Here is a 70,118-nt window from a genome sequence, read left to right on the forward strand (position 1 = left end):
ATCCTTTCCCCTGTGTGGCGGGCCAGCCCTTCTGGAGCTTCTATAGAAGCAGCTTCCTCCTGGCCTCAGGTGAGGCCCCCTGCAGATGCTAAGAAGTGAGTGTGCAGGGGGACACACTGCTGAGCACCTGCGGCCAGAGGGCACAGGAGCAGCCCCGAGCACTCAGTGACTGAGCTCGGAGCTGATCATCCAGTGCGGAAGGGTCTGGCTTAGCCACAGACAGAGCACCCCGGGAGAAGGGTGGGGAGACAGCATGCCCGGGGGCCATCGCCATGTGTCCAGGGCCAGGGTCTAGCCTGAAGGAAGCCAGGCTGTGCCAAGGTCTTTGGTAGCCAGAGGTAAGGGTGAGATAAAGCCAATCTCACTTTAAACCGATCAGCCGGAGGACAGCTGTTTTCTGTTTCCAGAGCCTGCACCCAGGAACCCGAGAAACCTGGTGACCTGAGGGGGGCAGGGGTGTTGTGGGGGGGGGAGACTTGGGGTAGTGCTGCAGCTGTGAGGAAGTGGAACCTGTTGCCCAAGCACTTCCCTTTCAGCCTGACATTTGCTTTCCTCCTCAAGAGGAGTGGAGTGCAGGGGTGAGAGGCTCAGACATTTCTCTGGCCCTGGGAACCTAGAGCAAAACCAGTCAGCACCACAGTGTGGCCCTGGGCTGATGACGGTGATCCTGAGCTTTGGAAAGGGCAGGAAGCCTTGAGTTAGGATGGCGCCTTCCCTCCTCTGTCCTCCTCTCTTCCCCAACCCCTCCCTCCTGGAGGACAGAAGCCTGCCTTCCCAAATTCTGCCAGGGCCACCTACCTTGGCCTCCCTCCCTAGGATTTGCTGATCGACGAAAGGAAACTAGCTTTTCCCGAGTCCCTACGTGCCCTGCCCTGGACTTGGCATTGTGTCACCAAATGAAACAAAGAAGACCTATGTCCTGCCCTGCAGAGGTGTCCTCCCATCAGGTTTAAACAGCTGTGAGCCTTCTGAGGTCTGAAGGGAAAGCCATCCATCTGGCCACACCCAAAATGACCAAGGCTGGGAAAACAGTGAGACTTAGGTCTGGAGAAATAGGGATGGAACCAGAGCTGAGGCTGAGCAGGGAGAAGTCGCCAAGTGGAGAACCGGCACATGGGGACACTCTTCCAAGTATGTGCACACACTTTAACTCTCTTGACTCTCACGGTAAGGAAAGCCAGCCAGAAAGCATACTCACTATTTCAGGGATAAGGAAATGGAGGTACAGCCGGGAAGTGAACAGATATGGTGTTTCCATGCCCATGGCTCTTTCTTCAAGGCCAGGCTGGGACCTGGATGGAGGAAGAGGTGGCCCAGGTGATGAGGTACTAGAAGAAAGCTGAGGGGCGGGGACCCCTGAACTCCTGACTACTGCTACTAGTAGTTACAGCTACTATCTATTGTTTTCTACATGCCAGGTGCATAAATATTGCGCAAGGGAGTAATCCGTATGCCATGCTTTGTAAGCAGAATCACTTTTTTTTTTTTTTTAAACAAGACACATTTGTTATCTTAGATTCTGGTAGCTCAGAAGTCTGGGCCCGATGTAGCTGGAGCTCACCAGGCTGAAATCAAGGTTGGACACACCCAGGATATCCTTTGGAGATCAGGGTCCTTATCCAAGCTCATGGTGGGAAGAACGTGATTTCTTGAAGCCGTAGGACTGAGGTCCCTGTTTTCTTGTTGGCTGTTGGCCTTAGGATGGTTTCAGCTCTTAGAGGTCACCCTCGGGTTCTATCCACACGGCCCCCTCCATAAGCAGCTCACAACAGGGCTGTTTGCTTTTTTTCTAGGCCAGCAAGCTGTAAGCAGAATCACTTTTAATCCTCAGAAGAACCAATAAGCTAGATATTCATCTTATTTTTCAGATAACACGAGGTTGGGGAGGTTAGGAACATGCCCAAGACTTCACGGTGAGTGGCCGACCTAAGACTTGAAAGCCCACCCTCATGACCACATGCAGGACACCTGAATGTGTTGGACCCCCAGACCGCTGGCCCCCCAAGGAAGCGAGACCTCTGCTTTACCGTCTCTTCAATTCCCAGCCTTAAAACCATTTTCGACTAACCACCCTGAGCCTAGGCCCGGGCAGTCAAGGCAAACTGGCCTACTCGGGGGCAGATCTCCCAGAGGAGGGCCACTGTCTCTGCCCCGGCCCCAGGCTCCCATTTTCTCTCTGTGTTGGGAGCTTGGGGGCCTGGGACGCTCTACCAGCCACTCCCTACCAGGGGAAGTAAAAAGAGGAAGTAGGCCTCAGAGAGGGGTGGGAGAATGCGTGGGTGAGCGCTGTGGGTGTGAAGGGACAGTTTGGGAGGCCCTGGGGACTTTCCCCTAGGTTTGGGTCCCACCCCCAGAAGGGCCAGCCAAGTTACCCAACCACAGGCTGAGCCTCTGTCCCACTTCTCTTACATCCTGTCCGCAGCGCATCCCCTCCCTCCTTGGAATCCTTACTCATCACTGCTCCCCAACACCCCGTCACAGTTTCAGGGGACACAGGCAGGACTGCAAGGGCCACACTCCAACAGGCTTCACCTGGACACAGTCCGACTTAGAAATGACCCTCCCACCACCACCACCACCATCACCAAGGCTCCATAAAGATGCCTGGTGGAAATGGGAGCCCTGGATCTCTCTCCCTTGGTTTCCAGGCCTCCGCCTGGCACTAAGCATCCCGAAAACTTCCTTTTTAAGGCTTCTCCTCTGTCAACCCCTAAGCCAGACCTCTTTTTATTTGACTTGGCTGGGGCAGGGGTGGGTGGAAGGAGGTTCGGTAAAAGGGAAGCCCGTCCCTTACAGTAGCGTCCCTAGGGAGAATTTCTTGGGGTCTCCGGGAGCACAAGGGCCATGAGTCATTTTGCTTGTTTAATGAGGAAAAAGATGGAGAGGCAACAGTCACCAAACGCCCCACGGCAAAGCTCCTCGTCGGTCTCCCAGAGTAAGAATGCGCAGCGCCACGATCATCGAAGTACACAACCCCAACACTTGGAGACAGACAGACTGCAGACGGCCTTGGCCCTCCCAAGCCCAGGGGGCCCGTGCCACCGGGGCACAGAAAGAGCCCACGCACGCGACCCCCGAGTCGCACCCACGTTTACCCAACGGCGCCCCCTCCCCCAGTCCCCGCCCCTCCCACCTTCCCCCTTCCTCCTCCCCCCCACCTCCCCGCGCCACAGCTCCCGTATCCCGCGCGACGTCACTTGTTTTCGTGCCGCGGCGCCCCTCCCTCCCCGCCGCCCGCTGACGTGGGGCCCCGCACGTCACCGCCCCGCCGACGGGAAGCGCTGCCCTTATATGGGCGCAGACTCCGGCGGGGCCGGGCGACAGCTGTCCGCGTGCCCAACCCCGCGCGCCTCTTCCGGGCAGTTCCCAGGCAGGGACAAAGGTGAGCCAGTTTGGAGAGAGGATCCGGCTTTTCCACCTCGCAGGAGAGTCGGAGCGCCCGGGCAGATCGCCTTCCCTCCCCGACGGAATCTCCCCGCCTCCTCCCTCTTTGGGCCTCTCAGCCTGCAGTGTGCAGAGCGAGATTCAAAGGCAGTGCCGACGTCATAGGTGCATTCCGTTCCTTAATTCTCCCGCGTCCCTAAAGTCCAAGGCTGTGATGTGGAGGCCAGTGTGCAGTAGTGGGAAGGACCCCCTTTGCCTCCGCAGCCTGACCTTAAGCCTCCTAATGCCTTCGGGCCTCAGTTTCCTTAATCCCAAAGTATAGAGGATACTTGCCTTGTGGATCAGACGTGCCTTCCCCTTGGTGCAGAACAGCTTTGTAAACTGTGAAGGGTTGTGCAAAGTCACGGGTGGTCACTTCGTGCTGGAAGAACCTGTTGGGGTGCCCCTTGGGAAGAAGGGAGCCATAGAGGCCCACATGCTGACTCGGCCTCCAGAGCCTGCTTGGCTGGGGCCTCCCCCAGCTGCTCTGGGAATGCCCTCTGACCCTCTGGAAAAGTGGAAGCTTTGAAAACAGAGTCATCTGGTGTTTGCCTCCTGGCTCCCATGGCCGTGAAGGGTTGTTCTGGGCCTCTGGTCAGGAAGCAAGTGGTGAGCCTGTTCAAGGTGACCCTTCCAGTTAAACCTGGGAGATAAACCAGAAATACCAAGAGCCGGCGGGCCCCTGGTCGTTGTGTGAACGCCTCGTGTAGTACTAGACAGTGTACAGGCCTGTCTGACCTCCAAATCCAGTTCAGGCTGAGAATCCCCAGCTGTTTCCTGCTGGACACCAGCTGACTGCTGGCGCCTCCCTTCCAGCCGCTTCTGTTTAATTTCGGGCTGTGTTTGTGCAATGCTCATCTGCCCACACGTCTCTGTCCACTGGCTGCTTGGCATGCAGGGTCCTCCGTGCGCACGGATTCCCGTCCTGGGGAACTCGGAGTTTCCTGAGGGCAGGAGCCTTTTCTCCCCAAACCAGACAGAAGAGCCCCCACTCTCCAGCTCTGACACTGGGCACCATGTCTCCTTCCTTTGATCGCTCGCTCTAAGACAAAAAGGAAAAAAGGTGTTTAGGTCCTGGAGTCAAGTGGTTGATTTATGGCCCATATGTATGGCCCATATGTAAATGGCAGTGAGTCGTGGTGAGAGCCAGCCAGGCCACTCTTCCTTGTCATCCCCTGACTTCCGTGATCCCTGCGGAACCCCCTCCCTGCCAAGGAGGACCAGGCTGAGATGCTGAGGAGTAGACTGCACAGTGGGCAGGGAGGAACCCTCTTCTGGCGGTGGGGTTGTCCTCATTAACGTCAAAGCACTTGGGGGGGACCCCAATGGCCCCTGTGGGTGAGCTGTGTCAGCTGAGGTCAGCTGCTCTTCAGGTGCTGGCTAAGAGTTGTTCCAGGATGCATTCCAAGATCTGTGGGAGATCCGATGCTCAAAAGATTCCAGATTCCTCTGGGAGAGGGGATGGAGAGTGGGGAAGACTTTCCTTTTCACTGTGGCCTCTGGCTTTGAGCTGTTTTTCTCCGGGCAGATCAGGTTAAGAACCATCGTGCTGATCCATGAGTGTTCTCGCTGTTGTGAGCTGTGGATTTCGGCCCTTTTCCTTGCAGATTTCTCCTGTTTTCTTTCGCTGAGTAATTCAGCATTCCTAACCCCCACCCACACCTCTGAGCCTCTCTATGAATTCATCGGAATAGGTTCAAAGCCTTCGTGTGTTTCAGTTTTTACGCGGAGTCCCTCCGCCTAAGCCAGGCCAGGCTGGACCAGGCTGGTGGCCTTCTTGGACTTATACGGACTTTTACACAAGGATGCTTACTTACTATAGATTTTTTTTTGAATTCAGAACCTAGGGGGCAGGGAGTTGTTACCTTGCTAGGATCTTACCCATTCCCACTAAGATCATCATCCTGCTCAAATCTGGGGGAGGGGGTCCCCTTTCTCGAAATGCTCTTAGCCCTATCTCACAGCATTCCTCTCTCCACTCACCTTGGGAGCTGCTGCCAGGGGACAGGCCTTGCTTCCACACAACTCCAGCGCTGGGGGTAGCCAGCAGAAAGCACCTGCGGCCACCTGGCCATTTGCATGACCCAGAAGGCTCAACCCCTGACCTCTAGGGAGTTTCCTGGTCCCAGAGAGAGGGCTGGAGGGAAGGAATCCATGAGCTGAGCAGAGAAGGAAACATGGAAAGGATGTTGATTGCTATTTTCCTGGCCATTTATCCTCACTCTGGTTACTCCCCCTGTCATCGTGGGCTCTCGTTAAAGCCCAATTGAGAATGAGAGTAAATGCCAACCGAGAATAATTTCCGATCCCTTGGCTCCAATATTCCAACATAGAGATTCATAACATAAATTCCTTCTTGAGTTCAGTGTGTGTGTGTGTGTGTGTGTGTGTGTGTGTGTGTGTGTTGGGGAGGGGTGTTACTTTATTATTATTTTTTAAATATTTTATTTATTTATTTGACAGACAGAGATCACAAGTAGGAAGAGAGAGATGGGGGAGCAGACTCCCCGCTGAGCAGAGAGCCTGATGTGGAGCTCTATCCCAGGACTCTGGGATCACGACCCAAACTGAAGGCAGAGGCTTTAATCCACTGAGCCAGAGAGGGGTGTTACTTTAACAGGCTAACTTGAACGCTTTCTTACATTTCACAATGAAAACTATGTAATACATGTATTCCTTTCTTGCCTTAGCTTCCGGGAATCTCACAGATAATTAAGGGGTCAATAAAGGAACTAATTCAGACACACTAGCCAATACCTAACTTTATCTCTCTCCCTCCTACTACCAATTGGTTTGGTAATATAATATAAATATGTACATATAATTATCCTCTTTTATATGTGTGGTTCAATATTTTAAGGTGTCTTGAATTCTTCTTGGAAGGAAGTAAAATACAAATTGTAAGTAATAATGATTAACGTGTACTGACCACTATCATGTGCCAGGCACAAATCTAAGTACACTGTGAACTCGTTTAAGGCCACAGCTGTATGAGGTAAGAACTGTTAGCCTCGTATTATAGATAAAGAAACTGGAAAAATAAAGAAAGAAAGAAAAAGGAAGAAAGAAAGAAAGAAGAGAAAAGAAAAGAAAAGAAAAGAAAAGAAAAGAAAAGAAACGGAGCACAGAGAGGTTTAATAACTTAAGATTGCACAGTTGGGTTCTGGGCAGTGAGGCTCCAAGGCATGGGCTCTCAACACCACACTAGAATAAATAAATTATAAGCTAGTTCAGAAGTTTAATTATGAACCATCAAGGTCAATCAACATCAGAACTGGGCTGGGGGTGCCTGGGTGGCTCAGTGGGTGGAGCATCTGCTTTTGGGCCCAGGTTGTGGTCCTGGTGTCGTGGCTCCCTGCTCAGAGGATGCACGCACTGTGTGTGTGTGTGTGTGTCTCCCTCTCAAATAAATACAATCTTGAAAAAAAGAAAAAACAGGGCCAACAGCCTAAACAGCTGAGCCTACCCATTCTTAATCTGCGGAGAGATTTGTCCCCACCGACCTTATTCTTAGTCCTGTGGGGGTAGGCAGTAAGATTTAGAACCCCTTCCCAGGCCCACTCCCCACCTCCTTTTGGTGTCCTTTCTGACACGTCCATCATCCTACCTGTGCATACTTTTCCCTTCACTAATATGGGAAGAATAACGTTCTCTCTATCACTTGCATGGAGAAGTGAATTCAACCAGATTCACCGAGTCCCTACTGTGTGCCAAGGGCCAACGTGTGCGGCGGGTATTGAAGTACAAAGGTATAAGCCAGATCCCATTTTCAAGGGACCCCAGTCTCACGGGGCTACACAATGAACTGTAACACCAGTCTATGAGCTCTGGAGTTATAAAGAAGGGAGGAAGTGACTAATCACAATGGGGTGCTGGAGGTTGTGGTGAATCCAGGAAGGCTTCACGTAAGAGGTGACATAGAAACCAGGTCTTGAAGGAATGAATAGCCTATTCGATGGGCAAAGACGTGAACAAAGAGAATTCTAGGCTGGGCACACAATATGAGCAAAGGCACAGTGGGACCGAAGTACAAGTGTATGTTTAAGAGAATGAGGTTAACTGAGCTTAGAGGTTGGCTCAGATTATAAAGGCCTTGAAGGCCCAGGTACGAATTTGAACTTTTAAGGAGCTTTTAAAGGATTTTAAGCAGAAGAGAGACAAAATAAATCTGCGGTTAGAAGGAGTTCTTACGGCAGAGGACAGACAGAGAAAAGGGCGTGAAGCGGAGCTCTCCGGCCAGACAGAGCGTGTAGGGGACTCTTGTGATTGTCCAGGCGAGATCCGGTGGCAGAAGCTTTAGTGATGCGGAGTAGAAGCAGTTTCAAAAGGATGATCGACAGAACTGAGTCCCTAACTGGATATGGGGTATCAGCTCAAGAAGTAGGCCCCGGGATCTCTGTCATAGAACCAGGAGATCTGGTGATCGCATATCCGACCGGGCCCTAGGGAGTCAGCGGTATGGAGCACAGATCACAGATGAAGGGAGAGACAGGGTGGATGTCCTGGGCACATTCTCTTGCCACAGAGAAGCGAACTGAGCCTCAGGGCAGTGGCTCCCAATCTGGTTCCCAGGCCCCTTCCCCCAAACCATACGGATCAACCGTATGGATCGGATTGATTGTTTGGCCACCCCTGGCACTGAGCCACAGGACAGCTGACAAATACCGTGGGCCCAGAGCCAGGAGGCCAGAGGTGGGACGTGGCCGGCCCTCTTCTGCAGATTCTTCCTTGTGTCCCTCTTTCTTGAGTCTGTCTCTCGTCACACTTCAGGCTCCACCTGGGGGTCGGGGTGGCGGTGGGGAGGGGGGGACAGTCTCTGGCCATCACAGCTGTGATGCCAGCTTCCTGCCCCAGACACCCAGCCCCGGGAGGCCCGGCCCCATTATGGTTCTGCCAAAACAACATCTGGGGAAACTCTGACCGTCTCAGGGCCCCTTGTTTTCTGTCTGGAAGATGAAGGGGCTTTATCCTGGGCCCCCAGGAGTGAGGATGAGGAGGGTTTACAACGTGTCTGTCCTCTAAGTTTGGGAAAGAGGCAATAAATTCAGCTTCAGATCTGCCTCTGCCCCCAAGTCCATGTGTTCCCCTGGCGAGTTTCCGGCACTTTCAGTCACACCTTCTAGTACCATTGGAGAAGGCCCAGAGGGTGAAGGTGTGGGAGGTCACATTCTTGGGGGGCCTCCGGGATAATAGACTTTTAACAGATAGTTTCCATCCTTTTGCTCCAGGGAGGCACCTAGGGAGTCAGAGAAGCAAAAACACATCACCAGGGACTTTTCCAGCCTCACACTGGTCTGGCCATCTGTCCACATCTCCTCCATCCCAACCCCCCACCAGCTCCTACCTTGTCTCTTCCGTACTCTCTCATTCTCTCTCTCAGACGCTAGTGGGTCAGTAGGGCACGGCAGCTGAGGAGCAACCTTCAGGGAAAAAGCTGTCTTCTGGGGAGCAGATTCCCTCCCTCCATGAGGCCTGGCAGACCAATAGCCTCAGTTACAAGTTTGATGAATTAATAACACTTTCCAGCTGTCTCCCAGACGGAGGAGAGTGAATCTGTAGGAGCCAATGAGAGGCATGACGATGTCGGGGGGAGGAAGGAGTGGGTTTGGGGGGCACAAAGCAGGCCCTAAGAGCCCAAGTCCAAGAACCTAGAAGCCTCACCCCTCCCAAGCCATGGAGGTTACCCTGTGGTCTTCCAGATACTCCCCCCTCCTCTACCTACCCCTCCCCAGAGCAGAAGTGGCAGTTCCCTGGGTTCGATTTTCTCCCAAAGCCCAGTCAGGACTAAATCCCCACTCCTTCTCCTGGCACTGGCCGCTTTCCGAAGGGCAAACACTGTCATCCACACACCACCGTGTACATGTTCCCTGATACTCTGACTGCCACAGCCTCTCCTCCAGACCCCCTCACCAGGCCCTCTTTGGTCCAGCAAGTTCCCTCATATCCTCAAGCCCTCTGAACACTTTCTTTCCTTTTTTTTTTAAATAAAGATTTTTATTTATTTATTCAACAGAGAGAGATCACAAGTAGGCAGAGAGGCAGGCAGAGAGAGGGGGAAGCAGGCTCCCAGCTGCTCAGAGAACCCGACGCGGGGCTTGATCCCAGTACCCTGAGATCATGACCTGAGCCGAAGGCAGAGGCTTTAACCCATTGAGCCACCCAGGCGCCCCTGAACATTTTCATTACCTCTTGGCCTTAACGGAAACCAGCTATACCCGAAGGTCCCCTCCAGGGACCTTGTCTCTGTGTCACACCCCACACCCCTCAGACTCATGCAGGAGGACAGAGTCCTCCTCACTCTGCGTTACCTCTTCCTGGCCATCATTTCTCACTGCCTTCTCTGAGGTCCATTATGTCCCCCTGGAACATCATCTTTGCCCTCCTGCTCACTCCTCTTTGAGCCCAGATCTGCCATCCTCCCAGCTTTTCCTCCCATCTTGTCTCTCGCCCCGATCTCCTGCCACCGCCTAAGGGAGCTTGAGTGTCTGCTTGAGCAGCTGAGTTCACTCTGTCCCTGGGCTCTTGCTCTCCAGACCTCATGTGGCAAAGCGACCGTGTCCCGCTGTCAGCCTCCAACACCCGCCACTCCCCTGAATCTCTAGAACCTGGCACCCAGGCGAGTAAGTGAATAAATGATTGAGTGAATGAATGAAGCATGTGTCACAAGACAGGAGTCTGGAAAATGGAAAGAGCGTGGACCGGTGGGAGATTCAGGTTCTAGTCCATGAAGTTATTTCATGACTTTAGGCATCTTCCCCCATCCATGGCCTCCTTTCCTTCATCTGGGAAATTAGGATGAAATTAGAATTTTAGGATGAAATTAGAAAATTAGAAAATTTTGGTAGATGATTTCTGAAGACTTTGCTTCTGATAGTCATCGATAGTAAGAGCTATGGTGTATTGAGCATTTGTGATATTTAGGTGTGATGCTAAGGGCTTTCCATAGATTACCTCTCGTGTACCCAATGATTTGGTAAAGATCTATTGTTCCCATTTTAAAGATGAGAAAATTGAGGACAAGAGAGATTCTGTATTTGCCTTGTCGTAAGGTAGTAGGTGGCAGATGCAGGATAAGAGACCAGGTTGGTTAACAGCAAGCCTGGCTGGCTCAGCGACTAGAACATGCCACTCTTGATCTCAGGGCCGTGAGTTCAAGCCCCATGATGAGCATAGAGCTTACTTTAAAAAGCAGGGGGGCAAGTATGTCTAAATGAGTTTTATGTCTTGAGATCAAAGAAGTCTCATGTTCAGAAGGCCTACTGTTGGCTCTTCTAAGCTAGGCCTCTGGTTATTGGAGGTCTCTCTGAAGTGGCAGGGGGCTGCCTTCAGAAATCTGGCTGGGGGTAAAGACCTGGCTTTCACCCCTCTTAGGGGCCTGCTCCCCACCCATTCAGCTCAGCCAACAGTTGAGGGTCAGCTGTTGGGGCAGGAGAGGCTGGCTGGGGTGGGGAGAGGGTCATTATGGGGGATATATGGGGATGGAGCGGCTCGTGGTGTCTGGGCAGATACATCAGATAACTGTGGGCTTGGTGCTTTCTAAGACAGGGTATGCTGAGCGGGGTCCCCAGGCCACTGCATCAGGATGGCCTGGGTTCTCATTACCCATACAGATGCCCAGGCCCCACATCCGATTACTGAATCTGAATTTCAGGGAGAGGCTGCTTCATCTGAATTTTTACCAAATTCCCCAGGTGATTTGAGTTACAATCCTAGGAAGTCTCACGATCTAGGGACTTGAAGGCCAGATGGGAGATTTTTCATTAATTCTGTAGGCAATGGAAAAACCACTGGAGTCTTTAAAGCCCAAAAGTGACATGATATTATTCAAGGAAAATGAGTCTGGCAAGCAGTCTTCAGCATGGATTGGAGTGAGGAGGGGACTAGAAAGTAGACTCTGAGCACTAGGCTTATGGCAATGGTCTGGAGGGGACAGAAGGACGGGGGAGGGAGGGCAGTGCCCGTGGCCAGGGGCAAAAACAGGAAAAACATTGCTGATAGAGACTTTCTAAGCCTTGGCAACAGATTATCCAGGGTCGGGTTAAAGATGTCTGCCAGACTGTGAGCCTGGTGACTAGACAAAGAATCATAATGCCATTGAGAGAGAGAAAGAGATCGGAAATGGGGGAAAGGGAGAGAAAGATCCTGATTTGTGGCATGTTCAGATTACAATATCAGAAAAATATTTCAAAGACGTCCAGTTCTCAATCAGAAAAAAAACAGTTGTTGGGAGCTCAGTTGTAAACTTGGGGTTAGAGCTGATGGTTTGCAATTTATTCTATATAGGGAGACAGTATAATTTTTAAAAACCCAGTATATCTCCTTGAGAAATAATAACCACCACGTGGCCTCAGAAGGGACGTGACAGTGAGGGTTAGGGACCACAGCGAACTGGTCTTAGAGGCCAGTCACCGCTGAGCTGGAGTGTGGAACTAGTGTTAAGGGATTCAGGCTTTTTAAGAGAAATCATAATTCTAAAGTTTAAAAAGATAAGATAGCTATCTATAGTTATCTATGTCCAAATAGCTAAATGTTGACAACTAATTTTTAAAATACTTGACTGCTCTGCAGGCCAGACAGCAGATCTCTGTGGTCAGCTGTGCCTCAGGGCTACAAGTTTGTGGCTTCTAAGCTACACGGGTGGCATTTTGGAGAGAAAGATGAGGAAACTGGAAGAAATCAGGGACTGTGCTGTGGGGAACATGAGCCCCCCAGGCTCCCAAGCTCACCACTGGGTGTGCCCCGGGGCTTAGGCCATGAACTTTTTAGCTACCGGGCATCTGGTGGGCTCCCCGGTTAGTGGTGGCAAATGGAAGCTGGCATCTGTCACAGATGTCTCTGTTCATTATCTGGAAGTCAGTGGCAGCCGCTGAGGTTCTGATACTTTCCAGCTTAGATGCCACTTTGGGCAGGAGCCTGCAGCCATCACCTGGCCACCCCCTGTGGCCATCTCATCCCTCTCTGGAAAGATACCCCGTACTTCAGAGCGTCTGAGTCTTGGCCAGAGCAGACATCCTGTTGAGCGCATTCTAGACGAGGCTTACCTTCCTGATAGGAAGTGACTTTGTTGCCTATGTTACCAGCTTTTGGTACCATTAAATCTTCTTTTGCTTCTGTCTTCAGAGCAAGTGGAGGAAGGGTTACCTTTTAGCTTCCAGATTCTTCTCCACTTCTCCACAGGTTCTCAGAAACGGTCCTGAGGGACTCGGAAATTGTTGTGACCCGGGAACTAGGAAGCTCTTCACGCATTTACCTTTTGGCAAGGCTTCCTTCAGTCCAGGTGGGTATTTTCCACTTAACCCTCAACCCGAATCATCTTTGCATTCGCTATTTCTGTTCCTGTTCTCGGTTCACTCAGGGGCAGGTGAAGGGGTTTAAAGACAGAATTTTTTTTTTTTAAGACAGAAATTTTAAAAGAGCGAACATCCTCAGTTTCATACAATCTTCACGAACAGGTTCGAAGGTCAATGTCGTTCTCTTCTGTCTTTGATTCCTGTTTCTGACTGTAAAGAATAACGCCCAGACAGGCTGGCCTAGGGCTGCTCTGGAGAGGTACGACTTTGTAAGCTGACAGGGAACCCAGAAGACGTCCTGGACGTGACCCAGCGACGCTCGCAAAGAGTGACGAATATATTTGACACTATTTCCAGCCTGATTAGGAAGTGAGGAAGAGAGGCGTCTGGTCCTCCCAGGGTGGTGTTTCTTATCAGCTCTGGGCAGAAGAGTGAGGCTGTCACCAGTGAGGTCTGAAAAGAGGGAAGATCCTATTAGCATCTAATCCAGCCCCACTGAGACAGTCCCCACCCCCCGCCAAATCTACTCTCCCCGCCAAAACACACACTCCACCAAACATCCATACTTCACGAAATGACATTCCTCAATATATACTAGTATAAGTACTTTTTAACGTCTACAAACACAGAGCTGTATTCCCTCCTACCCTCAAACAGCAGAGTGCACAACACACCGAAGTGTGTACTCATTCACATATCTATATGCTGCCCTCCCTCCCCACGCTGATACACACACACAAGTACACACAGAGACACACAAGAACTACACGCACAGTGTGGGAGTGAGCCGACGTCATCTTTCTAGAATACCTCAGCCCAGCCTCTGCCAGCAGAACGGCTTCACTCAACCTCAGCGTTCCACATGTGGTCAGGAAACTGAGAGGTAACCTTGGCAACCAAGCCAAGGCCTTGGAGGCCTAACAGGATGCTGGGAAAGAAGAACAAGCTGCTTCTGACTGGAGGGAGTGGAGAGCAAGGCCTGTGTGGTGACCCCACAGACAAGGCAGAGCTGAGGCCTGAGGAGAGGGACCTTGTCGTGGGTGGGGTTTTGGCCTGAGGAGGACAGTGTGGGGTTCTACGTGTTACTTTACAGTGGGCCACATAGGTGGGCCAGACAAGTGGGAGAGATGGGCATCCAGAATGAAGGGAGTCAGCGGGTCAGGATCACAGGGCAAAGAAATTTCTGGTCTAGAGGAGGCACAAGCTGATGTCCACTCCCACCCCCACCACTGCCTGCCTACTTGGCAATTGGTGGGGTCAGAGGTCAGCACCTGTGTCAGGGCAGTTCGTGTTCAAAATTCAACTCAAGGCCCTTGGGCGGAGTGGGGAGAAACGAATGAGGAGGAAGAGGAGCAGGAAGAAGGGGGAGGGAGGGAGAGACCCACTGTCCTATCTGATGCTCCAATTATACCTTGACTAGGCCAAGAAACGGGAGGCAGCATGCGACATGCAAAGGGAAGAAGTGAAACTTGGACTTTTGAGCTTCTAAGGTCCTTGGTCCTAGCAACTGAAGGGCAGTTTCAGAAAATTTAAAAAAATAATTTGGACAGCTATCATGTATTTGTGCTTATAAGAAGCTGACTGAGAATCTAGATCCTGGGTTGGGTACAATTACATTGCATAGTGACTTGGGAACGTTGAGTGTGGGATGAATTAAGCCTGCTCTCCCTAGGCTTGTGAGTAGAAAGGAAAGAGAATGAGGAAGGAGGGGGAGGAGGGAGTGAGAGTGCCTTCTGGTTCCTATGGATGTCCTATACAGAGTTCAGGAACTAATCACCAGTGAGGAGGCGAAGGCACATCTGGATAATGGGGGAGGGTCAGGGATAAGACCTCCTTGTTCCTTCCCCCCAAATGCACCCCGTTTTCCCCCAGTTTGTTGCACCATCACCTGGAATAACAGCTCTGTGGGACCATGTGGAACTATGGGCCATGCCCTAGTAACAACAGCACAGAGACTCCATGGGCCAATGACAAGGGCACCATATTTGAAGGCGGCAGATGTGGCTCTGGCTGTAGTGAGAACTAGCTGTGTGACCTGGTGAATGATACAAAAATCTACATAAGGACAGAGTTCTGTTTCCTATGGCAAAAAATATGAACGGTCTTGTCAAAAGAGTTTTTTTTTAATCAGTTCTGGACAAAAGCAAAGCCCAGATCACCCAACCCTTGTCAAAGACACACCCAGAGAGATGTTAAGTATTTTCAGACTTAAGTGCTGAACCGCCCTATATACCTGTCTCTACTTGGATCTGTTTCCCTGACTTCCTTGGTGGTTGTCCTCGGTCAGTCCTGGTCTGGGCTTCACCTGGTCTCCCTGGATGATACACTGTAGGTCTTCCTGTTTCCACTCCCAGCCCTGTTTTCTGGAACGAATAATTTTGCTCTCAGCAAGCAGAGGGAAGAGTCTCATCTGGCCTCATCCAGCTCTGGGGAGGAGCTGGTGAAGACACCATCTAAGAGATGAGCTCCAGGGCAGCTCGATGAGCTAGATGAAGCCGTGGAGCAGAGTATTTGAAATCCAAACTGTCCCAGACAAATGTAGGACAAATGAGCATAGTAACCTGTTTTCAAGCAGCCTGCAGACCGTTGTTGAGATGACATCCTCTAAAAATATCCCTACTAATACCAAACAATAGATTATAAATGCCGCGTAAGTGGTACAGATAACATTAATTCTGTAGAAGGAGAATGGTCCGTGCAGGTTTTCAGGGTGGAAGACCAAGTTTCAGATGTGCCTTCAGGAGGATGGGAGGGAGATTGGCAAGGTGGGAAGGAGGCAGTGAAGTGTCCAGGACATAGCAGCATGAGCCCCTGTGCAGCAGAGCCTGGTGCCTTCAGGCATCCCTGGAATGAGGGCCATGTTACAGAGTAGAGATGGGGTTCATGGGGAAAATGTTGAGGACTCTGGGCTGCAGAGCTGCTCTCATGTTAGACAACAGTGAGGAGAATGACCCTGGGGCACACAGTGGCAGAAACCTAAAAAGGTGGATGGGCCACATTATGAAAGATCTTAATAGCAGGCAAAGGAGTTCAGAATTAATGCAGAAGACAAATGGGGGTGGAAGGTGTTTTGGAACAATGTGAGCAAAAGAGCAAGTGAAGGCAGACTTTTGGGAATGCAGCTCTCCTAACAGTGGGAAGGGTCATTTGGGGATGGGATTTGACAAGTCTACTGCAATCATCTAGATATGAAGAAGTAACAGGTCTTGCAGCTGGATCTGAGGAGCAAAGCACAAGGAGAAGTCAAAAGTGAGTGTGAGTTTGTGAGTGCCTGGGGAAGCGATGGTATCTCCGACAGAAATGGACATCAGGACATCTCCAGGACTGGAGAAGACAGTGGGCTTGGACTGACATTAAGGTGGTGGCTGGACACCCAGGGGCGGGACAGAGCAGGTGATAGGAGCAGCAGGATGAAAGGACACAGACTACCCAGGCACAAGAGTCAGCTGTGAAAAAGTAAAACATCAGAGCGGACAATGTGAATAGGGTTTCTCTGAGGAAGGCAAGTGGAGAGAAAAGGGAGAGGTGTGAGGGGACACAGAGAGGGAACAAGGATGGGAGGGAAGCCAGAGCAGACACAGCTGAGGAAGAAGGCTGAGAAGCCTGGCATCAGGTACCCAGGAAAAGGAGGAGGGACTGCCTCCAGAGGTGGTCAGCAGGGCCCAGAGTTCAAGAAAAATAAGAATTGACAGAGGCCATTGGGTTTGATTCATTTAAAAATACATAAGGAGCATCTACTATGCCAAATGTCAGATGGGGTTAGGAGTTAGCCCCTTTGGAGGGGACATCTGCTGAGTGCCTATGATGGTCCCAGGCCCTGAACACAGTCCTGTGTGTGGACCCTGGAGATTGACACTGAGTTCTTTCTCCCAGGAGCCTGTGTTTACAAAAGTTTCAATCCACACTGAGAAAGAATGGGAGAGAGAGGGCTGAGGGACGAGGGGAGATGGAGGAAGAGGGAGTAGATGGGAAAATGTGTGCGGTTCAGAGCAGACCACTCATTTAAAAATTCTGGCATTTAAAGGAAAGCGAGAGCTAGGAAGACAACTTGAGGGGACAGAAAAGTCTTACAACACTGCCCCCACCCCTACCATCAAATAGGGAACACTTGGATGCTACCAGGCAAGAGAAAAGGCATTGGTGTAGAGGAAGGGCAGAACTTGTCTGGCGGAGGTGGGATTATTGTTGAAGTAAAAGGAAAACTTAGTCCCCATTTCCGAGGAGCCTGGAGACACCTGTTTAACAAACACGGCAAAACGGTAAAATGGTGACAAAGCGTCCGGGTGAGTGGTTCTGACAGTGGGGATTGGAAAATGTGAGAGCCAGAAAAGGGATCGAGTGGGAGAGGTGACATCAGCAAAGGAAGGCTTCCTGGAGGAGGTGGCCGGTGACCAAAGTCTTGAAGGACCGGCGGAGAGGAGAGATCCAGGCATTCCCAGCGCGGAGCGGACTGGGCGCAGCTTTCCTCCGCCGAAAGCCTTCAGTGCCCTCCCCGGCTCCCCTTTTTCTCCCCGCGCCACCCTTCGCCAGCAAGCCCGGATCGGGTTCCCAGCACTGACGTCAGCCGGCGATGACCTCAGCGCCGAGGAGGCGGCGGGGGCGGGGGCGGGGCGGGGGACTAGCGGCTAGGCCTGGCCCGGCTCGGAGCGCGCGGGGCGGGGCAGGCATCCGGCCCCGCCCCCATCCGCCGGCGGTAGCCAATCGGTGTCGCCGCGGGCTCCCCCGCCTCTCGGAACGGTATGAAAGGCGCGTCCCGGGCGAAGTCCGGGCAGAGCCCGAGCAGCGGCCCGGCGAGCGGAGAACCTCTGGTAGGCGGCACGTCCCATCGGCGACCCCTCACTGCTCCCCGCCGCTGCTACCTCCGTCCGAACTGCGCACGACATGAGCCAGGCCCGCTGGACCGGGAAGAGAACAGACATGCTCCCGGAGATCGCCGCTGCAGTGGGCTTCCTCTCCAGCCTCCTGAGGACCCGGGGCTGCGTGAGCGAGCAGAGACTAAAGGTTTTCAGCGGGGCTCTCCAGGAGGCACTAACAGGTGAGCCCCGCCGAGGATCCTGGCTTCCGTCGAGCCCTGCCACTGGGGTTCGGCCCCGCCTTCCTGCCTAGTCCGTCTTTCCTCTCCTCTTAGGGCAGGGCTCCCCTCGCGAGCAGCACCGGCCCGCATCGCCGCGTTCACCTGGGTCGTGTCTCTCCTGCGCGGCCCTGCGCTCGGGTCTCGATGGATGATGGCTCTGGTGGGGCGCGTTCCTCCACACAGACCCTTGTCCTGGAGTGCGAGCCCAGGCCCCGGCTTCTGTCCCGGGAGAGGAGGCACCTGCGGGCCTGAGTGCAAGCTCATTCCCCTTACTGAGACTTTCCAGGGGCGCTGGGGGCGAGCCAGCCCAGCCAGCCATGGGCTAGTTATGGGGGAAGAAGGCACAGCTGACCCTTCTCAACAACTTGGATCCTCATCGTGGTTCTTCAGGCGGCGCAGGGCTGCGTGTTCCCTGGGCGGGTTGTTGCCTCGTTCGAAGTTGGAATCCCGGCCCCATTTGTATGCTTTGGCTCCCCTTAGCCATCTGCCACCCATTATGGTACTGAGAAAGCCTTGTAGGTAGTAACTGCGCTCTGCGGGCGTGTGTGCTGGGGCGGGGGCGGCCTGACAGGCGAGGTTGACAAGAGATAAGCCCCGGCTGCCTGGGGAGAGACCTATCTCCCAGCTGTTTCTAGACGGTTAGCCCCGAGTCTCCAGCAGAGATAGCCATCTTCAAACGTGCCCACACAGATCCTACCTCCCGAGGAGCAACATCCATTTCATCAAAAACAACTGGGTTTTCACTCCTCTCACCGCTGCCAGAAGGTCTCTGGCTTTTGTAGGAGGCAGAGGGGGCCTCTGGGGCCCAGGGTGGGAGACACAGTGACTTGCTGTGGGTCTGACAATGAGGGCCGCCTTGCTGGCCTTGCAGCTTCAGCTCATAGGTCTCCAGAGGCCCTGCCTGGACATGTCCTCCCCAGGCTCACCCCTCCTTCTTAAACAGAGAGAGTGCCAAAAGCAATACACTAGCTACTTGGGATGGCCCCGGAGCTGTGGGACTCCCTTCCCATACACCCTCACATCCTTGTCCTAGAAGAAGTGAGGGGGGAAAATCCCGTAACGTTCTCTGCTTCAGTGGCCAGAGGATTTCAGGAGGGTCCTGGAACTCCTGAGAAACCACATTGCTCACTTACAATCTCTGGGTTCCTTCCTCTACTCCTGTCTCTTCATCCCCATCCCCCCTTGCGGTAGCCTTCACAGCCCGGCTGCTCTAACCAGGGCATCTCCCTCTTGTTCCATCCCCGCAGAGCACTACAAACACCACTGGTTTCCTGAAAAGCCGTCCAAGGGCTCCGGCTACCGTTGCATCCGCATCAACCACAAGATGGACCCCATCATCAGCAAGGTGGCCGGCCGGATCGGACTCAGCCAGCCCCAGCTGCACCAGCTGCTACCCAGCGAGCTGACCCTGTGGGTGGACCCCTACGAGGTGTCCTACCGCATCGGGGAGGATGGCTCCATCTGTGTCCTGTACGAGGAGGCCCCGGTGGCTGCCTCATACGGACTCCTCACCTGCAAGAACCAAATGATGCTGGGCCGGAGCAGCCCCTCGAAGAACTACGTGATGGCGGTCTCCAGTTAGGGTCCCCCGCCGCCCCCGCCAGGCACGCTACTGTACTCATTCTGCCGTGACAACAGGCCACCGCATACCTCAACCTGGGGAACTATTTTAAATGAAGAGCTATTTATATATATATATAAATATATATTTTTTTTTTAAGAAAAGGGGAGAAAAAAAAAACCAAAAGATTTTTTTAAAGAAAAATCCTTAAAGGGAGCTGCTCAGAAGTGGCCTCCCCAGGTGCCTTTGGAGAGAACTGTTGTGTGCGCTTGAGTCTGGGACCCAGTGCCTGCCTACGGGAGGGGGCGAGTCATGAGGGGGCGGGCCTGGCAGGGGTGAGGTGGGAGAAGCTTGGCTGGCCCCCCAGGAAGATGTGAGAAGGGAGCAAGCAAGGTTAGCAACTGTGAATGAGAGTGGCCAGGATCTGGCGTGCAGCAGGGAGAAGAGAGGCTGAGTTCAGACCTCTCGCTCTTCAGAGCAGGATACCTGCCTGCACCCCTGGGCCCTCTCCTCCTCAGGGGCATTCAAGCCTGGATTTCAATTATGCTATGTTGCCTAATCTTCTATTTTTCCGGGGAGATCTAGGGCAGAAAGTGAAAAGTCCTCTCCCAGTTGCTTCTATCCTAAGCAGCTTTTCTCGAAATCATGACTTGTTTCTGATTCTACACTCAGGGGCCTGTAGATGTTGCTTCTCAGGCAGGAAACAAAAAGCTTTTTGTTTTGTGGGGGTCGTGGGGGGGTAAGGCAGGAGTTAGAGGTTATTGGGGTTAGGACGGAAGGGTACCTTGCACAAAACCTTGGCTTTGCTATGTGCTGCTCTGTGCGGGGGTGAATAACTTGGGGGTGGTTTGCAATGGAATTTTGGGACCCAAAGAGTATCCACTTGGGGATATTTGTTTTTGGCCAAACCCTTTGTTTGGAACCACACGAAACTCCTGATGCTGCCGCCACTACCCCTTTGAAAGCTGACTCAAAAGCTACGGGGAACTCCAGGTTCTTTATTACTGCCTTCTTTTGCAAAGCACAACACTCCTCCCTGACTCTCCCGCTCTTGTCCCCTTCTGGTTGGGTCATGGAGCCGCCCAACTTTCCAGAACAAGAGCTCTCACTCACTGTGCAATATGGCCTCCTGGGTCCCAGGAGAGTCTGAAGGGGAACTGCTTCCCGGAATCCCCTGGTGCCCTGGAGGACTTAGGGAACTCTCCCTCCTCCCTCCATGCTTGGGACTCTGGCTGGCTGGTCAGCCTTGTAGGTGTTCCTTGGCTGAATGGGAGGCCCCAAGTCCTGCAACTACTTGGTATTCGTGTAGGGCTGACACTAAAAGCCACAATCCTGGGCACTGCTTTTTTTTGTTTGTTTTTTTTTTGTTTTTTTCTCCCCCTTCTGTGGTGCTCAGAGCACCCGTGGGGAAGTTGCTGTCTCAGTACAATCCAAGTTTGTCTCTAGACTTGTGCAATATTTACTGTTCTGGGTTGGAGCCCATGGAAGTCCATACTGGGAAGAAACCCTTCCTACGGTTTTTCAGTGACATTAGTGAGGAGTCCCTCAGAAGGCCTTGAGTTTTCCAACCCCGAATCACTTTAGAAGGGTGTAGCTACAGCATCTGGTCGACCTGGCTCCCCTCCTACAACAGCCTACCTGGCTGTTGCCCCTTAGTGAGGAACTTTTCTCCCTAACCATCCCCTACCCCAGGGGTCCCTGCTCCACAGCCAGTCCCCTTCCCTGGATTCCTGAACTAGTCAGTCCTGACACAAAGGTGCTATTTACCAAACACTCTCCCTCCCCGCCGCCCCATTCCTGCCAATTCTGCCCCCTTTTCAACTCTAGACTCCAAGCTGCCTTCCCAGACCCTGCTTCCAGCCTTTCTTGCTTTAAAGGTAACTTCAGGCCTGCAGACCCAAGAGCTCCTTTTCTGGCCTGTGGGTAGAAACGAAGCTGTGAATCCCCACAGACTGTGGTGTTGCCTCTTGTCTACAAACAGGCCCCTGCCTTTTTAAAAGCAGCCTCAGGGTCTCGTGCTTCATCTTCTCTCGGGTTTGTTTTTGGTTTTTTTTTATGTTCACTTTAAAAACAGCAAAACACCCAGAGCTGGACTGTTGAGCAGGCCTGTCTCTCCTATGAAGTAAAAATAATAGTCATACATTTGTAAGCTATATTCTGACAGAAAAATCAAAGGTTACTAATTGTATAATAGTGTTTTTATATGGAAGAATGTACAGCTTTATGGACAAATGTACGCTTTTTTGTTGTTGTTGTTACTTTAATAAAAATGTAGCAGTTGAAGCCGTGTGGTTTAAAGAAGGTCACATTCCCACATCACTGAGCCTTTCCCTTGAATCCAAATCCTTTCTTGGTGTCTCAGTGTTTCCCTTCAGCGACCCCCGAAGGCCTATAGCATGTGGCTTGTATAAAAGAAAAATCTAGTTGTGTGACTCCTTCCTCCGTCCTTTAATGCATATTCTCACTTCCCTGTGACCCTGCTGGACGGGCCCGGGTTCTAGACTGCACTCCCGGAGTCTGGCCAGGTCTCCTGCATCTGTTCTTGCTGGGCCTCGGCTGTGCTCACACATTTGCTCATTCAGCACGTGTGACCTGTCCGTCCACACGAGGCACGGAAAATATTACACGTGATTGGGACTCATAACCCGAGTCTCAGGCTGAGATGGTAGAGCCGGGGACCCCGCACCCCTTCCCGGGCTGGGGCAGAATTGTCAGAAAGTTCCAGGTCCAGGCTCTGTCATCTCAGGACGGCCATTTGGTACCTCCGTTCCTGTTAGACAAGAACAGCTGGGCTGCAGTATCTGGGGCCTGCAGACCAAGGCTATACCAGTTGCTAAAGAGCAGCTACTCCCGAGAGCAAAGATTTGTTACCAATTTATTACTCCCCGGGCCGTGTGGATCAGACATATGCAAGGAAATAAGAGCAGCCTTCACCATCCCGGACTCCTGTGTTCTGTCCATGAGGCTTGACACAGGCTTCAGCACCCCCCACCCCACTTAGGAGCTCAGCATTTCCCACGGAGATCACAAGGACATCATGGACCTGGGCTAGTTTGTTTGTTTGTTTGTTTGTTTCCCTAGCCAGCCGTGGGCTGTATTTAAATTAAATTTTAAACATATTGATTCATGAAAAGAAACCCACCCATCAACACACGCTTCATTTCACACCTCCATGATCCTCGTCAATGAATTTGTGGTTGACCGAGGTGTCCTAGATGGCCGGGGGACCGGAGAGGCTGTGTATGGTACAGTGGGAGGGTAGAGGAGGCAGGAGATGGGGCTGGGGGAAGCCGGCTCATCTGTCTCACAGATAGACTTGATTATAGGGACCCACTTGTGTCAAGAGGTTATTTGAAGGAATGGTCGCATTTTCGTCGGTAGCTTCGAACACAAATGTCCTAGGCACTCGTTTGTAAGGACCCGCCTTGAGGGATGTAAGGAAAGGGTTAGGGTTGCATTTTTGTCTATCCCGCTGTGTTATTCTTGTGCACCTATCTTCTTGTCTCCTAAGAGGCTCCACTCATGAAGGAGATTTCATTGTGTTCCTACTTCTAGCAGAAAGCCTGAAAGGGAGGGTGATCTGGAGGCCAAGGGGACATATCATCACCCACTTGTCTCCAAGCCAGGGTGACTTCAGAATGGCAGACAGGTCTGGGGGCTGTTCGTGACTCCTGGTAGCCTGACAGTCCCTCAGCAGACATGGGAGTGTTCTGTGACCAAGCACGGTCTTCTTTACTGTAGATCTGGCCCATTTCAGCAGGGGCGGTGAGTACCCCTTGGCCAGCTGGGGTCCAGGGGCTGTGGACCGGAGCAAACAGTTTGAGGAGTTGTAGCTGATGGGTCGCCTGTGTTCAGGGACTGGGCGTTGCTCGGTCCACTCTGCTCCCCGTTTCCCCACTTGGTACACCTCGCCCTCCTGGGAGACCTGTGCTCGGTCAGCTGTTTCTGGATGATATCACACTGTCCAGAGAGTGTAGATGGGGCCTGGGAGCTGCGGATTAAGAGCCCATCCCAGATTCTGATAAGGACATGTGGGTGGGGGAGGCTTTGATGCTTCAACAAGCAAGCCCAGGGGGAAGAAAGCCTCCCCTGCGAGTCTGACATCGCCTCTGGAACAGCCTCTCATAAGCAAAGGCACTGAGGGCCTCCTGGCTTCCAGGGCCACACTGGCCCGGAGGCCCAGTGTAGCAGGATGCCGCGGAAGGAGTTCTGCACCGGGGAGGGAGAATAGATGGGTTGTAGCTCAGGTTCTTCCTAATGAGCTGCGTGAACTTGGACAAGCCCCTCAATTTTCCTCTCAGAAATTAGGGAGTTGGATTAGATGACCTCTGTTTCTTTCTTTGGCTTTTGATTCTAAATCATCTCCATTATCCTAGCAATCACGGAGGGCAAATGAGCCCAATTATGATCATTATTTTCAATTAGATGAACTGGAAGGTCACTTGGGTTGGGACATGGAGAAATACACCTCCCCTTGCTTGACTCTGACTCTGGCCTGTGATAAGGTTTCGATGTCATGCACAGCGAGACAGTGCTGCGGAGGTCAGCAGCTCAGGTAGTGGGGTGAGGTTGTTGGGGGTCTGATCTCACCTCTACTGCCCAGCTCCTGGCCCTGCCACCTGGAGCAAGTTATTTCACCCGGCCTCCATTTCCCCAACTGTAAAATGGGAGTAAGGATAGAACCATCTCAAATGTTGAGAAGGATTAAATGAGGTCTAAACCACTTAGAGTAGCTCTTGGCATATTTAAGTACCCTACAGGAGAATTGTAGTTTTAAGGAGAAGTTAATCTGAATTGGGAGATGAATAAGGACACTCTGACATTCTGGTAACCAGGAGGAAACCATGTATTTAAGGAGTATTTCTATTAGAGTCTTCCTGGAGGGTGGCAGTTAACAACATTGGAGCAGCCTTTGGCCTCCCCCACTGAAAGATGATTTTCAATCCTTTGCTGAAAAGTCTTCACAGCCCAGGGGCACCTGTCTGGCTCAGTCAGTAGAGCATGTGGCTTTTCATCTCCAAGTCGTGAGTTCAAGTTCCACCCTGGGTGTGGAGCCTACTTAAAATAAAAAAAAAACAAACAAACAAGTCTTCAGAGTCCAAGAACCCTTCCTGATATCATGGAACCCAGAGGACATACTCCCTAAGTCTATGCAGAACGAATGAATGCACTCATACCTGACCTCTGCCATTCTTGCCCAAATGTACCATGTCCTTCCCGCCAGACATTTGACCATATTAGGAGGAGGGGAGCTCTGACCTCTTGGCTCCGTGAGCTGCTTATGGATTAATACCAAACTGGGCTCTGTGCTCATTCACACACACGGTGGGTGGGGAGACGGATTTTCCAATAACAACTTTGCTTATCTCCATCCTGCCCACGGTGGAATCACACCCACGCGTTCCTTCCGGGAAGAGAGAGAAATGGGGAAGCTGACAAGGGCAAGCCTGGTGAGTTCTGGAGAGTTCTGGTTTTCCCTCTGTACCACTTTTTTGCAGAGCTGGCATGAAAAACATCTGAACTCAGTCTAAGAAGCTATCGGGACCCCGGATAATGATCTTACACAAACAAGCGTGCTGAGATGGGTTGTCTGTCCTTTTCATGGCTTTGACAGGGGTCTGCTGCTCTGGGCACCCACAGCTCCAAGTCATTTTGCTCCCACTTGAAGTGGCTCTCCCACTCTCCACCCCTGTTCCCATAAACGAGGGCAGGCCTTTATTCAACCCTTGTCCAGCAAACCTGTTGGACTGCCCAGAGCACATCAGATAAGGCGATGTTATAGCTGGGCAGGTTGGAGCAAGGGCTACTTTCTATGCCCACACCGGCAGGGAGGAGCTGTTTAAACTTCGGTGGGCACCAGAGGAGCGAAGGTATGGCCAGGCCGGCAGTGAAGAAGGACAGCGGGACAGAGATTGCCGTGAACACAGAGAGTGAGCTCAGGCTTTGTCTGAAAAGGATCCTGCCCTTTAGCTGTAGTCTGCTGTGCTCCTGGGAGACCCGTGATACCAGACGCTGTGATTTTTCAAGAGAAATATGAAATAGAGACTTTTATTTCACATCTACTTAAGTTCTAACGATGACAACTGATTTTTTTTTTTTAAGTGGTAAACTGCTTTTAAGTACTCATTTGCCTAGGCTTCCCATTTGTGACTTGTGATGTGTCTTAGACCACTGGGATGGGGGGCGGGGGGAGGTAGGGCTTTCTGACCCCAGCCCCCATACTAGGATGAGGCCATGCATTGAGGACATCAATGGCACACCGTCACCATGGCCATGATCTCTTGAAGGAACTTCCTAGCATGTTCTGGATAGGACCGAGGGCATACATGGGGCCTCTGCTTACCCTCCAAGGATTAGATTAAAAGCAGTTCAGCCCACCCTCAGCTGGTGCCCATTAACTCAGGCCTCTCAGTCTTTGCTCCAGGAATATTCTGACTCCTCCTACCTACCTACTTTGGTTAACTCTCATCTCTCAAGCTTTAGATCTTCTCTTCCAGCTTTTCAATGACATTGTCCCTTCCCATGCTACCCAGTTTTTTCCTCTGTCCTAGTCCTTATAACCCTGAATTTACTGCTATAATGCTTGCCCGGGACCTTCCCTGAGCATTGTCTGGTGCTTAGTAGGTATTAGTGAATTTTGGTTGAACAGGTGAATGTTAAAGTTGCCAAGAGTGGAGGCTAATTGATGAAAGGAATTTGGGGGAGGAGTGGAAGAAAAAAAATCAAGTCCATTTAGGGTGTGCCAGCCAGGGGTCCCAGCTCAGAATGGCTAACTTGTGATCTCACCTTCTTAAGAAAACAATCCTTTGAATCTTGCAGGCTCTTAGGTCTCTAAGCACCTGCTATTGAAATGTAAATGTTACTTAGAGAGGGGTGGACACACTTTAAATCATAATGTAGGGGAACCTCAGTTATCAATTAACTCCCTAAAGTGGGTTTACCCAGAAGGTAATCACCTGGACAGAAGGCTGGGCTATGACGTGTGGGGAAGGAATTCTGACCGCGGTAGCAGGATAGGGAGAACTCACTTCAGAGATACTGAATACTGCTCCTGTCCACAGAAATCCTTCCCAATGTCTACTTTGGAGGCCAGCTGCCAGGTGGTAGAAACACCCCCGGTCTTAAGAGTTGGGAAATAGGGGCCCTAGCTTTAGGTCTGACAAAGACTAGTACTAGATTAGTCTTTGGCATTTTAGACTAATCTCTTCCCTCTTCTGAGCCTCCGTTTTCTCATCTGTAAAATGAGTCACTCGTGCTGAATCACCTCTCACCAGCCAATTTCCATTTTCTAACAGAACAGGAAAATCTCGGATTCCTCTGTGCTGTGTACTCCCAGGTCCTACCATGTCACACTTGAGATAACACAACAGCCTTCCACCCACCTCCCTACCGGGCCCAGCCAGCAGCCCGGGGCCACTGAAAACTTCGTTTTCCTCAAGCCATTCCCTTTCTGCTGCCTTCCTTTGCCGTTTTGAGTGTCCAAGATGGGGATACAAGACTCTCCCAATCTTTCCAACCCCAGACACCCTGGGAAGCGGCCTCACAACGCCAGGACCCCCTACCTTCTCAATTCTCTGCTTCTTACCTTTACTCAAGCCATGACCACATCTCCAAGTCTCTCTACCCTGCCAGTTACAGCGGCCACAAACCACTTGTCTAAGTACTCTGACATACTTTCCTCTAGGACAGGAGCCGGTGCTGGGCACTGAACACTGGCTGTTCCCACGCACTCTGCCGGGGGCCGTACACAAAGCCTCTCCCCTGTGGCCTCCACAAGCACCCTGGGAGATGCTTCAGGCTCAGGCTCACAGACAAAGGAGGCAAAGCACCAGTAAGGAGAGGGGGCGGTGGTGGAAACAGATTTATCTGGATGTGTCTGTCTCCAGAGTCCATGCTTTTTCCCCCTTCACCTGCCACCTCTCTGAGATGTGTTCCCTGAATAACTCCACTGAGCTCTTGAAAAACAGTCTCACCTTGAGGCTTTTCAACACTGATACCTATGGTTTAAAAGTGCTTACACTTTCACAATACATTCCTTATTCCAGGACCTCTTAATGATGTACACACATCACTTATTACTGTTTACATCCGGATAACAAACACGGTCAGCACATCTCCACGCATGGCTTGGGGATGATGTCTGGAGGCTTTGCAAGCTCAAGTCCCCTCTCCAACTGTCAGCACACACGCCCCCCTGGGAGGGACACTTGCCTTCTATTTCTCCTCACACCCCCGTGTGCGGCCCACGTCTCGGGGTGTGCAGTCTGAGGGCGCTGGCCCTTGAGTGAAAGGCTGTGGTTGAGTAAACTGTGTCTGACCCTCAGGTGGCTGTGGGGCCCATGCCTTCTCACCGCCCCCTTCCACTCTTCCCACTCCAGACTGCAGGAAGGAAGGTGCCCACTCTGGGAGTTTCCTAAGAGGGGGTGAGGGAGCCCCCGTGGGCTGGAGCCCCTGCGGTCCCACGTGGCTCCCAGCTCATGGTCTGCACTCCAGCCAGCGTGTTCTTGGGCCCATGCTGGTGGTAGGGCTTGCCTGGCTCTCCGGAGTCCAGTCTGTTCCACCCAGAGCCACAGCCACTTGAAGTCGAGAGCAGTGAGTTGGCAGAGACCAAGGCAGATCTAGATAAGGCTGGAAATACATGGAGACTTTTCTTTGGAATAGGCTTTCACAGGACGTGGGCGGCTACCTTGGTTAAGGGTTCTATCTTCCCACGGGGATGGACTCCGTTGGAAAGGGAGGAGACCACGGGAGGTGGGGGTGGAGTGGGGTGGAGAGGGGCAGAGGCAAAGCCTTCTGAGCCTTCTCTTCTTTATGGGTGTTCTTGCCCTGGTTCTAGGAAAGCTGGCTCTGGAGGGGACGATCCCTTTACGGGGATTGGTGGGGGAGGGGAGGACGGACGGCGCGGCAGTGGCAGTGACCTTGCGTTTGAGCAACTCAGCGGCTCTTTCTCAGCAGCCAGTGGGGGCCAGAAGTGCAACTAAGCACCTGAGCACGCCCCACCCCCAGTTCCTCACAGGCCCAACTCCTCTGGCAAACTCTTTCTTCTTTCGGGTGGAGGTCCCCCTGCCAGCTGCCCTCTCCTCCAGGTGTTTCCTGTGGGCCCTTTGTTTGCCCGCAGGGTAGCTGAGGGCGGGGGCGGCGGGGGGCGGGGGAGGGGCGTCTCTTTGGGCCTCCTGTTAACCAATGTCTGCCTGCGGAGGGGAAGCCGGGGCTCCTGTATCTGGGGAGAACCGACCACAAGCAGCAGCTGCCTCCCAACACCTGCCCCGCTGCGAGTCTGTAAACAGTGCCGGGCCCAGGAGGCTTCCTCCGCAGAGCAGGGAGGAGGGGGGCGTGGCGTGGCGGGGTGTGTGTGTGTGTGTGTGTGTGTGTGTGTGTGTGTGTGTGTATGTGTATGCATGCGCGCGCGCGTTGGGTCAGACCAAAGGGGGTCATTTCCCAAATGAATTGTCCAGAAGCTTCCCACCCCAGTTCTCCTTTCCCCAGAGGAGGAGTCAAGGCCTAAAGTGTGGGTCACCCCAGGAACCTCAGGGCAAAGGACTCTAATCCCTACTGGACAAGCCCAGGCGGTACTGGGTCACCCTCTGCTGTCCACCTGCCACGAAATGGATGGCATTGCTTCTCGAGGGGAAAGCCAAGAGCAGCCAGGTAGAGCTGAAATAACTGCCCACCCCATCTTCACCAAGCCCTCTCCCCAGCACCCCCAGCAACCCCTCAGCACTCCCACCCCCAGCCGGTTGGTGCAAAGCCACATGCTGTCTTGGGTTTCTCGCTGGCCTCTCTTCTCGGGAAGGTGGGCCTTATTTGTGGTTCAGATTTCTCAATTTCGGCTTAAATAATCCAGTCATCTGGATGATTATTTCATTTATGTCTCCCTGTCAGGTTATTGGCCCCTGGGGAGCTAGGCTGTTTGGCTGCTACATTTTATCTCCAGCACTTGCACGGGGCCCTGGCACATGGTGGGCTCACTACAATACTGCAAATGAATGAAGGGATGTTCCCTTTCTCATCCCTTTCTGTCTTTATGTTTGTGGTGGGCCAACAGAATAACAATAATAGCACCAGCGAACATTCATTGTGTTCATAATCTCGTTAAATCCTCAGAAACCCAGGCACTGATATTATTACTGTTTAACTAGAGAAGAGGAGACCAAGGCTCTGGAAGGTGAAGCCCGGGATCTACAGGTGTACCGCTACCGAGTGGTGAGGCCAAGTTCAAATCCAGAATGAGAAATGAGAAACAAGAAGAAAAATGAAGCCACAACTGGACCCATGGCTTCTTCTAATTCTTCCTGCCCTCCCTCAGTGCTCTGGTCTGCTGGACTCCAGGAACTTCTACACCAGGCCACAGTTCACATTACAGAAAGTCAAAAAAGATCAGAAAGTCTGGGATCTCCATCTTCCACATCTTTTAAGTTCAAGCTCGGGTTGTCTCTCCTCTATGAAATCCTTGCCATTTGTCCTGAAGTAACTTTACAAAAACCTTCTGAACTCTCAAAGGAAGGAGTTGCTGCTCCCTCCCTCCCCAACTCCCAGGTAGGGTTTTGTGTCCATATGTCTTCCATGAATTTTCTTTTTTGTTTATGTATATTTCCAATCGACTATAAGCCCCTAGAGATCACCTCTGAATAACATCTGGGTCTAATACAGTACCTGGGTCTGAATCTGACAGCAAGAGGGCTGGGGGACAAGGTCTTCTGTTCTAGGCACTCACGTGACCAGCCCCTCCTCTGCCCTTTGTGTCTTTCCAGTTGGAGACATCTCAATCCAGTAGGAAAGAACCAACCAGATGGATTGCTTCATCCCTCGCTGCTGATTTCCCAGCCCTGGTGCAAAACACAGGAACTCCCTCTGTTCATTGTGACCCACTTCCTTTCTTCCCTGGGCCTGCCAGGGTGGAGGCTTAGGTCCCAGTGGCTTCTTTTGTTTTTCCAAAAGGCAAACAACCTCCCTGTCATCGTTGCTGCTTGACCAAGAGACTTTCCCCGTGTCACCTCCCAGGTGGGGAAAACAAAAAATGGAACGCTGAGGGCATTGTGGGATGAGATTCAAAGACAAGATGGAACAGGACATACATGCACTTGTTAAAATTATAGTATTATTGGAAGGTGAGGGATTGGAGTGGATTGACGCTGAGCTTGGAGTCCAGGGTCTATATCTGGAGTCTAGCACAGGGCCAGCTGTGTGCGATGACTTGGAAGACCTTTTCTCTTGGTTGAGTGGCAGCTTTTGGTCTGCCCTTTGATGCCCTAAGATGGGTCCTTGGGAGATGCCTAGGGTTGGGGGAGGGCAGAGATGAGGAAATAAAGTTTTTGTCCTCAGGGTATCACCAGTGCAAAGGAGGTGATGGGATAATTACATACGAGATTAAATGGAAATGACACAGAACGATGCATGACACAGAAGTACGTGCCCAGATGGTTGTTAGACACATGGAAATGGTCAGGGATGGGTGAGGTTAGCTTGAGTGAGGGTTGGGAAAGAGAGATGTTTTGAGAAATGCCTTTACTATCTTCTGCTAGAGAGAAGAAACCCAAACCAGCTGAGCACTGTCACCTCTGCCAACACAAACAGCAGGAGGTCAGGTGGGTGGATGGAAGGGCAGGGGCATGAAGGCAGGTAGGGGGAGAGTGGAGAGCTCTGTCCCCTGTGTCCCTGGGCAGCAACTCTGCTCCATCCCCTCTCCTCATCCCCCAACCCAGCAACTCCCACCCCCCAGCACCATCAGACCAGACATTTTGCAGAAAATACAATGGAGGGTACAGTTTAGCCCAGAGGCAGGCCTGTGGCCTCAGAATCATAATTTTGCATTTGCTACACTTTGTTTTAAGATCCAAGGAATGATTGCCCTTTGTTTTGATTTTTTTGAGATCTCTTAGCCCCTTAACCTAAAGTCCCCCCCACCAAGCCTCCCTAATGGGGCTGGGCTGATGCTGGAAGACAGAGAGAGAAGGGAGACAAAAATCAGAGATTCAAGAGCCTGGCGGGTGGGTGGGGTAAGCAGGGGGAGCCTCCATCCTTGCTGGATAAAAAAAGGATCTTTGCATCACCCTAGACCTTTCTGCTTTCAACTGCCTCACAAAAGAACAGGTACGAAGTACTTTAAAAATGTTGAAAGTGCCATGCCCAGTCTACCTCCTGGGAGGAAATTGAGAGTAAAGCCTTATATTTGCACAGCCTCCCCTGTGTAGAGAACATCAGATTGCACATCAGCTTATTTTCCAGGGCGCTGGGAGGCAGAGGCCGCAGGTGATTTTACCCCCCACCGACAGAGAGAAAACTGGGACTCCGACCGCGGGGATGACCTGTCCAAGTTACACAACAACCAGATGGTGAGCTGAGAGCGGAGTTGGGTCCTCTGATTCCTGGTCCACTCCTCTCCGTGAGCTTCTGACGTTGGAGAGCGTGTGCGGATTATTTTGATGGGATCCCATTCTAGAACAACTCGAACTTGATTATTTAATGGCAGAAGACCCTAATCCCACTGTTTTCCACCTGTCCCAAGGCCCTGGATTGTCCATTTAACCCTATTTCTGAAGAGGCAAAACAATGCCCAGCCAAGGGATTTTGCGACACGAAAGCCTCAAAGCGCAAAGCCCTGAACTCCCGTGGCCCAGCCCGGCTGCCCCACATTGAGGTGTCCCTTCCCGGGGGCCCCTGGCTCTGCATGGAGCTGGCCAGAAGCCGAGGAGCAGCCACGGGGACAGAGCTTCCCCAGAGGAGGACAGATGGGCAGGCTGGCCCCAGCGCCAGTGCTTTGAACAACCTTTTTGTTTTCCAGCCAAACATCCAGTCTCAGTTCTCTGCCACCTCCCCCAACTCCCTGGCAGCCTCCCACCCCCAGCCTCGCCAACGTGTGCGTGTGTCTTTGGGCTGGCTCTGAGGAGCGGGTGGGCTCTGGAGGGATGGCGGCTGTTCTTTATGACCCAGAGCTGATGAAAGAAGGCTGGCAACTGTTGCCATCTGTCTGGTGGGACGTCATCAGGGACATTCTCGCCCATTCACTCCTTCACGCACTGCTGGGCTCAGGCCTTTGTTTGGTTGGCTGGCCCTGGGGCGGGGGTGGGGTGGGGGGGCCTTCTCTAGGGCAGTTGAGGGAGGCAGCTGGTGAAAGAAGCAGCTTCTTTGTGTCTGGACCAAACTTTCAGTGACTCACTAAGATAATTTGCATGAGGACTCTGCCCAAGGCCCAAACCGCTCAAGTGACTGACCGCCTCCAGCCCTCTCCCCATTTCACACCCCTCCACCTCCCCTCTTCTGCCTATAGCTCCCTGGGGTAGGAGAACATGACCCCCAGCTCCTCTGCAGGGCTGGGGAGCTGGAAAAGCCACTCTGGTTCTCTCTCTCCACCCTCTGTCCCCATCCCTTTCCCAGTTCCTTATGGGTCTGGTGTCTTCCTCTTTCCCCACCCCCATCCATCCCTTAGAGTTCCTCCCGGCCTGGCAGAGAGGCCAGAGCAGGAGAAAAGGCCCATTAGCTGTGCTGCAGCTGAGCAGGAAAAGAAAGGAGCTGAATAGAGCCAGTGGGGTTGGCAGCCCTCCAAGCCAGCTCCTGGTCTTTGAATAACACCCCAGGCCAGGGTCTGGGATCAGAGTGGAGTGGGGGAGGCTTTGGGGCATTTAATTATTTAAAGGTCTCAATAAAAGGAGTTAAGTCCCTGGGGAAGGGGGAGGCTAGGCAGATGGTGTGGCCAAGGATCTGGGAATCCGGTGCTGGTGAGCCAAGATGGGGGTGGGGGAGGTAGGGAGTGCTGTGCCAGAGGTCAAAGCTCAGGCTGTACGAGGGCTGGAGGACGTGAGTCGTGAGTCGGGGATTGCTCTTCAGACCCCAGCAGTGGCCCACAAGTAGCTTTTCTCTACACCAGGTGGGAGCAGGGGCTCAGCCTTTCTTTCCCGAACTCCTGCCCGCCCCCACCCTGGCCAACCTCAAAGTTCATATCTGCCCTAAGTGAGGTCCAAAGCTGGAAAGTGTGGGGATCACCCCTTTACCTCTCTACTGGTACTTAGGGATGGTTCAGATCGATTCAACAGCAGTGATCAGGGCTGGGCAGATGGATGGCAGGATTTTCCCTTCACTCATCCCTCCCTCCCTCCCTCCCTCCCTCCCTTTTTCCCTCCCTTTCTCCTTTCCTTCCCTTCCCTTCTCTTCCTTTCTTTTCCTTTCCTTCTCTTCCCTTCCCTTCTTTCTTCTTCATGGTAAAATTCATATATCATAAAATTTGCCATTTTATCTGGTTTCATTCTATATGGTGAGACCATACAGTGAGTCTGTGAAAGTACTGATGAGGCAAATAATTGGAGTTCCTGCTCTTGGGGGCAAACCCAATCACAGACATTTTCTCTGACAACATTGCAGTAAGGGCTCCATCATGAAGATCAAGGTCAGATGGGGCCCCTAGGTGGAAACATACTACCTAGGTTCCAATCTGGCGTTGCCATTTACTAGTTCTATAACCACAGGCAAGGGACTTCTCAATGCCTCAGTTTTCTCATCTTTAAAATGAGCATAAAATATAGTGCCCATTCTGTGTTGTTGAGGGGATTAATACATGAGAAGAGCTTAGAAGAGTTCTTGGATCTTAGTAAGCACAAAGTTTTATTAAATATTAATATTACCCTTTCCAGCCCAGAAGGACTTTATGTACGTTACACAATGGAAACCGAGAGAAACAGGGCATTTGGGAATTGGAACAGGGCATCTGGGAATTGGGTATGAGGCCAAAGGAGAATTTGGCGAGGACAACAATTTACTTCCCCTTTCTCCCATTTGTAACGAGCTGTGGTTGGAAATACGGCCATAGTGCGGCTCCGTAACCCCCTTTCCCACCTGCACCCCTCTTCCACCTTCCTCAGGCTGAGCCAACAGCTGTAGGTCCTCAGGCTCCGAGACCTTCTGGTCCAGACCCTTGCTTTATGGCATTTGGGGCATTACCGTTAGTCCCATTTTACCGGTGGAATAACCAATCCAAAAGGTTAGGGCGCTTGAGATTTGATTCTTTTGCTTCCTGGGGCTTTTGTCACTCTCCTTAGCCCCTCCCAGACTGCAAGGTCACCGGGCATGAGGCGGTCACTGTGGGACACACACCACAAGACATCCTCTTTGTTAGCACGGCTTCATGTCTTCCCTCGCCCTGCCTGGTGGGGTGTGTTTTCCGCACCTGCCAGCGGAGGCAGTTCTCTCGTCCTCAACCTGTCTGGGGGGCAGTGGCGATGTCTTTCAGCCTGGGACAGCGGAGGATCCCACCCGGGACCGCCTGGAATCAGAGCTGCCTGGCGAGGGTGGAGAGAGGGCAGGCTGCGGGGGTGAGGGCAAGCAGGTGTCTGGCTCCCTCCCTCCCGGATATGGGCCGAGGGAGGAGCCCTGGGGCACCCACCCAAGTCCCTCAATCCTCCACGGAGCAGCTGGCTGGACCTTGAAACTTGACCAAACGCGCTCGCTTCGGTTCTCAGAGCTTGGCTACAGCGCCCGCGCTCGGGCGTCCTCTCGCTCTGGGAAGCCCCACCTTGGTAACAGGCTGCTGATTGGCTGGCGGGGCAGCAGAGCGGGCCAATCAAAGTCTTCCCTGACGCGGGAGGTTCAGCCGAGAAGTTTTTAGAGAGGGGACTAGAGGCGGGGGCACTAGGTGGTTGCGGAGCTCAGTTGCTCAGCCCGTTGACTGCGGAGGTTGAAGCCTTTCAGAAGGAAGCGGAAAGGCGGAGCGTGGTGGCTGTGGTGCCGGGAGTCCCTCCCGTCCGCCACCTGCTGCCTGAGTGCCTTGGGTCCCTAAAACGACCGTCGTGTCCCCGCTTCTTCTACACCCTCGCAGCCATTCTTGAGCAAGTCTAGAGATTCTGGATTTCTGTCCTCTTTCCAAAGTCCCTGTAGATATGGGCGTTTATCTCCCCAAGTTCCTTCCCTGGGCCCTCTTCGCTCACCCACCTCTAAAAAAACCAGACTGACCATTGCTTCATTATACTGTATGCATTGCCACCAGCCTCATGCTCTCTGATACAGTATATATTTGTGAGGACACCTTGTGAGTGTTGTAAGAGAAAGTATCTTGAATAACTTTGTTCCCCCAGCCCAACCTACACAAACATACACACACACAGAGACTCCAAAGACTGAGCATGGGAGCAACAAGATGAAGGCTAGAGACAGGTGACCAGGGGTTGACTTCCTCTTCCACTTACTGACTGTGTGATCTTGAGCAGTTACTCACCCTCTCTGAACCTATTTCTTTTCATGAAAAATGCTAAGGATAATAGCGCCTGCCTTCTAGCATTACTATGACAAAATACCTAAAACGTGAATGCTTACTAATGATGCTGTCATTTCAGGTACTGAAACAAAGGAATGAGCATTCCCTGCCCACATTTAATTTTAGCCCTCCATTCTTGGTTTGGCTGCCATGGTGAACTCTCGATTTTAGGGACATTTAAGATTCCTTTCTATAAGGCTACTATCCAAAATCTATACAGAGTTTATCCAACTCAACACCAAAAAACAAATAGCCAATTAAGAAATGGGCAGAAGACGTGAATAGACACTTTTCCCAAGAGGACTTCAAGATGCCCGACAGACACACAAAACTATGCTCAGCATCACTCATCATCAGGGAAATACAAATCAAGACCATAAGGAGAACCCATCTTACACTAGTCAGAATGGCTAAAATTAACAACACAAGAAACAACAGGTGTTGATGAGGATGTGGAGAAAGGGGAATACTCATGCACCGTTGGTGGGAATGCAAAATGGTGCAGCCACTCTGGAGAATAGTTTGGAGGCTCCTCAAACAGTTAAAAATAGAATTACCCTTCGATCTTATTATTTACCCAAATAATTTAACCTTATTATTTATCCCATATTTACCCTTATTATTTACCCAAACATTATGACATTTGATCTTATTATTTATCCAAACAATAAAAAAATACAGACTTGAAGGGACACATGAACCCCAGTGTTTATAGCAGCATTCTCAACAGTAGCCAAACTATGGAGAGAGCCCAAATGTCCATTAACTGATGAATGACTAAAGAAGATGTGGTAGATATATACAATGGAATATTACTCAGCTGTCAAAAAATGAAATCTTGCCATTTACAACGACGTGGTTGGAGCTAGAGTGTATTCTGCTAAGCAAAATAAATCAGTAAGAGAAAGACTAATACCATATGACCTCACTCATATGCGGAATTTAAGAAAGAGAAGTGATGAACGTTAGGGAAAGGGGGGGACAAAGAGAGAGGGAGAAACAAGCCATAAGAGACTCTTAATGATAGAGAACAAATTGCAGGTTGCTGGAGGGAGGTGGGGATGGGGATTGGCTAGATGAGGGATGGACATTAGAGAGACCAATTATGTTGCGCACTGGGTATTGTATGTAAGTAATGAATCACTGAATACTACTCCTGAAACCAATATTACACTATATGTTAATAATCTAAAATTTTTTTAAAGATTTTATTTATTTATTTGACACAGAGAGAGAGATCACAAGTAGGCAGAGCAACAGGCAGAGAGAGAGGGGGGGAAGCAGACTCCCCGCTGAGCAGAGAGCCTGAGGCAATGTGGAGCTCCATTCCAGGACCCTGAGATCCTGACATGAGCGGAAGGCAGAGACTTAACCCTCTGAGCCACCCAGGTGCTCCTAATGACCTAAAATTAAAGAAAAAAAAAGAAAAAAAAAAAGAAAAGATTCCTATCCATAAGGCAATATAAGACATAGACTAAAACTTAGTATAGAGTCCTGCTTTTAGCTCATGGATTTTTACTAAAGGAGAGATGTCTTGGCAGGACAGAATTCCTTTTTTGCTCCAGGACTTTTCTTCAAATTCCTCTCTCAAAAGTTTTACAAAAAGCAGCATCTGAGGATTTATAATCCATGCCATTTGAATAGGATTTGACATTGTCCTTTTTTTATGGACTTGTGGGGTGCCCTATCTCATCTCCCGCATATGCCTACATTAACACCAAGATGATTGTTTTTCTCCAACCCCTTCTGCAGGCTTCACCTCCCCACAAATACTACACCCTGGTACACCGATTTTTATCAGGGAACAGAGACTGGAAATTCAGTGCTTAGGGATCCCTTTTGGCCATCCAGTTCTAAGCCCTGCTGGGCCCTATTGCTGTCTGAAGGGCCTTCGTGGATGTTGTGCATTGTTCAAAACAAAGGCAATGATGGAGGGGGGGTGCACCTCGGTGGTGCAGGGTGATGGGGGTGGGGAGGAGGGCAAGGAGTGCACAGCACTGAGGTACAGTTCAATGGGAAGTAGTAGACCCGGGTTTCAGTGTCGAGTCTATGCCATTAGAACTCAATCAATCAAAAGTGGTAGGTCTCAAATACCCTAGCTGTAAAATGGAGAGAATCGTACTTGCCTCCTTACTGGGTAGATATTTTAGGAAAAGAAATGAAGCCACACAGTTGAAAGTACTTTATAGAAAAGAAAAAAAAAAAAAGCTGTGTGGGGTGGGTGGGTGGGTAATAGGCTGATAGATCCATTTTATATCACTGTTTTCATCGGGCCCCAGAGAATATGATCCAACAGGTGTTACTAAAAAATTTGGAAACCAGCTCTGTGCTAACTCTTGTGGGTATGTGAAGGAATCATATGACATAACCTCTACTTTTAAAGAACTTGCCATCTAACCAGGTCGCTCCACTACCCCATGAAACATTGATGTGTGGTGCTGACTGTGGGCTTGCAAGGAAGTTTCCAGACCCGATCCTATGTGACACTACAAGGAAAGGATTGTCTGACGATGTGACAATGAAGCTGGCAGGTAGGGGTGCCCCACTGGGGCCAGCACAGCCGCTGGCCTCTTACTGTTGCCTTTTTGTCCTTGGCAGGGCACAGGGGCCTTACAGACCACCCTTACCGCTGCCTTACCAGTGTCCATGAGTCATGACCTCATGCCTTGGGACGGGCTTGCGGAGACAACTGTGCATTCACCGGGGTCTCCTCACCTGGGCTGATGCTGCCCTTCACCTGCAGTCATGGAGGTTCCTGTTCCTGACACTTCCTCACCCGTACCCTTCTGCCGCCGCTAGTTACAAATCCCATCACAGCTACTGTAATAGCAGCAGCTGCTCCAGGGGGGACCTGGGGTGGGACACTGGGGTGCTCTTGTCCCCATCCCTTCTGTGCTGGCCAAGACAGGCCACTTCCTTTCCCCCTTCCACCGGAGGAAGAAGGGTGCTAGGGTATCCCTTCTGATCTCTACATTTGCCCCAGGTAGACTAGAAAAATGCAAGGTGCTCGCCTTTCCCCCCAGCACAGACAGCTGTGCCCCCTTCGGGGACTACCCCCAGCCTTCTTGGTTGGGGAGGCTGGTCTGCAACGGGGTGAAGGACCCGTTCTGTTGCTCACGCTTGGCAGGAAGCTTCCAGCTTCAGCAGATTTTGGGATTGCCCCCCAAAAGTCTCATCCTAACTTCCGAGGAAGAATAGGTCCGTGTAATCGCTATCATCTTTGAAAATAAAAGCTGGGCTATCCTAATTAAAATAAAAATCAGTACCAAGTCTCCCCCATCAGACTGTCAAAATGACTCAGGTCTGAGGCAGTATTTGGCCTTGTGGGATGTGGGGAAATGGGTGCTGTCATGGACCATCGGTGAGAATGTACATCTGTACGCGCGCTTTGGAGAGCAGGCTGATGGCAAGTGGTGGGGGTAAACTGCTCAGACTTCACAGTCTGCCGTTCCCTCCTGGGCGTGCACACCAGTGGTTCTTAACAGGGTGGTGCTTTCGGCCCCCAGGGAATATTTGGCCACCCTGGAGACACTTTAGATTGCTTTGTTTTCTATTTATACCAACCCAGAAATATGTCCCCTTTCTTTTGCTCTGTTGTTTGGTTTGGTGCGTATGTGATGCCTACCTTGGACTGCTTTTGCGGTCATCAGGATGTCATCCCCAGCACCTGGTCTATGCTGCCTGGGTCTTAGTGTTTGCCTGGTCGTCCATCCCCAAGCCCCTGGAAACATCTGTCTGACATCCTGTAGGAAGCTCTTCTAGTCTGCCTTTGGGGAGTCCCCTTTAGATGAAATAATGGATTGAATAGAGTACCCCCAGATTATTCATTGTCTGTCCAGAACCTTAGAAAATGGTCTTATTTGGAAGCAAATAGGGATCAGGATGAGATCATTATGAATTAAATCCAATGACTAAGAGACAGAGACAGATACGGAGAAGGACATGTGAGGATGGAGGTAAGCAGAGGTCGGAGTGGTGCTGCCCTAACCCGAGGAAAAGGGGAGCCATAAGCCGGAAGTGTGAAGGAAGGATTCTTTCCCTAAAGCCGTCGGAGGAAGCATGGCCCTCGTGGCACCTTGATCCTGGCCTTCTGGACTCCCAAAATCCAAAAGAATGAACAAATTTTAAAAAATTGTTTCATGCTGGGGCACCTGGGTGACTCCACTGGTTAATCATCTGCCTTTGGCTCAAGTCATGATCTCAGGGTCCTGCTCCCTGCTCAGCAGGGAGCCTGCTTTTCCCTCTCCCTCTGTCCCCCTCCCCTCCATTCATGTTCTCACTCACTGTGCTCTCAAATACATACATACATACATACATACATACATACATACATACATAAAAGAAAATGTGATCATTGAGGCTAATGAGAAATGCCCAATGAGAAATACTTTTCATTTTTCCAAGGTGCTGGAGCGCTGTGAGCCTCCACGTGTGAGGACAGGCCAGGAGACCCCACCAGACACTTGCACTGGGCTAGTCACCAGGGCTTGCCCATTTGTCATAGTGCCACCTCCCTGTCTTCCTGGGTCACCTTTATTCCTGGTCTTCAAGCTGCTTGTGTCCCTGCCACCCTGACCACATAGAACCATATCTAGTTCTATTTTGGGACTCGGGTTTTGTGGCTCCTTTGGAATAGCTTTCCCTACCCCTTCCTATACTAACTGCCCTTGCTGGCCCTAGTATCTGACTCAGATCAGCTTCCGGAGCTGCCCACTAAGCCGGGCACACATCTGTTACCGTCCCAGCCTATCTTCACAGTCTTATGTCGCCAAGGGCCACGGCTCTGTATGACAAGGGGTGGAGACGTGGGGGACTACTGGAGTACAACGTTTACTGCTGCTGGGTTGCAAGAGGGTTCAACACTAACCCCACCTGCTTTCGGATGCTTTTGCTTAGGTAGATAGGTCTTCTTACCTCCTCTTGGGACTCTGACCCATTTCCTGTTATGATCTCTAAAACTGGGTCAAGTGTAATTCTGTTTTTTCTCCTCTAAGCGTAGTTGGCCACCCGGACACCCAGGTGGAGCTGCTCATTTCACTTTAGCATTGCAGTTCTTGTTGGAGCCCAGCACAACCAGGTAGCAGGCACTTGGTCCTTTTGTCCATTGCAGCCTTTCCAGGTCCCATGCGGCAGCCAGGGACCAGGTCCAGTCTCTCGTGGCAGTCCTTCTCAAACCACCTGTGGGCTCTGTCCCTAGCACGTTGTCTCGTTTCCGGGAAGGATCGCTGCTCTGGAAACTCACGCTGCCATGGGATTGATCATTGTGTTTGCTCTCGTTGGGCACAACATGGTGGCCTGGGGCACCCCAAGGACTCAGTCAGTGGTGGGAACCGTGTCTGCCAGCTTCCATTTGTCTGTTTGAGGCAGAGGACTTTCTGGGAGAGTCTGAGGTCTCCCCAGGATGCTGACTCTCCTGATGACACGGCTTCAAGAGTAGACCCTCCTCAGGACTGCTGGGAGACTGCTTGTGGAACGGATGGCTGACTACTGAAGAAAGGAGATCTTCCGTCCCACCCCCTACCCACTTTTCCCGCCCCAGGGGGAGACGGTGCCTGGAGCTGCTCCTACAGCTTTCCTGGCCACTCAACCCTAACCATTTCTTCCTCTTAAAACAAAACAAAGAGACATTTTGTTCATATACTTCATTTGGCACTTAAAGTCTCAAATAAATAAATAAAATCTTAAAAAAAAAACACCTACTTCAAATGTTCTCAAATTAATAGTCTTTTAAATGGCTAAGCAAAATACATTTAGTTACTACCAGCTTCGCCAAATTCCACAGCAAGGACCAGGAGATTTTGTATGCTAAATGCACTAACTACTGACCTTTGCTGGCTTGGGGTTTTGCACACGATAAACATTTCTTGAGTGATTGAGCTATGCTCATGGAGAGAAAAGACCATATGTATGTTCTTTTCTTGCCTTTCTTCTATGATTCATCTTTTGCCTCTCTTACCAGGGCTTAACTTAGAGGGGTCTGGGAACTTGGGTGAGAAAATACTATATTTTGATTTTTCACACAGCTAACTGAAATGTAACATTCCCGCCCATTACAAAGGTAACAAACCACTGCGGTATTGGTATTAATGGTCCCTGAGGTTTTATCACCAACTGAAATCACAGGTATTTTTATGTCATATTACAATTATTGGAAATAGTTCAAAATGTCATTTATGTTCATCAGTACTTCCAAATGAATTAGACCCATTGCTAGATCTTGCCATTTGTTGCATTAATAAACAAGCATATATACCAGATAAAAACCTGTATATTTTCTATTTTGATAACTGTATTCAATGCAACTGGGTTCCTTCAAAATCTTATGTATTCTATGCCTTTAAAAACATTTTGAGAAGAGCTCTGCAGTTTCACTAGCCTGCCAAAGGGGTCCACAGCACACAAAGGTCAAGATTCTTTGGTTACACAGTGCCTTCTGGTGCCTGGATTTTTTGTCGGTGTCCAGTGGGGCCGAGGACCAGCTGATCCGAGCAGTTGGGAGAGAGTGGAGTGGATTGAAGCCTTAAAAAGTTTCAGAAAAGGCTCTGATGGTGCAAAGTGAGATGCTGCCCACTAGTGGCTGGACATCAGAACTGCGAGATTGACTGTAAGGCACACTTTTACCGGGTTTAGTTAGGTGCTAATTCTAGGTACTTGGGTCGGAAATAAGAGAAACAGAGGCAGTGGGTGGTTTTACCCCTGCCCACATATCCCTGTCGATTGAAACCCTCTCCTTCCTTCTCTGCTCCAGCCATCTTCGCCATCATTCAGTGACTCGGAAGCTTCCCCTGTTTAAGGAGTTTATACCTGCGGTTACCTCTCCTGCACTGCCCCTCCCACCCACCTCTCCATCTAGATAACGGTGCTCTCCCTCCTTATCTGTTATCTGCCCCTGAACTGCCAGTCTAGGTCGGCCTCCTTGATCATCTGCATGCAAACCTGTAGCTCATGTCCTTCACAGCCCTCTCTCAGTTTGTGTCTGCCTGAGGATACTCGTGCACTGGTGGAGAGCACATTTCAGTCGGAAAATTCATGAAGGGACTGTGAATGCTAGCAGAATGGATTTCGGTACACCAGCAGTTAAGTCAGATGACCTTCGTCCACCAAGGCCCCTCAGTGTTCCTAGCAGAACTACTTACACCAGTGAGGTGGAAACGTCAGGCCCAGCACAGGGGACACAGGATGACGAAACTGACAGGCCAGAGGTCAGATCCTGGCCTCAATGCTTCCTTCCCTGAACAGCACCTGGAGTTGTGATTTCCTTCCCATCTTTGTAGCCCCTCCCGTTCCTGCCTAACTCTTGCTCCGAAGGACCAAGGTCGTTCACTCTGGCTGAAGATGGGGTTGTATGAGAAGCTGCCTTGGCACGGGATCTCACAGAATGTATTAGTGAACATATCCGGTAAGGAATATATTCAGCTCAATAAGTATCAGTTGTGGTGATCTCCCTTTTCGAAAATAGTGGACTGTCCCTAGCGCCAGGCTAGTGTGTCCCCCTAACTTCTGTAACATCTGCTAAGCACCTGGCACTTTGGGGCTTTCCAGAGAGCTTGGATGAAAGAGAGAGGCTTCGGCTTTTCCTCTTCCAAGCCTAACTAGTTAGGTTACATCGCCTTGGACGACCCTCAGTTCTGCACAGTGACCAGTAGAGGGCAGGATCAGTTAAGACAACAATACTCAGGACCCGCCAGCCCCAGAATTCCTGGCTTGAGGAGGGAGCAGGGAGGATCGCGGAGGAAGAAAAATGTTAACAATGAATGAAAAAAAAACAAAACAAAACACAAAAACCCAGTTGTTCCTTATCTCCTGGGGGACCAAATGGAAGGAAATGTGCAGCTAGCGGGATGGAAGTTAGACTACAGGAAGAACTTTAGGAACACAAAGTTTGCTACCTTAAACTTTTAGACAGGTGACTTTTTTTTTTTTTAACCCCCTAGCTACCACTGCGCAAGCACAAAAGTTGAGAAAAGGGGCTCTTCAGTCTGAGACCTATGGGACCCACTAGGTTCCCTTAAAGTAACCCTTCCGTGTTTGAGACTCTGATCTTGCAGATGCAATCATAAAATAACTTTATTGGTCAGGTTAGCCGCCACTCATGCTCTTCCTGTAATAAGGATCCTTTATAGAGGCATGATGGCGTTCACATGCAGACGCTTTCTGAAGAGCCTGGGGCAGGGACAGCCTTGCCCCCCCACATCAGAGCTCCTTTGTTGAAATGAGCTGGTTTGGCTTTTGTGGATTTTTGAGTCTGGAGCCAAGAACATAGTCCAGAGATCCTCCCCTCCACTTCTCAGGGAAGCTGCTTCAAAGCATACACAGTTATCAGGAATCTGATGGCATCTGGGCAAGGGTCCAGGCTATGGCTAGCTGTCCTCAGGGAGTCCCTGTCCCTGACTGCCCAGTTGGCTCTATCCCAGTGGTACCCGAAGAAGCGGGATGCTTACGCCCCAGGCAACATTACCTTTCAGGCATGGGAAGAAGGAATTGCTTTCCAGCCAAGCTATAAAGCAAAAGCCATCTTCAGTAATGAGGATGTAGCTCAGAGATGTGAGAGCAGAGGGTGTCATCCTCCGCACGGGCCAGATCTGGCTGCCTGGCCCAGGCTTCCCAGACCCAACAATCATCTCCAGCCAGAGTTCTCACTATGAACTGTGGCCTCAGGACAAATCAATGAACACAGCTGGACCACAGCGCTCTCCTTTGGGCTAGCCGGGCACGTGCAGGGCTGGCTGGAGTCTGTTTTTCTCCCATCAGGATGTAGACCTTTCAGCCTGGATAAGAGAAGAGGACACGCTACCTTTCTCATGCTTCGGGAACCACGTGCCTCAGAGGATAAGGACCCGAGTAAGGAGCGGCTGGGAACAAGCAGAGGGTGTGGGGCAAGGTGGACCTTGGGGGGCTGCTTCCTCAATTCAGCTGAATAGGGACGTTTGGCCCTGTTAGGGATGCTGATGTAAGCAAGGTCTGGCCTTTCCTTTCCCAGCTGCTAAAATATAGCCCCTCCGTGTATCAAAGCCTCAGGCTGGGTGTCTCCTCCCATACCAGTCCCTGAATATTGTGATCAAGCTGGTGCCCTCCAGGCTGGTGGCTTTCAAGGAGTGAGCTTTGGGAGGTGTAGAGGTGACTCCTGATTTCCCTCCCCCCAGACACTAGTGTGACTTCTCTGCAAGGGCACAGGGCTGAGGGCCACGCGCTTGGGACTCTCATGCTTCTGCCTAAGGCACAGAAGGGGTGTGTGGGGGGCGAGGCTGAGTGGATGAGGAGGGTGAAGGAGGAGGCAGCTGGGCAAGAGGTATATTCCGAGGAGCACTAAGAAGCAGCCCAGAGAAATTGCACCCCCGCCCCCCGCCTGGCCAGGTATCGCGGGGAAAGCACGTTCCACGCGGTTGCCCAAGCGACTTGTACAGTTCATGACGCCAGATTGTTGGGAAGAACTGTCTGGGGTTGGGACTTCCAGGGATGACTTCCTCTGCTACCACGTCTATCCTGGAAAGAGAGCTGCAGCCACGTCCCTCAGGAAAAGGCTGCCTGTCCCCTGACCCCGCCTGACCCCGCCTACAGGGAAGAAGACTAGAGGGAGCCCATGGAGTTCTGTCACTTGGTCTGTCCCAGACCTTCCAGCAAAAGCCAAACCAAACCATCAAGCCAAATGCAGTGGGGCGTGGGGGGCCCCCTGGCCCCGTGCCCCGTGCAAGGGCCCCTCAGATCTCGATGAGGCTGGCAAGGCGCAGGCAGAGGGGCGCGTCCACCGGCATCGCGCTGCGCTTGATCTCGTTCCCGTCCAGGCGAAGCACCTGCAGCTTGGAGAAGTTCATGACGTCCACCACGGTGCAGAAGCTGCTGATGGAGAACTCTGTGGGGACAGGAGGGGCGGGGTGGGTGGGAGAAGCGCGGATCAGGGCCCAGAATCCACAGGGAGGCGGCTCAGCCACTGCGAAGCGGCTTGAGCACTTCGGAGGGCAGGAGTGAGACTTGGCTGGGTGGGGCGGCGGCCTCGGGATCGGAGTCATACCGACTGGCACCGCTAGGGGGCAGCACCAGGGCGGGAGTGGGGTCTCCGCCCGCGTCTGCGGATCAGCTTCCTCACCGCCCCTGCTCCCCCGGTACTGTGCAGACCCTGGAACGTCCTTGAGTGTCCATCCCGTCAGGACCTGATCTTTCCCCACGTGCGCGGCAGCAGGGGGAAGCAGAAGGTAGTCAAAGAGCCTTAGCAGCTTTGAAGGACTTTGCTGAATGGCTCTGGGAAGGAAGACTGGGGAAATGGATGGACCTAAATCCGGAATATTTCCTGACACTTCGCAGATAGAAGGGGCAGGAAATTAAAGAGAGAAAGCCTGGGTAGGGAGACAAGTGTCCTCGCGTGCAGGAGATTTGAGGGGACGCATGTCTCCATTCCCAGTACCGCCAAAGGACTGAGCAAGGCCCTGAGGTTCAAGTAGGTGGAAATTCATAGACAAATGAGGCCATCGTGGACCTCAAAAGTCAAGTAAGTAATTCCCTTGCCTCCTATGTTTAATATGGTATGGCTCACTCTCCTTTTTATTTTAAATCTCAAAAGAAGTCCCCTTTTTTAAAGACCCCCCCAAACCCACATAATCTTAATAGATATAATAGTTCTGTTTGGGTTTAACATAAACCCTTCCCTTTTCCCTCTAATTGGCCTCTTGGACATATTGGCCAAATCTGTCCCAAGTCTCCTGGGTTAGGAACTTGAAGGGAAAGCACCAAGAGCTCAGCTACGGTGCCAGCAGGGACGGCACATATCACCAGGAAAAGCTAGCTTCCATGCCGAGCCTGAGGGCCTCTGGAAGCCGGCTCCTGCCAGAGGGGCTCCTGGTGAAGCTTAGTATCTGGGTGGGTGGGCTACATCTCGAGCACAGTTTCTAACATGGGGCAGCCCCAGAGCTTGCCTTTGCTTCCACCAGAGGCATTCCTCTGCTTCTTGCCAGGGTGGCCGGGAGGCATGGGAGGAGCGGGAGGAGCGGGATGGGGATGGCCTCCTGGAGGATGCGGTCATGGCATGAAAGGGACGGCAGTGTGGGGAGCTTAAATAGGCTCGTTAGCAAGTAAAGTGCTTTTCAATGAGCACTAACAATTGTCTTCAGTCTCTCTAAGGAACTGACCAAGAGGGGGCACCTGGGTGGCTCAGTGGGTTAAAGCCTCTGCCTTCAGCTCAGGTTATGATCCCAGGGTCCTGGGATCAAGTCCTGCGTCGGGCTCTCTACTCAGCAGGGGGCCTGCTTCCTCTCTCTCTCTGCCTGCCTCTCTGCCTACTTGTGACGTCTGTCTGTCAAATAAATAAATCTTTAAAAAAAAAAAAGAAGACCTCTCCAAGAGGAGATGTGGGGAGACTGCAGCCCATGCACTTGCATTGCAAACGTAAGACAGACAATCCAGCCCCGAAGAATAATGCGACACTGGACTGGGAAGAGGGAAGGAGATGGGAAATGCCTGTCTGCGGGCAGCGTTCAGTGGTGGGGTTGGGAGGAGGGTGGGGTGGGGGGGGCGATAGGGAGGGGAATGGGTAGGGATGGGAGGGGTGTGGGGAAGATGGAGATCCTTTGGATACTTTCTGATCTCAGGGCATAGATTAAGTTGCCTCTGAGTGGGGAGGTTGGGCGCATAGCTTAAGCCAGAGGCTGCGCCTGTGGTAGCCACCGAGGAGGGTGGGGGGCGGGAGGGCTGAGGAGAAGTCAGCTGGGTCGGCTTATAGCTCATTTCCTACTCCGGACAGCTCTAGATGGATTCCCTACCCCCTCCTTGGGCCCTCAGGCCATCTGCTAAATCCTGGATCCTTGTGCATATATACAAATATGGGGGGGTACTTAGGGGCTGCTAGACACACCCCGTGTATCGATTCCATCCACACAGCGGCGCACTGCGCCCGTTTGCCCTCCCCACGCTCATGAAGAGGACAGGGCTTCTGCTTGGAGACTCTGGAGGACATTTTCCAGCCCAGATTAAATACTGACATAAGTCTTTCCAAATTCCTCCTGGGGTACCCACCCTGCTCCCTTGGATCCCACAGCTACTGAATAACATTCCGAGCTCTGTTCCCTTGCTATTGCCAAGCTGGAAAATCTGAGGGAGATGCTAATGGAAGAGGCAAGGGGGAGGCAGGGGACTGGCTTGATTCCCCTGCAAACCCTTTAGTTCCTGCCCTCTGTTTAGCTCCTCCCACAGAGGACTGCTTAAGTCCCACCCCCCCCCCCCCCCCCCCCCACTGGCTGTGGGAGGACATCTCAAGAGAGCGGGCTGAGCTTGGGGCACCGTCCTTCCTGCTGGTGGTCTGAATCAGAGAGAGATTCCTCATGGTCTCAGACAGAGAAGCCTGGTGCCAGGTCCTTGGATGTTGAAGGCCAGCCTTCAGGGTTTTACCTACGTAGCCTGGGTGGCCTGGAGAGATGGCTGCTCCTTCTCAGTGTCCCCATCTTCACAATGCAAGAAGTCAAACAAAACAGGACTATGCCTGTCAACTCCCAAGCGGCAAGGAGAGGAGAAGCTAGTCCTGGTTATTGAGTCTGGCTCCTCAGTTAGGTACCAGTCCCTGGGCCAAGCACCTTCCATGTTTTGATTTGCTAATTTAAGACAAATTAAGTCCAGGAAGTGGTGTTATTTTGCCTCAAAATCAGACTGGCAGAGAGACTAAATGATAACTAGATCAGGGGATCTGGCTTCAATGACACAAGAAGGGATTTGGGGGAGACACTGAACGTTTTTAGGTTGTTTGACTTCATAGAGAACTTTCTTGCAAGACCTTGGGACACTTAACTTAAATGGTTTTATGTTCCACAGAGCTTTGCGAAGGGGCGGGCCCCCCTGCATCTGAGTGGCAGATGAGCTCTTTGTGGAGGCAGGCGCTGACAGGGTGCCCTGACTGAGCCTTTCCCGCCCCACCTTTCTCTGACTGTGTATCATCGGGCAATAACTAATGGGTTCTCTCCCATGACAGCTGCTCTTTGCTGGCACATCTTTGGGGTCAAACACAGCACATAATGTGACCTTTCTGATGTGACAGTCCTCCCGGATTCAGAGTAGGGTGACAGGTGACTGCTGGGTGGGATGATGGACAGCCACAAGTAAATGTCAAACCCTTTCCAGCATGCGACATCTCAGAGACATCCCAAAGCACTGGCCCACTTGGGAATAAGACCTGCCCCTCCCCACCAAAAAAGAGAGACTTTACATATAAAACTGTCTGGGTGCCCATGACGGTGTCTCGCACTTCCAACAGAGGACCAGACACCTCCGTACCTCGCCCGCCCCGCTGTCAACCTCTGGGACAGCTGAATGGGCTGTTCAGCCTGTTTCTGTCTTGCTGAATGATTGATCTGTTCCCTGAGCACCAGGAGAGAGAGGGGGGGTGGGAGGGGATGAAGGCTCAGTCCTCATCAGTGTTTTGATGGAGCCCTTTGCTCACAGCAGGCTCCGCTTCAAAGCCCTTTGCCCAGGGGTCCGTAGTGAGTCCTTTCCCAGGGAAAGGGGGACTTGGCCGGCTGAGGAAGGCTCAGTACCTTCCAGCTGGACTCCAACATCAGAGACCCTGGGGTAATGTAAGCACATTCTGAACACAAGATCCTGACACAGAGCTGAAAAGCAACTAGATCATTCTACCCAAAATGAGTATTTCAGTCCTAAGAGGCAGAGGAAGCACTTTTGATTTCTTCAAGCATTCTGGAAGATGGGAGGCCTGTGTCTTTGCCCACTGCCCCAGGGCTTTGTGGTGATAGAACCCCTGGCACCCTAGGGGGACCTCTGCCCCACCACCAGTCAAGAATGGACCAGAATAAGTGCCTCATTCGGCTCAGAGAGGCTGCACATTCTTATCCAACAGCTGCTATGTTTAAAAAACAAATAAACAGCCAAACACACGGCTGGCTGGAGAGGCAGGGATAGAGCGTGTGGAAACAGAGCTCCTCCTCTTCTGGGTCAGTGAATGAAAAGGAAAGCCACAGTTTCTTAACAGCCCACCTTCCTCCCAAGATGGACCTGGAAGTTCAGCTTAAATCTCCCTCTCTAGGAACTGTTCTCATCTCTCCTTGCTACTCAACACCCGAACCCCTCCTCTCAGACACACAGAGTTCCTGGCTGTTTCCTGCAGGTGACCCATTAAATGATCAGTTCCTCTGTGACATTCCCATTTCCCAGAATGGCCTTGTCCCTTGCCTCCAGCCCGCGCTCACTTAGCTCTCAAGACTTAGAACGAAGCTTACCTCTTCTGGGAAATCTTCTTCCAAGCCAAACCCCCCCACCCCCCAGAATTTTCCCAGCATTGCTGTTTGGTCTAGGGGCGTGCCATGTTGGACCTCTTGGACAGGGGTGGAGCGTGGATTGCTGGTGGCTTCCTTTGTGTTCTCTGGCCCCCCTACTTCTGTGTCTTTCGCACTGTTGCTAGCACTCACAATGGGGTTTTTTTGAATGAAACAGACAGACACTCCCCACTCCCCTCTGTCAGGCTCTCACCATTGATTCTATTGCCTTGGAGGTAGAGATTCTCCAGGTTGGTGTTGACCGGGGGGATCTTCTGCAGCTGGTTGTAGGAGAGGTCAAGCTCAAGGAGGCTGCTGGAGTTGAAGGTGTTGGAGGCCAGGCCGTTGTTGGTGAGACTGTTGTGGGACAGACGCACGTACAGCAGCTTGGGGGACCCCCGGAAGTAGCTGTCGGGGACGGAGTAGACGTTGTTGTGCTCCAGGTAGAGCTGCTCGAGGGCTATGGGCAGCCCGTCAGGCACCTTCCGCAGGTGGTTGTAACTCAGGTCCAGCAAGATCAGGGACCGGAGGCCCCTCATCGCGCTGCCCACTTCCTGGATCTCGTTGTGCTGGAGATACAAGGCCGTGAGGTTCTCCAGACCCTCCAGAGCATTGTTGGGGACCCTCGAGATCTGGTTGTGGTCGAGGTGGAGCTCCCGCAGCGATCGAGGCAGTGGGCCGGGCATCCGGGTGAGGTTGTTGTGGTCCAGGTAGAGCCTCTCCAGGTGCCTCAGCTTGGAGAAGACCTTCCTGCCCACCTTATCGCTGGTGATCTGGTTGCCATGGAGAGCAATCCAGAGCAGCCCAGTGGCGTTGTCGAAGACGCCCTCCTGCATGGACGAGATCTGGTTGTTCTGGAAGTAGACGTACTTCATGCGGGAAGGGACGAAGGGCAGATACTTGAGGTTGCGGTTGTCACAGTACATGGCCGTGGGGAAGTTGGGGGGGCAGTCGCACTCCTGGGGGCAGTCACGGGCCTCTGGAGGGGGCGGAGAGCCATAGGCATAGGCTGGGCCTTCCTCTACCCCATAGGGATAGGGCTCATAGGGCTCGTACGGGTAGGGTTCATAGGGGTCGTAGTAGGTGGACTGCTGGCTGCGGAGGTAGTGGAACCACCAGTGGGGGTCTTCGTCGTACTGGGCCTGGGAGAGGGAGCAGAGCCCGGCCAGCAGCAGGAGGGAGGCCCACTGCATTTTGTCTCTCTGCAAGAGGGGGGAGAGAGCAGAGCAGGCAAGCATGAGTGAGACAGCAGGGAGGCAGGGCAGCAGGGAGGCGAGCCTTGGGCTGTGAGCAATCCCATCTAACTTCTGCAGCAGGCTCCTGGGACAGGGAGCCCTGCCCTCACTTCCCGCACACCTTGCCCTCCTAGTGCCGGCTCGGAGCACATGGTCCAGGTGGCCCGTGACTCCCTCAGGGAGCTGGGTACATCTTGCCCTGCTCACAGAGTCACAGAAGCAGAGCCTTTGAGATTAAAAGGAACTTGAACGGGGTGTACTGCATTTTTTTTCAAGGGGCAGGTCCTTAAGAGCCTCTAGCAACATGAAGGTTCTGTTGGGGGAGCTGGGAAGCCCCAGCGCTCATCTTTGGTGGGGGGCAGTGGTGGTGGTGCGTGCTCTTCAGACTTGAATTCCCATTCAGTTTGGACTCCCTGGGAATCTAAGATTTTCCAAGAGTCCAAAGAATAAGCCCTCTAGTCCTTTCCCTATCTCTGGGAAACCTCCAGAAGCATCTTGAGATCTCAAATGGGAAGATCTGAACTACTCCTGGAAGATCTTTTGGTCTCTTGGGCAGGCTGGGGGTTTCTGGTTTCTAGGCTTTGGGGAGGGGTGTGGTCCGCCTGGAGTCACCGCAAGTCTTGGGCTACCTTCCAGAGTGTCAGTGTGGGTAGCAGTCTGCTGGGGGAGAGCACTCTCTGGTTGGCAGTCTGTGGCTATACGTGCCACTTGGAGGGCCCAGGGTCTTCATGTAACAGCGACAGTACCCCCCACCGGAATGGGGACATTGGCACCAGGTGTGGCGTTGTCTTCTAGAGTGGGTACTGAGTTTGGGGAGCCTGAGTCAGTGCACTTGATTTCCGTGGTATCTAGTAAATTGTTAGCCTCCCTCCTGCTCCCCCATGGACATTATGTTAGAGTCACGCGGACCCCAAAGAAATGAATGAAGAACACTGAAAAATGGAATAGGAATTGAAGACACTTGAGTATAGCCAAGAGAACGTGCTTTGGAATGGGAGTCTGGCATCCCCCCTCCCATCCTGGGCTACCTGTGATGACATATGGATCACCAGCCTCCATGACCAGCCCTCTCGCCCCCCAGTGCCTGGCAACCTGTCACCTTGAGCTGCTATGCTAGTGAGATAAGAACAGGGCAGGCATGGAGAGAAATGCGGGTTTGGTGCCCACATTTGGGAGGAAAGCCAAAGGTATGGAAGATGAGGAACCCTAATGGTCAACCTACTCTGAATACCTATAGCCAAGGCACTGGATAGCCCTTGGGAGCAATGGGAACCTTCCAGAGGTGTGAGTGTCACCCTTGGACAGAGGAACCTGAGAGCCTTTCCTGGTCATGGAAGGGTCACATATATCCCTCACCTTGCTGTTGGGACTCCTGGGGTGGGCCACTGGAGACAGAGGAAAGAAAGGAATCTAAAAGTCAACATCAAATCCAATGATGGGAAAGACCCTGACTGTGACACTCAAACTAGTCACCTCTGCCACCCTGCCTCCCAGGCCGCAGACCTCTCTGTTTCCTGAAAGTAAGTCCCGTCGGCCTCCTTCATTCCATTAGCCTCTGGGCTGCAGGGCAGAGGCACCTGGCTCGTCCTCAAGCAGCCTCAGGCCTCAGACAAAGAGCCCACAGTGTTTCTGAGAAGCCAACCCAACTGCCCACTGCCTGGGCACGCTGGCTGGGCCCTGGCTCCGGCCAGGAGAGAAGACGGATGGAGCGGCCCACTGCCAACAGTGCATTTTTCCATGCACAGCCCTGGACTGCTGCAGGACCAAGGTGGCTGTCTGGAGGCTGGCACAGTGAGCCTCTGTCTCCATTTCTCCTTCCAGACCTGGCATCTTGTTAGACGAGAGCCACCTTCCTCTTCAAGACCCAGCTTTCCGGGGGCCGTGCCTCCTGCCCGCTTTGGCCTCTCCTCAGGAGCCATGACGGCCGAGAGGGCTGTGTGGGGGGCTTGCTTCTCTCTTCTGCTCCATCAGCAGTGTGGGCCCGCAGTCATCTGCTCTGAAACCCCCCCCCCCCCCACCCTAATGGCAGAGACCTTCCTGTGCTCAGAGTTTTGTGAGGTGGAAAGTTTCCGGGATTGGTGCTCCCTGAGCTGTGGGGAGCTGACTCAGGAGCTAATGCTGTCCTCTCCCTTCTCCACTCTGGAGAACGATCCTTCCCTCCTATCAGGGTTGAAGAGGTCAGACCGGAAGTCATCCCTTGCTGGATTAGACCCTCCTTCATGGCTCCCTGAACATGGTTGAGTCTCAGCATTTCTCTTTATTCTTTTCCTTCACCCCAGCAAAACACACACACACACACACACACACACACACACACTCACTCTCTCTCTCTCTCTCTCTCTCTCACTCTCACCCCCCACATCCTTCCCTTGTAATAGCACTCAGGTACCATCATCTGCCCACAGGTCAGACGGCAGGGCTGGGCTGGTGGGATTATGAGTACCAGTGGGACAGAGCTGGCTTCTCTAGATACCTGGTCTTCCCCTTTTTCATGCCTGAGGAGGGGAGCCCCTTTCCCCAACAACCCGAAAGGAACCATAGGACAGAGGTAACACATTCCTTCTACTCCCCTTTGCACCTCTCCAGCATCCTGGGGTCATGGTCCGGATGGGAGAAAGAGGAACGGCTCCTCCCTCTGAGCCTTTCTCCCTAAGCCCCGGCCCTTCCCTTTCCGCCCGTTATGGAACTACAAGGGACAAAAACTGAAGTAAAATGACTAAACTTACCACCAGTTGAACCTTTCAGAGAGTGACCACGTCCCTCTGTCTGGCCTCCTTGGGTTGGAGAACGTGTGAGAGAGAGAGAGACAGAGTGTCTACTGAGAGTGTGCGGGTTTGTGCCAGGCCAGGGTCCCGCCCCCAAATTCCTAATCAAATATTGTGAAGAGAGGGACTGAGGAGGCCGGATCCTGGCTTTTTTGGCTCTGCTGCGGGGGCGGAGCTCACACTCAACCAAGCAAAATCCTTCCGTCCGCCTGACGTTAGAAAAACCACCTTCTTTTCACTCACTTATCTTCCCTAAAGCATTGGCAGCTCCGGGTCTCTTTCTGCTGAGTGAGTTAGTGGCGCCCTGGAAGGTATTTGTAGAGTCTCTTACCAAGTGTCTGGCTTTCTCATTAAACCCACAAGGGCAGATGCAGGGCTCGGGAGGGCCAGGATTGGGGAAGAGGCCATCTTAACTGTTTCAGCAACGCATGTGTCGCCCCAGAGGGCCAAGACCACCCGGCCTCCTCGCCTCCCTTCTGTGCAGGTGGTTAGACTAGTGCACGAGCAGGCACGACACAGGACAGCCGGCTCGGGCTCCAGTTCTATCCCTTACCTGTGTAGACTTACCTGGGCTGCAGGGTTTCTCTCCTCCTTTGAAATTAATGGAAAAGAAGGGGAGCTCACCTTCATGGATCACTTACCGCGCGCCGGCATCACACAATTTCATTGAATCCCCTGGCAACCATTCAACTTTCAGTCTCCATGAACTTGACTGCTCTGGAAAACTCCCATAAACAGAATGGTACAGCACTTGTCTTTCTGTGACTGGCCTATTTCGCTTAGCATCATGTTCTTAAAATTCATCCGTTCTAGTATGCGGCAGAATCCCCTTCCTACAACATTCTCTTATATGTGTAGACCACATTTTGTTTATCTGTTCATCCGCTGATGGACATTTGGGTTGCCTTAGCCTCTTGGCTCTCGTAAATAACACCCCTATGAACGTGAGTGTACAAATACCTTTTGGAGCCCCTGCTTTTAATTAATTTGGATATACGCTCAGAAATGGAATTGTTGGAACATACGGGAATTCTATTTTTAATTTTTTAAAAAAGATTTTATTTGTTTATTTATTTGTTAGTGAGAGAGAGAGAGAGAGCGCGAGAGAGTGAGCGCACACAAGGGGGCAGAGTGGTAGGCAGAGGCAGAGAGAGAAGCAGGCTCCCTGCCAAGCAAGGAGCCCAATGCGGGACTCGATCCCAGGACCCTGGGATCATGACATGAGCTGAAGACAGTGGCTTAACTGACTGAGCCACCCAGGTGCCCCTATTTTTAATTTTTTAAACCACCATTCTATTTCCCATAGTAGATGGGGACACCAATGGGGCACAAAGCATCAAGTTTGAAACACTCCTTGTTTTTTAAGAAATACCAATTGAGAAAGCCTCAGATTCGAATCTGAAGACATTAGAGGTGTCGAGGAAGGTGCAACTTTTGGTTGCTCCAATTGGTCTAAACGGTGTAGGCCGTCAGAAAGGTCCTTGTCAGGAACCTACTCTCCTCAGGGCTTATGAAGAGTTTTTTAATTTTTAAAAAATTTTAAAAATTTTATTTTCTTTAAAGATTTTTATTTATTTACTGGACACACACACAGAGAGAGAGAGACAGTGAGAGGGAACACAAGCAGGGGGAGTGGGAGAAGGAGAAGCAGGCTCCCTACCTACTGAGCTGTGAGCCCGATGCGGAGCTCGATCCCAGGACTCTGGGATCATGACCTGAGCCAGAGACAGATGCTTAAGGATTGAGCCACCCAGGCGCCCCATGAAGAGTTTTTTTTAAAAGATTAAACATAACGAATGTGTATTTGCTGACCACCTACTATAAACCAAGTGGTCTACTGATGTTATCTCAATGAACACTGGAGGTATTTTGTGTTGGAGATAGAGGTACAGAGAAACGGTGTGACTAGCTAGAAAGTGGTAAAACAAGGATTTGAACATTGATCTGCATGATTCCAAAGCCCACAGACTTTCCTACAACCAAAGGCCAGAGGTCTGATGTAGTGGAAGGGGCGATGAGCACCTTGCTGTCACGTTGGACTCAGTTCATACGGAGCCCGACTAATTAGACGGGTCCAATCTGCTGGAATCTGAGGATGGAGAGGGTAGAGTGAGAGGGGGCTGGAGTACAGGGCTTCTCTTTCCAAGTCCAGACATATTTCATTTCAGTTTAATAAATATGAACCTCTACTCTGTGCCTGGTGTGGTCTTAAGTGTTGGGGACATATAGAAGGTTCTAATACAATGCTTGCTCAAAATAAAGCAGGAGACTTTGCAGCAAACTCTGATTCCATGAATGAGACAGAGTGACCTTAATGTGAATATGGTTATCAATAATGCACAGACAACCTTCTTATCATTCTGAGTCCAGAAAGCAGTCACTTTTCAACAGAAGACACTGGTTTTGGTAACAGGGCCCAAGAGATACTTCTTGGATGGGCCTAGGTAGCCACACACATCCGCCCATTGGGTACAGATGTTTATTTATTTTTTAACTGCAGCATGCTGAACAATGCTGCATTTATTAGCAGTGAAAGTCAGGGGAGCCTGGGGACCAACCATTGACTGGGATCCTTCCCAACCAGGCTCCGCCAAAAAGGCAGTATCCCCATGTGTTTTGTTGACCATTTCTAAAGTGGTGAGATCTGTACCAGATCTTTCATTATCGATCCTGTTCCGAGGTAGGATTGGGAGGAAGAAAGAAGAGAGGATGACTGGGACCAGGTCAGGAGGTATGTTCCAGGGGGCCATCCACGGTTCAAAAATTCCACTGTCGATGGGCTCTAATCTCCATTTTGACCACTGCTGCTCTGTTCGCCTGGATCCTGGATCTAGGCCCTCAGAGCTTGACTTCAGCATGAGAAACCAAGTAGGGGATACAGATGTCCTCCAGATTGCCGAGGGAGTCCACATGTGACAGGGGTTCATTCAGGACACTGGTGCTTTCTGGGAGGTGTCGAGCCAGCACTGCCCAGTCACCAGACTGCAAGCAAACTAAAAAGAGAGGCTATGTTATTCATTTATGTAGCCCCATCCCCAGCTGGGCACATGTTGCCTGGTGCTTAGTAGTGATCAGTAAAGAGTTGTGGAATGAGTTGTATTTTGGGCTCCCTACAGAGTCTGCCTGTCTTCAGTACCCAATGCCGGGTAGAATCACCACCACCACCAAGGCCAGGAAAACCGTTTGGCCTTCAGGCCTATTTGACTTTCCAGGGGTTCAAGACACTGCTATTTCCTCCCCACCCAGAAAAGTACAGGTTAAGCTGCAACCACTAGGCACAGCTGATTGTCTCTGATGTTGGACCCACCCTGTCTGGAAGGGATGAAATGTGTTCCCATTCAAATTCCTACTGGAATTCAAGACACAGTGACCTTCGGTGGCCACCAGCCGCTTCCTCTTTCTCCCCCATAGGACCCAATACCTCTTGTTTTTATAACAGAGCCTCTGATCCCAAACAACTGGGATGGGGGAGCAGGGGGGGGGATAAGAGTGGAAATCCACCCAAACAGAATTAGTGAGTTGACTATAAAGAGGTCAGTAGAAAGACGATCATGGTGATACAATCCAGGCTCCATTCCTGGCCCATCCTGAAGACTCTTGATGCCAGAGAGAGATTGTTTATTAGTCTGATGTGTTGATGGAAAGTCTGGGCTACCCTGGCACCCAACAGTAATGTCCCAAAGTTTCCAAGGGAGTTTTTTCTCCTTATTCCCTTGGCATCGAGGGGTCATTTGAAGTCCTCACCATGGATAGTCTCCTCTTTCCAGAAGGATGAGACAAAAAGATGTTGGAGCTGGGGAAGAGACTTGTTTTCTTTCAAATGCAGTAGGAGGAAGACTTTGAGTTCTAAGTTCTGGGAAATTCATTGAGGGCTTCAGAATTTTCTTCTAATGAACTCCTTAAAAATAAGACAGAGAACAACTTTTCTCTTTTAATGGATAGATAGAGTCTCTTATTTTGACTGTGTATTTGCATCATGCTTGGTGCTATTAACCTGATGATAACAGGTTCTTTCTAGAAGATCACCTTCTTGAAAATGTGAATGTGCTTGAATAGGGAAATCAGGGTTGTTTTGGGGAGAGATACCTAGATGAGGAAGGAGGCAAAGGAGATAACCTGAAGTCTGAAGTCTGGAGGCCACACAAGGTAGGGCATGCTTCTTTGTTTTGCAAATGAGCTGAGAGCTACTGATATTCCTGAGACAGTGCTGGGGGAGAGAACCCATCTAAGACGGACCCTTCCCAGGATTCTGGCACCAGCTATGGTTACCTGGCTGTAGGTAAGACCAGGACTAGATAATAGCTCTCAAACACCAGCTACCATTTCTGAAATTCTTACCACAACCCTGTCGAATAAATATTATCATACCTTATTTTTACACATGAAGAAATGGAAATTTAGGAAGGCTCATAAATTTGTTCAAGATTGCATAACAATTAAGTGCCAGAGCTGGGATTTTAAACTTGTCTGTCTGCTTCCAGAGTCTGAGTTCCTGACCACTATGCATATGGACTCTCCTGGGTAAAGGAAAAAGCATGGGTTTGGAACATATATTTGTTCAGATTACAGCTCAACCACTTACTGTCTCTGTGACTTGGGGCTAATTGCTTACGCATCCATGAGACTTCATTTGTAAAATGGGGGCAATGACCCTAACTCCTTGAGATCTTGGGAAGAGTAAATGAGATAAAAAAACAGAGGGTCCTGGTAGAGAGCCTGTCACATGTTGGCCTTACAATAAATGGCAGCCGCCTTTGGTTATTTTAGTAGATTACAAGTTCCCTGGGAACGGGGGTGGGGGGCAACCTCGTTGGTTGACCTAATGCTTGGCCATGTGCCTGGCATTTATTAGGCCCTTTCTAAATGTTGGTTGAATAAATGGAAGGTGTAGAAGCTGGATTTTACTGAACTGTAGCTAATCTACTTCGGTATCTTAAACCAATCATAGAGACGCTAGTTAAGGATAGAAGTGGGACTTTCAGGGCCTAGAATTTTCAACACCCCTCCCCCACACTGTCAAGAAAGGACACAAAAGGTGACGGCAAGGTCCGTGTGGAATACTCTACGGACATGGAGAAATATCTTGGGGAGGGGGTCATGGAAAAGGTCAGGATCTAAGAGCCAAGTACAGAGCAGCCCAGAAGAAGAGATGCCTGGTTCCTTCTCAGACAGCGGCTTAAGAGTCAGGTTTAAGGTGGAGAGAGGGTAGAACAAGAATGCTACCTAACGAGTAGCACCATTCTGAATCCTTTTGGGCTGAGGAAAGAAATTGGCTCCAAGCCAAGGGTGGACAGGGCTGGTTCCTCAAAGCAAGAACTAGTGACCTGGGTCCATGGAAAGGTCTAAGGACTTGGGTCTAGTTCTACTGGAGTTCAGAGAAGAATGGAGAATAATGATCCCTAGTAATGTGTGTGATCCCTGAATTCTGGTTTATTTATTCATCCGATTACCTGTACATGGTCCCCCTAGTAAAGTAATAGTTCAACAATGAAATAAAAAAAAAACCAAAACTTAAAAGCAAAAAGGGGGTTTAGGAAAAGCAATGTATTATCATTGTCTTGGAAAGGGCATGGATTTTGAGTCAGACAGAATGGCTTTGGATCCCAGAAATTTAGAGTGTGTTCCTTACTGCCCTTGGTCCTCAGGATCCTTATCTGCAGAATGGGAATGATTAACACCTAGCTCATTAGGTGGTCTTATTTTATTTTATTTTTTCATTAGGTGGTTTTAAAGCAATTGGAATTATCTAGCACAGCACCTGGCACATGGAAGACACTTAGAAATATGTCACTTCTTTTCCTCACCTTGGGTATTTGTCCAGGAACGGGCCGGGGCCAGGGTGTAGAAAGGAAGCCCTAATCTACAGAAAGGTCAGAGAGAAGACATTTTGGTAGGATTATGGGTGGCGGCAGCTTGGTAAGGAAATAGACGATGTACTTGACGCTTGTAAGGAAGAAACATAACCAGAGGTTAGCAGACCCAAAGGGCCTAGGATTCCTGTGGCACAGTGGGGGGCCTTGTTCTCAGCCCTGGCTGCACGGGGGAGCCAGTGGGGTGGCTTCCAAGAACACCCAGGCCCAAGCGCCACCCCAGATGAATGAAATAGGATCTGTGCAGATGGGACCCGGCATCTCATCATTGACTGGCGGATGGTTTTTGTGTGTAGCCTGGTTTGAGAATGCTCTCTGGAGGCAGGGAGATCATCGTGATGACCTCAAAACTAGAGGCCATCGCTGAAACCTCTGTCTCTAAAATGAGGGGCTTCTCAAACTTTTCTTCATGAAGTGTCCAGAAAAGGAGAGAAGAATGCAAGAAGAATCCAGTAATCAAAGTGCACTGTCCAAAGCAGCCCCCTCAAGCCAAAATCTCACATTTGATGTTAAAAAGTCATGTGATGTTTGCATTTTGGTCCATAAAACATTCATGTTTATTTCCATAGCAATCTACCTCCACCCCCATGAAAACTCCTGGGGTAAAAATGGGGGTCTAGATACAACATGCTTCTCCAGAGGCTCTGTGGACCCAGGTAATCACAGACAGAGCAGTCATTCACTTTGGCTGGTGAGCTCCCTGGTCACTGGAGGGACAGCTTGGGGAGTTGTCCCTGTGGATCTCGTATCTCGGGGACGCACCACGGCTGTGGAGTTCACAGACTGTCTCCCCCCCCCCCACCGTCTCTTGCTGGAGCAGGAAGAGGGGGCACTGTTGCTTCCTCACCACCTTTCCTGTTGGAGAAACTGCCAAATGGCTCCCAGCCAGGCCGCTTGGTAAGCTTTGCGAAGAGCTGAATTCCTTTTCCAATCCCCAGGCGGCTATATTTCTAAGGGAATTTGCAAGAATAGAAATTGTTTTGATCTTCAATCAAGATACAGAAAGATTCACTCCCCCTACCTTCCACTTCTTCGATCCCCAGCCACGTTAAGTAACACCCCCTGTGGGAGAGTTGGCTCCCCACCCCCTTCCCCGCCAGGAGGAGCAGCCCCCAGGGCAGCCTGTTCTCCAGCTTCTGTGCCTGAGGCCCGTGATGTTTCCTTCTAACCTGCCCCTCTCTGCCTCCAGCTCCCCTTTCCATCCACTTTAACAACATCTTCCAGGAGCCACTGTGTTGGGCCTTGAGGGGAGAACTGGGGTGCACGGTACAAGGTTAGAAGAGAGTGCCTTCTTTCTGGAGAACCAGAAAAAGGAAGACGAAGGGAATTGCTATTTTTGAAAGCTCTGGGCTGGATCCTCTACCTACAACATTTACTCTTTGTAAAACCCTGAAACATAGTTACAATTATTTCCATTTAACCTGGACGGTAAACTGAGGCTCGAAGAGGTGAACTGAGATTTTAACACAAGCCCAGCATTGGAGTGAAGGAAAGGTTGCCTAGGTGAGAGGATGAATGAGTAGATAAGTCACCTGGGAAGCAAAGCCTGCCCCAGGGCCAACAGCAATCACGGTTGTCAGCAATCACGGGCGAAATCCACCCCCACCCCCACCCGCCGCACCTCTTCAGAGAAATAGACTGACTGGGATTCTCTGGGCTTCTCCCGGCAAAGACAACTCTTCACCATCCTTTCTCTTGCTGCTCCCATCAATGGCAGACAAGGGCATCAGTAGAGATGCTTGAAGCCTGTACGACAATCCCCGCTGTCTAAAGCGGCCTTCTGTGCCCGCTGGGGAGCTCTCTCGGAAGACCCCTGCTCCGGAAGGTCTGCTCCTGGAGTCTGGGGTGGGACATCACCTAACCTTCTGCAACAGGCCCTCCTGACCCTGTTTGTTCTTTTCCAGAACCAGCTTCCGTATGAACGAAGCCCGCAAGGTATAGAGGTGAGAGAGACCTTCGTTTATTTTCTTTCTTTCTCTGTGTTCTTGCCTAGTTTGCTCTGACTTGGGCCCTGGTGTGCATGACGTTGCTGGAGGCCCAGCTCCCCCACAACCACGCACCCACGCCTGACACACTGTGGATATTTGGTCAGATTAGCTACGCTGCCTGGAGTTGCCAGGTGCCGGACATGGCCTTTCGCCTCCACAGGAGGGAGAATGGGAGGGCAGTGGTGGGATCAGGAGGGAAGCAGGAGGAGGCCCTTAGCTGGCAGGCCGGGTCTCCCGTGGGTGGGCTGCAGGAGAGGCGTCAGCATTGCCCGTGACTGGGTTTTGACGCGAACCAGTGCCGTTCTTCGGCGGGAGAAGATCTGAAAGGTGAGGTGCTGGGAGATGTTCTTGTCTCGTCTTGCTGTTGTTCTTAGAGGCCTGGGTCAGCGCCCCCAGCCGGGGAGCCCCTCGGAGTCTCGGAGCAGTGTGGGGGTGTCACCGGGAGGCATTTTTAAGGGAGTGGGAAAGGCGACTGGGGTTCAAACCCGAAGCTGAGCCTCCAATGAGCGCCCTCTCCTCTGCCATGGGGGATCTCCGCTAGTGACCAGAGCAGGAGGGCAGGGCGGAGAGTACCAGCTGCTTGTGGGTAAAGGGGGTTCAGCTTCTGTCGCTCCACCTGGTACAAAGGGCCTCCTCTGGGAAGCCCTGCTCCCTTCTGCATTATTCTCCCACCTTTGGGGAGCACGGGGGTTCACGTCCCTGGTGCCAGTGTGTGTGAATGTATCCGGGAGGGCGATGGGTGCAGACCGCGTGATTGGCGCTGCCGGCCCCCTCACCTTTCCCCCTAAACCTTCTTCAGACTGCCGTCTGCACCCCAGCGGAGGGTCTGACACAGTCTTTGGGACTCCGGAAGGCCCAGTCCCTCCCAGGCCTGGTGGGGCGTGGGCGAGGAATGCAAGGGGACACTGCAGAGCCATTAAGAGGCCTCTAGCATCTGGGACTTGAGTGAGCTTGGCTGCCAGGTTCGGGGAACCTTGAGCGCTGCCGAGAGGGCCCCTGGCCATTCAAAGGGTAACAGCAGCACCAACCCGGGCCAAGGAGCCCAGCGGCTTGAACTCACTTCCACGTTGTGTTTTGCAGCTCAGAGAGGTCCCCTGGCCCCAGTCCCCTAGGGTCATGGCCTCAAGGGCAGCAGGCAGCTCATCGGAGTTTGGTGACAAGGGGCCTGCTGGACCACGGCATCCTTCTGGGGGTCGGAACAGAGCGTGGATGGAGGGCGGGCGCTGTCCCTCCTGCTTGGCAGTCAGAATGTAGCCTTTTCCTGGTGAGCTCGTAGCACCCGAGACTGTTCTCTTCCCGCCACACAGGGACTGCTGTGTCCACCCAGCCCTTCTGGGATCTTCATGAAAAGTAAGAATCCCAGAGCAATCAGCAGAGGAGGCCTTACCCATCCAGAGTGCTGCCCCCTCCTTCCCTCCGATCCGCATCCAGCCCCACCTCCCCTCCTGGCCTCTGCCTCTCTGGAGACTCTCCCCAAGGAAAGCAGTGCCCCTTAGGGGCTTGGAGATCAGCAGGGGAGGAGGCATGAGGGGAGAGCGGGGCTTTGTTCATTAGCTAAAAGCAAATCCTGCCGGTGAGAAGTGCATTACAGCGGGCGGGGCAGCAACCTCCACAGCCTCCCTGCACCTACCGGCCTGCCCCTTGCTATTGTCTCTGGAGCTGGAGCCCGTCTCACCCGTCTGTGAGCCTCGATGGACACTGCTGTGTGGGAAGAGGCTCCGTGCTAATAGAAGAACGTTGCTTTTGCTGGTAGCTGCCGGCCACCTGAGATGGGTATGTGGGGAGCTCTGGGGACATTTGCTGCCTGCCAAGGGGGATGCTGCTGTGGGACCGTGTGCTCCGAGAAGCAGCAAGCCCGTGAGCGCGTCGCATCAGGACCCGCATGGATCACATAAGCCAGTGCCCTCTGGCCCGACCACTGGCGTGGGAGGCTGACTTCAACCACCTGCAGAGAAGCATGTCTGCATTGTGCTTCCGAGGACAGCGGAGGCAAGCTGCCTTGATCCCTCTCATTTTAGAGGAGTCAGCCAGCCGGACGTATGTACACCAGTGACTTGACACATGGCGGCTGCTTCCGTATCTATGCATGCATGTGTTTCATCAGGTGATGGTCACGTGGTACACAAGCGGCCATCCTCACGTGGACATTTCAGGCTCGTTGGTGCATCCCAGGTATTGTGCAGTCACCACACTCTGGTCTCAAAGATTTTTTTCACCCATTAAGTAATCTCCCCTCCTCCCATTCCCTGGCATCCTCGACTCTGCTTTCTATCTCTGTGGATTTGCCTATTCTGAATATTTCATATAGAAGAAATGATACAATGTGTGATGCTGTGTCTGGCTTTCATGTAGCATCATGTCTTCGCGGCGCATCTGTGTTATAGGGCCGGTCGGGACTTCGTTTCTTTTTGTGGCTGAATAATGTTGCGCTGTATGGCTATACCACATTTTGTCTATCTGTCCATCTGCTGGGAGACCCTGTGGTTGTTTCCACCTCTTAGCCATTGTGAATAGCTGTGAACATTTGTGAATTGAGTATTTGAGTGCCTGTGTTCAGTTCTTTGGAGAAAATCCCTAGGGGTGGAATTCCTGGGTCATACGGTAACTCTGTGTTTCACTTTTTAAGGAAATACATTTTTATCTGACCCTCACAGCCTCCCTGCGTGCTAGACACGGTTGATATTAGAGAGAATGCTTACCAAGCATCCAACTCATTACCCTGCACATAATATGGACTCAGTAAATTTTTTTAAAAAAGATTTTATTTATTTACTTGATGAAGAGGGAGAGAACACAAGCAGGAGGGGCAGCAGGCAGAGAGAGAGGGAGAAGCAGGCTCCCCATAGAGCAGGGAGCCTGATGTGGGACTCGATCCCAGGACCCCGGGACCATGACCTGAGCCAAAGGCAGACACCCTACTGACTGAGCCACCCAGGCACCCCTGTGCTCAGTAAATTTAAAAATGTTATTATCAGATGTCGATACCGAGGCTCAGAGAGTGGAAGTTCAAATGCATGATTTTGTGTAAAATATTGTTTTGGCTTAGGAAGAGCCAGATCAAGGCAGATATCCCCAGGAAAGCAGGGGCTGCTGATGGGAACGGGGCCAAAGAAAGGAAGTGATTTGCTCAAGCACACTAAAAGTCATAAAATCAGAACAAAACCGAGGGCTTCTGGTTTCAAGTCTAGAGAGTGCATGTCCTGCAGTAGATTTCAGGAACTCATGCCATAGCTTTTGCCCTGAAAACAACCCCAGGAGTCTGAATTTCCGCATGGGCTCAGGGGACCTGCCCCATCCTGACCCAAGAAGAGATAGGACAACTGAGGAGAGAGCACTTCTAGTCGGCTGTCCCAACCCACAGCCCACCGCACTGCCCTGCCCTCTCCCTGGGCCGGAGCCACGAGGTGGCAGCCGTGACAGCAGGTGGAGAGTGGCGCTGATTGTACCCGACAGCCGGCTGAGCTGTCACTTCCCCTGAGCTCCCACTGTCCCTACCGAGCCCCTCATCGTCCTGCCCTGCGGCCCATCTGCCAAAGCAGCTGCATTGAGCCTCTGCCTCGGGCAGCCCGGGGGAGCGTGCGACCCAGACTTGTCCACAACAGAAAGATCCATCTGCTTGTCTCTTCCCATCTGGGAGTTCAAGTGAACATCTCATGTCCGCATCTGTGTTAACTCACTACCATCCCGCAAGGACTTGACCGGCCCCCTTGCTTCAGAGGACTTCAGTGACTTTCCAGAAGTCAGGCAAGAGAGTAACAGCTCGATTTCCTGGCTGGCCCCCGTTCCTGCCCTGCCCTGGGATACCAAGAACAGGAACCCAGGCTTCTGGAGAAGAGAGAGGTTACAGACTCAGGCAGGAAGGATCCACGAAGCCGTGTGGTTTACCCCTGCCTCTGGGCAAGATTAGGCCCAAATTCCAGGGATCAGACTGACTCCCACCATGAGAGCAGACACATCTCTGACAGGAGGTGGGAGGGAGAAGCTGCAGACAGCCTGTCCTGGGGGACTTGGTAATTGTTTTGTTTCTTTAACCCATCCACAGTCCCAGCCCTGAGATTCTATCCTTTTGCCCTCCCTCCCTCCCTTCTTGCTAAAAAGTCTGTGGTTTGACTGGTTCAAAAAAGTGGACAGCCACTCCCAGATTTTGTGGTTCTGTAAATGTCAAGACCAGTTGGGAGTTGTTGTTGTTTTTTTTTTTTTTACTCTGGAATGAAGGATGGAGAAGAGCCCCAGAGAGGCATAGTTTTAGGGAAATTGTGAGCCTTAGGGGAAAAGTCTAGAGGACTTCCCTAAGAACAGAGGCTTCTGACTTTTTATGACAGCTCCATTGATTCTGAAGGACCCAAATGTCAGAAGAGAATGTGTGGTCTCGTGTAAGGAGCACTGGCCTGGGCGACCTGGGGGAGGAGGGAAGGAAAAGAGGTTGGCAGGGGACTCCTGGGAGGGGGGCGATGTTCTAGTCCTTGACCTAGATGGTGGTTATATGGGAGTTGCTTTCCTCAAGCTTTCCATTTGTATTTTGTGCATTTTTATAGATGTGTATTATAACACTTTAAAATAAAGAAGTTTAAAGAGAAAGAATCCAGCCTAAGGGTCAGAATATCTGGGTTCCATCTTGGCTCTTCTAATTGTTTGTCATGACGTCACAGCGTGATCAGTTTCATCTTTCTGGTCCTCAGTCTCCGCATCTATAAAATGGGGTCAACAGATCAAAACTCTCAGGAAGGCTGTGAGGACAGACTGAGATGTTGGATGTTGTTGGTGCCTTATAAACTGTAAAGCATGATTTTGTGTAAAATATTGTTTTGGCTTAGGAAGAGCCAGATCAAGGCAGATATCCCCAGGAAAGCAGGGGCTGCTGATGGGAACGGGGCCAAAGAAAGGTCAGTGGCTGTGCTCTGGATTTGGGTGAAGGATGGGGTGCTAGTTTCCTAAGGCTGCTGGTACATATTACCAAAAGTGGGGTGGCTTAAAACGACAGAGATTTATTCTTCCACAGTTTCTAGAGGCCGGAAATCCAAAATCAAGGTATCGGAGGGACCATGCGAAGACTCCAGAGAAGGATCCTTCCCCGCCTCTCCTTACTTTCTGGCGGTCCCCAGCATTCCTCGGCACTTCTTGGCTTAGAGTTTATCACTCCTATCTCTGCCTCCAACTTTCCATGGCCTCCTTCTTTGTGTGTCTCTGTCATTGGCTTTAGGACTCACTCCAGTCCAATGACTTCATTCTAACTTAGTTATGTGTGCAAAGATCCTATTTCCAAATAAGTTCATGTTCATGGGCCCTAGGGGTTAGCACCTCAACATATGTTTTTGAGGAACACAATTCAACTCACTGCAGAGGTATTCTGGGTGGAGAGACAGATAATCTGGACCCAGGCCCCATGTCCACCATTTTGTGGCCTTGTGCTGGCTTCTCCAGTCTAAAGGAAAAAGGAAGTAGGAAATGAGAATTTGTTGAATGCCTTGTAACATGGTATAAGGCATGGTGAGGTTGATGGTGTCATCCCTACTTTGCAGAGAAGGAGGTGGAGGCTGGAAAAAGGCATGAAGGTTACTCAACCCCACTGTAATAAGAAAGGTTTCCAGGAATATGAGAGGGGATGGAGTGTGTGTTGACCCCTTCGGGGTTCAAATGCAATACAGTCAAAGTCTTATGATTTCATAAAATACCAGAGAGTTGATTCCTGTCCCCTAGTGAATTAAAGGATAGGAGATTAAAAAAATAAACTGCCGTTGAAACCAGAAACCAGGACTCATACTGCCTTGTGGAAATGATGAAGAGTGCTAGACCCGAGACAGGATGCACAGTGATGTACCTCCCTCTGGGCAGGGGCCAGTGGCAGCGGCCAGGGCTCAGAGCCCTGCTTTGGTTATGTGACACGGACACCAGGAACAGGACAGAGTCAAATCTCTGCTCTGTCGGCAAATACAGAGGTCCTCGGCTCCAGCCCCGAAGTGTTCTGACCCTTGAGGGCTATGACATCGGTTCCCATCTTGGTGTTTAGTGTTGTTGTTGGATTATCTATGGGTGGTCAGCCTGTCTGTGTGTCCCCCTCCGACTGAGAGATCCGCAGAGACCATCTGGGAAGCCTTCAGCCCAGGCCACTATTTAGGCACCTTCTAAATGCAAGCTCTGTGCTCAGGGTGTAGAAGAGAGATGGGTTTTCCCCACTGGAAGGAATCGGCCGAATTTCCGGGAGACATTTCCTCTCTCCAACCCGCTGGCCAGCTCCGTCCCTGGGGCCCAGCTCCCCAGCAGGTGAGAATTGATCTCTTGCTCTGACCCTTTCCTGGGGCCACCGTTGGAGCTGCCAACCGTTCTGGTCAGAGCCCCAGGTGCAGGGGAAAGGAAAAAAGCAGTGATGTTTACTCATCTAACAACTCTGAATAGAGCCTTTCAGAAGGCCTTTGGGCCAGGCAGCCCGCAGAAACTGCCACCCGGCACACCAGCAGCCTCGGAGAAGCTGTCCACGGCAGCAGCTCCCTTCCAACAGATCGTTCTCCAGAGAAGGCTAGCGATGTCCCGGTCTTTGCTCCCCACTGCTCCGGTTGCGTTGGACGGGCCCAAAGGAGCCACAGCTGGATTTGGAATTCCAGAGGGCCTCTTGGATCAGTGGCTTCCGAACTTAAATCTGTCTCAGAATCACCTAGGGCAGGGCTTCTCCGACTTTTCTGTGCCTCAGTATCAGCTGGAGGGTTGTTAAAACCAGACTGCGGGGGGGCGCCTGAGTGGCTCAGTCAGTTAGGCATCCGGTTCTTGATTTTGGTTCAGGTCATGATCTCAGGGTCGTGAGATGGAGCCCGATGGTGGGCTCTAAGCTCAGCGGGGAGTCTGCTTGTCTCCCTCTCCCTCTGCCTCTCCCCCTGCTGTCTCTCTCTCTCTCTCTGAAATAAATAAATCTTTGGGGGTGAAAAAAACCAGGATTATGTGGTCCCATCTCCCGCATCTCTAATTTAATGAGTCTGGGGTAGAGGGAGAATTTGCATTAATAAGAAGTTTCCAGGTGTTGATGGTACGGGTCTGCAGAGTAAGGACACCTGTCTAGAGCCAGGGTCTCAGGTCCTGGAAGGCAGGGGATTCTTAGAATAGAGCGGGGCCCAGGAATCTGCCTGTTTAAGAGGCTTGCAGGTGAGGTGAGGCACAAGGGTTAGGAAACCCATGCTTTAGATCTGCATTGTTATATCAGGGCCCTCGGACCCCCAAGGACACAATCAGGGGATGCTGAGGAGATGGGTTTTGAACCCAGTTACGGCAAGGACAGTGACGTAGAGATATCGCTGTCCTTGGCAGCAAGAGGATAAAAGGCCTGTGAAGTGAGGGTTCATTGCTCAGAGTAGCCAGCTGGGGCCCTCTGAGGTAAGTGACCATCGGGTGCTTTGCTTTTTTAATGGGGTCAACCTCGGATAAAACTGGTGGTCCTGCTTATATGCTGGGACTTTGCTTAGCCCGATTAAGGGGTGATACCCCCTCTCCTTGCCTTTGAGTTCAGAACCAGATAAGACTCCTGTATCTTCTTTCTCCCCATGGTTCCCCTCTTCCTGCAATGGTTAATGTCAACTTCCCTCTGAGATTAGGAGGGAAAGGAGCTGGACTCCTTATTAGCTGCTTGGAGCGTCTTACCCTGTCTGGGGCTTGGCCCAGCAAACTCCCACAGAACAGGGGAGACAGAAAAGAGCCACGCTCTGCCCCTGGCATGACTCAGGCACTTGCTAGGGGAGCCCGCCATGGGGACCTGCAGGGGTCTAGACTGGCAGGCAGAACATAGAGGGGATACAGCAGGTGATGGTCCAGGGACCCTTAGAGCCGGGGGTCCCAAGGCAAAAGGACCAGGTTGTCCCTGCAGGTGAGGCACAGGAGACATGGGGTACACAGATAGATGAGGAAGTCATGGCAGCCCATTCGGTTGAGGAGCCTTAGCTGCTCTTAGGACTCTAGGTCTTGAGGAAGAAATGGAAAAAGCAGAGAGGGTAAATTGGTGTCTGCTCCCGTGCTAGGTCTAGTGGACGGTGGTCAATAACCAGAGTGCTGGGCCAAGGGGAATTTGATCTCTGGGTTCAGCAGAAAAAGTAGGCAAGAGTGGTGTGCTTGATCAACAACGGCTACTATGGGGGCCTTGGGGCGACATGGCATCTCTGGGCAGGAACACACAGCTCCCAGAGCAGGGGTTCACTGTAAGACTGGTGGAGAGGGGGGTGCCTGGGTGGCTCAGGCAGTGAAGTGTCTGCCTTCAGCTCAGGTCATGATCCCAGCATCCAGGTATCGAGCCCCACATCTGGCTCCCTGTTCAGCAAGGGGCCTGCTTCTCCCTCTCCCTCCACCTCTTCTCCAGCTTGTGCTCTCTCTCTCTCTCTCAAATAAATAAAATATTTTTTAAAAAATGCACTGATGGAGAGGCTTAGGTTTTCAGGGTAGAAGAAAAGGGG

At 51.5% G+C, this 70,118-nt stretch overlaps 2 protein-coding genes and 1 long non-coding RNA gene across 3 annotated transcripts; 2 read left to right on the forward strand and 1 right to left on the reverse strand.

The window, feature by feature from the left end:
• Positions 1–17,498: 17,498 nt before the first annotated feature.
• BTG2 (BTG anti-proliferation factor 2) lies at positions 17,499–21,225 on the forward strand. Its single transcript, XM_032878319.1, has 2 exons — positions 17,499–17,748; positions 19,035–21,225. The coding sequence occupies exons 1-2, from the start codon at positions 17,595–17,597 to the stop codon at positions 19,367–19,369; spliced, it is 489 nt and encodes a 162-aa protein (XP_032734210.1). The 5' UTR covers positions 17,499–17,594; the 3' UTR covers positions 19,370–21,225.
• A 7,546-nt stretch (positions 21,226–28,771) lies between these two features.
• LOC116879695 lies at positions 28,772–29,937 on the forward strand. Its single transcript, XR_004385083.1, has 2 exons — positions 28,772–28,996; positions 29,453–29,937. It is a non-coding gene; the product is annotated as an uncharacterized LOC116879695 (long non-coding RNA).
• A 13,700-nt stretch (positions 29,938–43,637) lies between these two features.
• FMOD (fibromodulin) lies at positions 43,638–53,993 on the reverse strand. Its single transcript, XM_032878320.1, has 3 exons — positions 53,796–53,993; positions 50,049–51,036; positions 43,638–45,438 (listed from the first exon to the last, which is right to left on the reverse strand). Exons 2-3 carry the CDS (start codon positions 51,025–51,027, stop codon positions 45,287–45,289), a joined length of 1,131 nt encoding a protein of 376 aa, XP_032734211.1. The 5' UTR covers positions 51,028–51,036; positions 53,796–53,993; the 3' UTR covers positions 43,638–45,286.
• Positions 53,994–70,118: the final 16,125 nt, after the last annotated feature.

This window comes from Lontra canadensis, unplaced genomic scaffold, assembly GCF_010015895.1.
Source record: "Lontra canadensis isolate GAN:19392208 unplaced genomic scaffold, GSC_riverotter_1.0 scaffold63, whole genome shotgun sequence".
NCBI lineage: Eukaryota > Metazoa > Chordata > Mammalia > Carnivora > Mustelidae > Lontra > Lontra canadensis.

Coding starts and splice junctions, on each gene's coding strand:
- BTG2 (XM_032878319.1), top strand. CDS start 17,595: ATGAGCCAGGCCCGCTGGACCGGGAAGAGAACAGACATGCTCCCGGAG. Junction 17,749..19,034: donor TCTCCAGGAGGCACTAACAG/GTGAGCCCCGCC, acceptor CCATCCCCGCAG/AGCACTACAAACACCACTGG.
- FMOD (XM_032878320.1), bottom strand. CDS start 51,027: ATGCAGTGGGCCTCCCTCCTGCTGCTGGCCGGGCTCTGCTCCCTCTCC. Junction 45,439..50,048: donor CCAAGGCAATAGAATCAATG/GTGAGAGCCTGA, acceptor CTGTCCCCACAG/AGTTCTCCATCAGCAGCTTC.